Source organism: Phocoena phocoena, chromosome 1 (genome assembly GCF_963924675.1).
Source record: "Phocoena phocoena chromosome 1, mPhoPho1.1, whole genome shotgun sequence".
NCBI classification, from domain to species: Eukaryota; Metazoa; Chordata; class Mammalia; order Artiodactyla; family Phocoenidae; genus Phocoena; species Phocoena phocoena.
The window spans coordinates 163,667,686-163,739,116 of record NC_089219.1 but is presented as its reverse complement, the minus strand read 5'-3'; the positions used below and the strand labels follow the sequence as shown (position 1 = coordinate 163,739,116).

At 48.7% G+C, this 71,431-nt stretch overlaps 1 protein-coding gene across 1 annotated transcript; it reads right to left on the bottom strand.

Annotated features, from left to right (window-relative positions):
* Positions 1 to 26,167: 26,167 nt before the first annotated feature.
* Positions 26,168 to 68,070, bottom strand: PARP1 (poly(ADP-ribose) polymerase 1). The gene is made up of 23 exons (XM_065873125.1): positions 67,951 to 68,070; positions 63,385 to 63,550; positions 55,699 to 55,814; positions 54,173 to 54,387; positions 52,474 to 52,573; positions 50,532 to 50,648; positions 49,735 to 49,911; positions 47,230 to 47,374; positions 45,455 to 45,595; positions 44,300 to 44,542; positions 43,928 to 43,996; positions 43,607 to 43,739; positions 41,550 to 41,745; positions 37,329 to 37,457; positions 34,215 to 34,298; positions 32,614 to 32,736; positions 31,935 to 32,063; positions 30,360 to 30,458; positions 29,701 to 29,853; positions 28,611 to 28,738; positions 27,766 to 27,827; positions 27,079 to 27,193; positions 26,168 to 26,741 (listed from the first exon to the last, which is right to left on the bottom strand). The coding sequence occupies exons 1-23, from the start codon at positions 68,068 to 68,070 to the stop codon at positions 26,660 to 26,662; spliced, it is 3,042 nt and encodes a 1,013-aa protein (XP_065729197.1). The 3' UTR covers positions 26,168 to 26,659.
* Between the last annotated feature and the right edge of the window lie 3,361 nt (positions 68,071 to 71,431).

Here is a 71,431-nt window from a genome sequence, read left to right as displayed (position 1 = left end):
CCTTTCAGTTGTGTAATATTTGGTTTCCTGCATTTTGAACCTCATTTACTAAGTATACACATACTTTTTTTTTTTTTTTTTTTTTTGCGGTACACGGGCCTCTCACTTTTGTGGCCTCTCCCCTTGCGGAGCACAGGCTCCGGACGCGCAGGCTCAGCGGCCATGGCTCACGGGCACAGCCGCTCCGCGGCATGTGGGATCCTCCCGGACCGGGGCACGAACCCGTGTCCCCTACATTGGCAGGCGGACTCTCAACCACTGCGCCACCAGGGAAGCCCAGTATACACATACTTAGGATTCTTATCTTCTTGATGAATCGTCCTTTTTGTCATTATGAAAATTTTTTTAAAATCTCTGGTAGTACTCCTTATTCTGAAGTTTACTTTATCTGATATTAATTTAGATCGCTTATGATTAGTGTTTGTATTTTTTCATTCATTTATTCTTAATCTGTGTCAAAGTACATTTCTTTAGACAGTGTACAGTTTGGTCTTGCTCTTTCATTTTATTATTTTTTAAATTAATTAATTTATTTTAAAATTTATTTTTGGCTGCTTTGGGTCTTCGCTGCTGCATGCGGGCTTTCTCTATTTGCGTCAAGCGGGTGCTACTCCTTGTTGCAGTGGGTGGGTTTCTCACTGTGGTGGCTTCTCTTGTTGGGGAGCACGGGCTCTAGGCACGCGGGCTTCAGTAGCTGTGGCTCGCAGGCTCTAGAGTGCGGGATCAGTAGTTGTGGTGCATGGGCTTAGTTGCTCCGTGGCATGTGGGATCTTCCTGGACCGGGGCACGAACCCGTGTTCCTTGCATCGGCAGGCGGACTCCCAACCACTGCGCCGCCAGGGAAACCCGGTCTTGCTCTTTTAATCAGTCTGCCTTTAGTTGAAATGTTTAGATTATTTGTATTAATGTAATTATCAGTATGGTTGAATTTTAGTCTGCCACTTGCTAGTTGTTTTTCACTTGTATCATTTATTCTTTGTTTTTGTTTTCTTTTTCTTTTGCCTTCTTTTGATTATTTTTAGGGTTCCATTTTTTTCTTCTCTATTGACTTATTAGCTATACCTCTTTTTTATTTCTTTTTCTTCTTTTTTAAAAAAACTTCATGCTAGGATTTATAATATGAAACTTTAATTTACCTCATATCTTTAAATATTGTTAGCCCACTTTACATATAGTAACTTTTAATAATATACCTCCATTTTCCCCTACAACCTTTAGCCTACTGTTGTAATACATTTTATTTCTATATATCTTTTAAAACCCAAAATATATGTTTATTTTTCTTTAAATAATCAATTGTCTTTTAAAGATTTTAAAAAGTATTTTGTATTTATCCATGTATTTGCCATTTCAGCCACTCTTTTTAAAAAAATTTTATTTATTTTATTTTTGGCTGTGTTGGGTCTTCGTTGGCACGCAGGCTTTTCTCTGGTTGCAGTGAGCGGGGAGCTACTCTTCCTTGTGATGCATGGGCTTCTCATTGTGGTGGCTTCTCTTGTTGCGGAGCATGGGCTCTAGGCACATGGGCTTCAGTAGTTGTGGCACACAGGCTCAGTAGTTGTAGCTCACGGGCTCTAGAGCGCAGGCTCAGTAGTTGTGGCGCATGGGCTTAGTTGCTTCACGGCGTGTGGGAGCTTCCCGGATCAGGGATTGAACCTGTGTCCCCTGCATTGGCAGACGGATTCTTAACCACTGCACCACCAGGGAAGCCCAGCCGCTCTTAATTTCTTTGTGCAGCTCTGATTTTTCTATTTGGTATCATTTTCCTTCACCCTGAGGCACTCTTTTAAAAACATTTCTTAATAATGAAATTCTGCTGGAAATGACCCTCTCAGCTTTTGCTTATCTGAAAATATCTTTATTTCATTAGACTGGGAAGTTTTTTTCTTTCAGTACTTTCAAGATGGCATTCTATTTTTTCTTGCTTGCTTTGTTTCTGATAAAAATTGTTTGTTCCCCTATATATATGTCTTTTTTCTTCTTGTCTGCTTTTAAGATCTTTATCACTAGTTTTCAGCAATTTGATTACAATGTCCTTTGGCATGTTGTTTATTTGTGTTTTTCCTGCTTCAGGTTCATTGAGCCTTTTGGATCTCTGGGTTTATCGTTTAGCAAGTTTGGACAAGTTTTGGCTACTATTTTAAAAAATACTTTGTTTCCTGCCCTCCACCTCAGACTCCAATTATATATATATTAGACTATGTGATATTGGGACAGAGGCCACTAAGTTTCTGTTCATGTTTTCAGTTATTTCTCTCTCTGTGTTTTAATTTGGATAGTTTTATTGGATAGTGTCTTCAAGTTAACTGATATTTTCTTCAGCAGACATTTCATTTTTGAGCTCTAGAAATTCAGTTTGGTTGCTTTTTATGTTTCCCATTTTTCTCTGCATTATGTCTCTGTTTTTCTTTACATCTTTTTTTTTTTTTTTTTTTTTGGCGGTAAGCAGGCCTCTCACTACTGTGGCCTCTCCCGTTGCGGAGCACAGACTCCGGATGCGCAGGCCCAGCGGCCATGGCTCACGGGCCCAGCCGCTCCGTGGAATGTGGGATCTTCCCGGACTAGGGCATGAACCCGCGTCCCCTGCATCAGCAGGCAGACTCTCAACCACTGCGCCACCAGGGAAGCCCCTCTTTAAATCTTTACACATATTTGTAATAGCTTTTTAAATGTCCTTGTTTAATTCATTTGTCTCTGTCATTTTTGGGTCTATTTCTACTGACTGATTTTTCTCCAGGGGTTATGAGTCACATATTCTTGTCTCTTTGCATGTCCAGTAATTTTTATTGGATGCTGGTCATTGTAAATATTATATTGTTGAATGTATGGATTTTTGTTTTCCTTTTAAAAATGCTGAATTTTGTTTCAATAAACAGTTATATAACCTGTGGGTTCGTCTGATCCTTTTAAATCTTATTTTTAAGCTCCATTAGGGTGGCTCTAGAGAAATCTTTACTTTAGGGCAGGGTTTTTCAACTTTGGTAATTTTGACATTTTGGATTAAATAATTCTTTATTATGGGACTGCCCTGTGTATTGTAGGATGTTTAGCAGCATCCCTGGCCTCTAACTTCCAGATACCAGTAGAAACTTCCTAGTCATGACAACAAAACTTTTCTCCAGATATTATGAAACGTCCACTGGGGAGCAAACTTACTCCTGGGTGAGAACCACTGTTCTAGGACTATTTTAGCTTTACTCTTTTTTATTTTTTAAAATTTTATTTATTTATTTTTGGCTGCATTGGGTCTTCATTTCTGCGTGTGGGCTTTCTCTAGTAGCGGTGAGCGGGGACTACTCTTTGTTGCAGTACATGGGCTTCTCATTTCAGTGGCTTCTCTTGTTGTGGAGCACGGGCTCTAGGCGTGCGGGCTTCAGTAGTTGCAGCACACCAGCCCTAGTGTTCGCCGGCTTCAGTGGCTGTGGCGCATGGGCTCAGTAGTTGCAGCATGCAGGCTCTAGCGTGTGTGGGCTTCAGTAGTTATGGCATTCGGGCTCAGTAGTTGTGGCTTGCAGGCTCTAGAGCTCAGGCTCAGTAATTGTGGTACATGGGCTTAGTTGCTCCGCAGCATGTGGGATCCTCCTAGACCAGGGATCGAACCCATGTCCCCTGCTTTGGCAGGCAGATTCTTAACCACTGCACCACCAGGGAGGTCCTAGCTCTACTCTTAAGGTGTGACTTTTTGGGGATCTCTATTAAGTATCTTAGGTGTTTAATCAATACTTTTCATTCTGATTGGTTGGAAGTTGCCATAAACTGAATGTTTCTTCTCCCCCAAATGCAAATGTTGAAACTGAATCCCCAGTGTGATGGTATTTGGAGGTGGGGCCTTTGGGGGGTGATATGTTCATGAGGGTGGAGCTCTCATGAATGGGATTGGTGCCCTTGTCAAAGAGACCCTAGAGAGCTCTCCTGCCCCTTCTACCATGTGAGGATACAGAGAGAATTCAGCCATGTGTGAACCAGGAAGCAGGCTCTCACCAGATACTGAATCTGCTGGCATATTGACCTCGGACTTCCCATCTTCTAGCACTGTGAAAAACAAATTTCTGTTGTTTATAAGCCACCAAATCTATGACATTTTGTTATAGCAGCATGAACAGACTAAGAGCTCAAGCATCTCTCAGCTCAGCGTGAGCTCTGGTAATTGTCCAACTTACATTTCCTCATGGTTATTTTTTGCCTGACTTTGTAGAATCTCACGTTAGATATACACAGCTTAGTCTCCCACACGAGACTCGAAGGGATCCTGTGCACATTTATTGCACAGGCTCTTTCTCTGGGCTCCTTTCTCTCTGTTACTCTGCCTTGCAAATTCCAGCCGTCATAGCCTCCTGAAACCAATCCATCCTTCAGCTCAATGAAACTCTCTTCTTCCACGACAGCAGTCTGGGAAATAGCCCCGGGCATAAAGCTTACATGATCCTTGTGCTCATTTCATTCCTTTCCCTTCTCAAGGATCACAGTTTTGTGTTGTGCAATGTCTAAGAACATTTGTTTAGTTTGTTTTTCCTAGCTTCCTTACAGCAGGAGAGCATGTATGGTATCTGTTACTCTGTCATGGCTGGAAACAGAAATCTTCCTCAATAATTACAATTTTAAACATTTCATCTACTTAACATGCCTTGCAGATGTTAACCTTTCTTCCTTTGGCTTTTTAGTACTTATGTTTTCTAAACACTAATTAGTGAATCATACAAAGTGGACAACTCAAGGAAACATACTTTGTTTTCTTTGAGATCACCTTTTACAAAACGTGTTAGATCTCTATTTTGCTTTTGGGTAATCATAGTCATCCTTGAATAAATACTGACCATATCCATTATTCACTGTGCCCAAGGTAGATATGCCTGCTTTCAAATCAGCAGGTAAGCTGGACAGTCTCAGTTTATTAATAGAGTACAATCATGATCTTCCATCTGGGTTCCTTTGTAACTCAGAACTGAAGCTTTTAAGTGGACATTGGTAGTAGAATTAAGTAAATTATGTATTATTTTGTAATACATTTGATTATCAAATTATGAGAACCCTTCTCTCATTCTCCATGCAGGCTTAGGGCCTCTCCTCCTTCAGGTAGCCTTCTCAGCCAGCCTCTCCAGCAGACTAGCCAGGTTTCTTACATGGTGCCTCAGGGCTTCCAAGAACACAGAAGCAGAAGCTACCGATCTCTTCAGGCTCAGGTCCAGAACTGGTCCAGCATCACTCTTGCAGTATTCTATTTGTTAAAGCAAGCCATGGGTCAAGTCAGATGCGAGATAAAGGGCGTACATACTGGGAGGCATGTTCCACTGGGAGCCATCAATATAACAGCCTACTACTACCACCTCGGACAAGTGACTTTACCTCCATGCACCTCATTTCCTCATGCTAAATGATGGTTACATTTTAACCCACCTTACTGGATTTTTTTTTTTTTTTTTGGTATGCGGGCCTCTCACTGTTGTGGCCTCTCCCGCTGCGGAGCACAGGCTCCAGACGCGCAGGCCCAGCGGCCATGGCTCACGGGCCCAGCCGCTCCGCGGCATGTGGGATCCTCCCGGACCGGGGCACGAACCCGCGTCCCCCGCATCGGCAGGCGGACTCTCAACCACTGCGCCACCAGGGAAGTCCCACCTTACTGGATTTTAAGGAAAGTGGAAAAGTAAGAAACTTAAGGCATCTCACACAGCACTGGGCTTAAACCTGCTATAAATGGTGGCTGATTGTGTTATTCAGTGTATAGGACTCCACTATGGTCTCATATGTTTTAGATAATCACCTGACACTCTTGTCCCCTGAATAAATACTACTGAGGGAGAGATAGTAATTTTGGATCCGGATGATGCTGGTACAATGTCACAGAAGCTCTTGATTTTTCTATTTTACATTAAGCCAATTTACATTTTACATTAAATACACTTACATCCATCATCTTATTATTATCACCACTTTATAGATAAAAGTGAAAGGTTGGACTTCCCTGGTGGCGCAGTGGTTGAGAGTCCGCCTGCCGATGCAGGGAACACGGGTTCGTGCCCCGGTCCGGGAAGATCCCACATGACGCAGAGCGGCTGGGCCTGTGAGCCATGGCCCCTGGGCCTGTGCATCCGGAGCCTGTGCTCCGCAACGGGAGAGACCACAGCAGTGAGAGGCCCGCGTACCACAAAAAAAAAAGAAGTGAAAGGTTTAGTAACTTGCCCAAAATCACATCCATTTTCATTCACGGAGCATTTACTGAGCATCTGCTAATTACAAGGCACTGAGAATAGCTCAGTCCCTGCCTGCTAGAGGTTTTCAATCTAGTGAGGGAGTTAGGCAGAACGTGATACACGTAGGAGAAAATGGGTGTAGTGCAGGGTTGGGGGTGTATTTGGGGTCAGGAAAGGCTCCCAGAGACGATGATGCTTGGGCTGAGTTTTAAAGGATAATTTATCTAGTCAATGCAGGTGGGAAGTTCACTCCAGGCTAAGGAAAGAGGTATGAAACGGCATGGCTCATAAGTGCTGGCTTAGGATGTCAGGTCAGGCCTTCTGATCTCTAGCGTGTATCTGTGTGCCGCACCAAACGTCAATTTTTGGGAAAAGAGCCAAGGTCGTGTAAAAATGAGTGTCATAATCTAGAAATGATTCTGTTTTGCCACATGTGCATAAGCATCTGGAGAGTGTGAGAGAGAGAGAGAGATAAAGAGAGAGAGAGAGAGAGGTAGAGAGAGAGAGAGAGAGAGAGAGAGAGAGAGAGGGAGACAGAGAGAGAGAAAGGGAGGGAGCACGAGAGAAAGAGGGAGAGAGAATATCCAATTCAGAATAAAGCTGGCTGAACTTAAAATGGTCTCCTTAGTCTTAAATAAGCTTCAAGCAACCTATATCCTTGTTAATTCATTTACTCATTCATTCATTCAGCCAGAGTGCCCTCAGTCCTGCCTTGATGTCGGGCACTTATTTGCCTAGAGCTGAGAGTGCAAAGTTGAATCAGACGGTGCCCACTACTCTCAAGAATCATAGAACAGGGTGAAGAGCATCATTGCCTGAGGCAGGTTGACACTTCAGAGTCCCCAACAATGTGGGCATTTCTACCAATCCAAAAGCATTATTAAAAAAAAAAAAGAGCTCAGAAGACTGTATGTGAACAGACTTCAAAATATATTGTAGGTTGATTTGAAGGTGGTGGATTTTAAGAAGTTCCTCCCAGGGCTTCCCTGGTGGCACAGTGGTTGAGAATCTGCCTGCCAATGCAGGGGACACGGGTTCAAGCCCTGGTCCGGGAAGATCCCACATGCCGCGGAGCAACTGGGCCCGTGAACCATAACTACTGAGCCTGCGCACCTGGAGCCTGTGCTCCGCAACAAGAGGCCGCGATAGTGAGAGACCTGTGCACCGTGATGAAGAGTGGCCCCTGCTCGCTGCAATTAGAGAAAGCCCTTGCACAGAAACGAAGACCCAACACAGGCAAAAATAAAATAAATAAATTAAAAAAAAAAAAAGAAGTTCCTCCCAGAAAAGTAGGATGCAAAATTGTATATACAATAGGGTTACAACTCAAACATTGTATATGGGGACATCCCTGGTGGTCCCAGTGATTAAGACTCTGTGCTTCCTCTGCAGCGGGCACGGGTTCGATCCCTGGTTGGGGAAATAAGATCCCACATGCTGCTTGGCACGGCCAAAAATAAATAAATAAAATAAATAAATAAAGTAAAGCTAACTTTGTATGCATGATGTCTCAAATGTATTAAATAATATTATTAAAAATTTTTATATAGAAAAAAGACAGGAAAGAAATATACGAAAATGTCAATAGTAGGTAACTTTGGTTATTTGGTTATTATCTGATAATTATTGGTTATTACTTTTTTCTTTTTTCTGGCCTACCCGATTTTAGGCCTTAAACTATTTGGCATGCTTGTGATAATTGTTATTTTGCATTTATATAATACCTAGTAGTTACCATTTAAGAATACCCACTACATACCAGTTACTGGTTAACACTACCTGCGTTTTTCTCAGTTAATTCTCACAACCTATTGAGAGAAGCACCATTATTATCATCATTTTACTGAGGTACCAAGAGTTTAAAAAACTTTCCAGGACCACATTGCTAGCAAGTGGCAGTTAGGCAGCCTATGGTCCTCAACACTGAGTGACTATGACAGCTTCAATTTCTCAGCGACATGAACACCTAGCTTCAAAAAGGCCCTCTTTCGGGGCTTCCCTGGTGGTGCAGTGGTTGAGAATCCACCTGCCAGTGCAGGGGACACGGGTTCGAGCCCTGGTCTGGGAGGATCCCACATGCCGCGGAGCAACTGGGCCTGTGAGCCACAACTACTGAGCCTGCGCGTCTGGAGCCTGTGCTCGGCAACAAGAGAGGCCACGATAGTGAGAGGCCCGTGCACCGCGATGAAGAGTGGCTCCCACATGCCACAACTAGAGAAAGCCCTCGCACAGAAACGAAGACCCAACACAGCAAAAATAAATATATAAATTAATAAACTCCTACCCCCAACATCTTCTTTAAAAAAAAAAAAAGGCTCTCTTTCAGTTAAGCTTCTGCATGGTGCCTGTTACTAATTAAAAAATATAAAAACTGCTAACTTTGAAAAGAGTGGCACAAAGATTATATTAGTCACTCTCAAGCTTTTTCATCCATTTTTTCTTCTGTTTGAATGAAATACTTCTTATTTTTCAAATGAAAAACAATTAGTCACACACCAAATGCTACTGCATTGATAACGTGCTTGCCTCTGGATCATAATAAAAGGAATTATTTAGCCTGCAACAACTTCCAGGCATCTATGACTGAGAATTTAATGACCCACCACGATGTCATTAAGTCCCTCTGCATTTTCTATGCCCAAATAAATTCTCTGTAAATTTCAAGATCCAGCTCCTATATTTCTACGGTCCCTTCCAGAATCATTTCAGCCACTCTGCTAATTTTCCTTTCTCTGTGCTTCAAAGACACAATAGCCCTTACCCAACAATTTGTTTCTTGATCATATATAGTCCCTAATTTATTCAGCCAGTAGTCATTGTGTGCATCTTATGAGCACACAATAGAGTGCTCTCAATTGTTTTGTTTGAGAGCAAATCTTGTACTTTGGTGGCAAGTGTTCTTGGATTTATTGTGTCACCTCCATGAGCAAACATGGAATGGGTGTTTAATAACTCTTTTTGCATTCACTGCCTCCAGCCCCGGTCCTAGAACAGGTTCTTTCTCCTACTACCTTAGCTCTTTAATTTTAGTCCTTCTCCTGGGCCTCTGTGTTCAGCAAACCATATTACCTCTCCGTTAATCATCAGCATTTTTAAGTTCTCAAAGTTATTCAGCACCTCCTCTTAATTTCTTCCTGTATCATTCTAATTCCTCTTCCAAAGCATAATCTCCTCCCGAATGATGTATATGGGTTTTGTCTACATTTAGCTCTTGGCTTTTATTCCCCTTTCTTCCTCTGCCTTCCTGTTCTGTTTCGTTGTTTCCTTAGATGTTGCTGTTCCTTTAGGGGACACACACACACACACACACACACACACACACACTGAGCTTTCCCTCCAATGAGGAAAATCTTTTTAAAGTCCTTTATGTATTGAGTCCTTTGTATATTGAGAATTCTTAACTGTATCAGTTATGATCATTGTAACAGCCTTGCTCTAATGGCTTTAAACAATAAAGACATGGTATTGTCTCAGGCTGTGAGACTCCTGGAGGAGGGGCAGCCTCAGGCTGGTGGGTGTCCAGTTTGGGGAGGTTAGCAGGGCCTGGGACCCTTCTCTCTCCTTGCTCTGTCTTCCTCAGCATATCACCTTGTACTCGAGAGGGCTCTTCTCGTGGGGACTGATGGTTACATCACGTCTAGGCATCCAGACATCAGAGTGCCCAGGGGGAGGACCCTCCTCTTCTACTTCTTGACCTCTTTTCCAAAAGCTCTTGGCAGACTTCTTCTTATGTGTCATTGGCCCGAATTGGCTCACGTGCTCCTTACTTGATGTGCCAGCAAGGGGAATGGGACCCCCATAGTTGACTTAGACCAGTGGTGTCAGTTATCAGCCAGGTGCCATGTGTATGTGGAATACCGTGGGGAGCTTTAAAAATCACTGATCCCTGATGCCCAGCCCCTCACCATCCACTTTAATTGGTCTGGGCTCTATACTTGGCATAGGGATTTTTAAACATCTTCCGAGGTGGTACAAATGTGTAGCCAAGATTGAGGACCACTGTCTTAGACTCCTCAGGACTTACCCTGAGCTGAGTGGGGAGAGTTGGGGAGAAGTAGATATCGGAAAAAAAATATGGGCCAGTCAGGAGGGGAATGATTGTTGGGCTGGCAAAGAAATACTGTCTGCCTTGCCCATTTACCTCCTTTGAAAGCAAAGTATGTCCATTCATTCTTTCATTGATTTATTTCTTCTTTCAACAAACATTTATTGGGCTCCCACAATGATCAGGAGATGAGAAATCAAAGGGCACTGTTGAGGAATGAGAAAAAGTTATATATCAAATAAAATAGGAAAAGTATACCTCCTCTGGCTAGATACGACCCCACAAGGCATGGAGCTTGATTCAGGAAGAGCAGGCTGGATTTCAGCCCTCCATTACCCGCTTGGCTGGGCATCCTTGTGCAGTGTACAAACTCATTAACTGCACAAGGAGGACTGAAGAAGACAAAGGTAAACCAGACTTAGGTCCTACGTGCCAGGACCTCAGACTAGAAGAGCGAAACACACAAGTAAATATACCAACTGCTTCTGATAGTTTATCAAGTTTATAAGGGGTGGCCAAAGAAGGTAGAAGGCATCTAAAAGTTCTATCATTAGATTACATTTTTATGGCTTTTTCAGGAGACACATGCTTTTAATTTGGTCTATTTTCTAAGTAGGAGAGTGACTATAGGTGCACGCCCTAATATAAGGCCATCTTGCATGGCAGTAATTCATTATGAGGTTATTTGTCTTTAGAAACATTTTTCTTAAAAAAGAAAAAAGCCAGCACAATTCTTCACGTGACTTTCCTCTGTTCTGAGAGTACCGTGCATGCATTTTTAGCCAATGAGAGCAGGCTGTGCTGTGCACCCTGAGCCTACGAGCACGGACCTCCTATAGCACAAGCTCTCAGCAGTGAGTATCTCTGCATTCTCTTTGGTTGGGTGAGTTCTGCAAAGGGTGATGTCATTCCTCTGTGGCCTTTCTTTTTGCATCAATTTTGTTTCTGGCAAGTAATCCTGACCCACAATGGCTGGCTTTAGAAGTAATAGGGCTGGACCCGTTTCAAAGTAGCAAAGGAAAAGTGTCATATTGGATTTCAATAAGGACTAAAGGGGCCTTCAAGGCAGCAGTCCAGGAAAGGAGGATCAACAGGTAAGGATTGGTGGGAGTCCTCTAACTTGATGAAGGAAACCATAAACATCGCTGCAGACCAAGGCGATTGGCCGACAGGAGGAAACTATGGTTGGAGAAAGTCCATGATGTCAGGGAATCTGGAGAGAAAGGACCAGCAATTCACAGTTGCTAATGCCCTAAACACAAGCGGGGACTTCCACCAGCAGGGACCACTCATAGAACTGATTTGCCTGGCATTCTTATTTCCAGAAGTGCTACCCGTAACATACACTGGAGCTGATACTTTCAGCGCAGCAAGGAATAGTTCACTAGTTAACAGGGGTCTTAAAAAAAAAAAAAAAGAGGAAAAGAGGCAGGGCATAGACAAGCTAAGTTTTGATAGGGACTGAGGAGCTGGGAAGGAAATCTGAAAAAACGCAGGCCACCAGCCACATAGGCGGAAGCTCAGGTAGCAGATTTTGGCTCAGTACAAGTCAATGTTTAAAAAAATGAACTGAGTGAGCTTATGAGGTAGGAATACTGGAAGTATTCAAGTAGTGTTGGTTTGACCAACACTCAAGGATGTTGTGGAAAGGATTTCTACATAGGTTAGGAGGCTGGGCTAGATCCGGGGTTCTTAAACCTTCTATGGTCAGGTGCCTCCGAGAACCTGAAGAAAGGTAAAGACCTTTGTTTTCCTCTGAAAATTCACATGTCCGTTGAACTGATTATGTACAGCTGCATTATAAATCACTCCCAAGAACTTAGCGGCTTATTATCTCACAGTTTCTGTGGGTCAGGGATTCAGAAGCAGCTTAGCTGGGTGATTCTGGCTCATGAGGTTAAAGTCGAGAGGTCGACCAGAGCTGCAATCATCTAACACAGTAGCTCTCAACTGGGGGTGACTTTGCCCCCCGGGGACATTTGGCAATGTCTGGAGACAGTTTTGATTATTACCAAGAGTATGTTGTGTGTGCTGTTGGCATCTAGTGAGTGGAGGTCAGAGATGTTGTTAAACCTCCCATAGCACACAAGAGAGCTCGCCACACAAAAATGATCCCCAAATGTCAATAGTGTTGAAGCTGAGAAGCCCTGGTCCACAGGCCTGGCTGGGTTTCGAGGAGCCCCTTCTGAAGTTGCTCACTCTTGTGGCTGGTGAGGGCTGCGGTGTCCTCACAACATGGCAGCTGGCTTCCCCCAGGCGAACAGAGAGATGTCAAGGAGGGCTGGTATGAAGCGCCTTTACGACTGTTTTTCTGGAAGTCTCTGAATACAGCCCACAAGGAAGGGGAGAGTAGTTAACTTTCACTGTTTGAGGGGAGAATTATCAAAGAATTTGTGGGCGTATCTTAAAACCAACACACCCACATACAACAAAATTTTACATGTCAAAGTTGACGTTTCACAGATTCCGCAGCCCCTCCACGGAATCCCTAAGTTAAAAACCCCTCAGATTCCTTCCAACTCCAACAGATATAATCTAACAACCGGTGATCAGGAAATCCGCAAGGACAGGTGAAACTGGCAAAACAAGGAAACAAAACAAAACAAAACAAAAAAACCCTCAGTATTCTATGCCCAGCCACAGTTCAAGCTCCTGTTTTCACATTATGCCTTTTCTTACCTCCTTCTGGGTTTTCAGTCCAAGGTCCTTACAATTTACTGTGTTACATTGCATTTCATTCTAAATATACTGTCACTCGATTTCATTCTAAAGCAGAGCAGAGGTGCTGGGCCACTGACATTTACAGATAGGAGAGTTGAGACTCCATTTCAAGAGAAAGCTTGGCTGGGATTTCAAGACCTTCCTCCCATGAGACATAAAACAAGTAGGACTATTAACGTTGCAAGTAAAGGTAGCTCTCATTGTCTATCAGAGAAAATGAAGGACTGCGGGTTAAGTGATACACTCAGGTCCATTCACGGATTTCCTGACACCTTAATTCCAGTCCATTAATTTATTTGCTTTCCATTAAATACGAGCAACTTCCAAGAGAGTGGTTCCAAGAGAATAAGAAAGATTCCTTCGAATAAGAAAGAACAGAATGTATATATATTTTTTACTAGAATGTTTAAAAGATTTTCTGCAAAATCATTTCTGGGTAACAATTTTCTGTTTTCAGAACAGAGAGGCTTACAGGCTTCTGGATATAAAATGTCTTTTTCAACCCAGTGCTTTGATAGATCAAAGGGGGGAAAAACTCTAATGTACTTGGTTGCCTGCCCTTGAAATACCTCAGCTGAGCCCCTTGGGGCAAAATATCAGTGGAGCAAAGGGGTTTTAACAACAGGGTCCAGGTGTTTTTCCTGGCCTGGAAATGCTGCCGATTTTGCTTCTTGCTGCCCCTTTGATCACCTTTGGAACAAGCAGGGGCTGTGACCAGAACAGTCAGGCTCAGGCACTGCTGTTTCCTCAGAGATCTGAGTTTTAATGGGAGGTGCTGGCAAAACCAGGTCTGTGGGAGGGGGCCTCCCTTTGTTGCAGGAAGGGGACCCCTTCCAGGGTCCGAGAGTGGGCTCTTGTCTAACGCTTGGAAATGAATTGTCCGAGGAGACACTCATGCTGACAAAGCGAGAGACTTTATTGGGAAGGGGTGCCCGGGCGGAGAGCAGCAGGGTAAGGGACCGCAGGAGAAGTGCTCTGCCACGTGGCTCGCAGCCTTGGGTTTCATGGTGATGGGATTAGTTTCGGGTTGTCTCTGGCCAATCATCTTGCTTGGTCCATATTTGGTCTGACTCAGGGTCCTTTCTGGTGGTGCGCACAACGGCTCAGCAAGATGGATTCCAGCGAGGAGGATTCTGGGAGGCTGGTAAGACATGTGGACAGGTGTCTCCTCTCTCCTTTTGACCTTTCCCGATTCTTCTGGCTGGTGGTGGCTTGTTAGTTCCATGCTCCTAACCAGGATCTCCTGTCGTAAAATAACTCATGCAAATTGTTGCTGTCTTTGCCTGGCCCGGGCGGGCGGTTTCAGTCAGTGTTCCCCCTAACACCTTCACAGGCCCTCTTGGGATGGAAGTGGACAGCGTTTGTGGCATGAAGGCACCATGGAAAATGGACAAGGAGCCCACTCCTCGGGCACCAGATACCACCTGTTGATCTCTTGTACACGGGAAGTTAAGCCTCTGTGTGTCCTCACCATGGGGGCACCCGCTGCTCCCCAACTGAACTGTGGGCACAATTCATCACCAAGCCCTGCAGGGCCCGGCAGGTTAACCGGACACACAGCATGGTAAAGGGGGCGGTCCCCATTGTTTCGTATACTTCCTGAAATCTGTAGGGTGATTGATAGATAAGTTGGCAGTGTTTCACGCATGCCGTAAAGAAATGACAACTACGAAGAGCCACTGTCAACCTAGTTGAAAGTACCTATGGTCTTGAATTTTGTATAAAAGCCAATCAGAAAGAAATATTTAGTTTTTTCTCTTAAAACTTATAAAAAAAAATATGGAGTGAGATTTTTAAAAATTAATTCTTTTCCTCTATTTTTAAATGAAATATTGTTGTTTCAACGTGTTGATTTTTTCTTTGAAGCACTTAGAATAGAACCAGGCAAATAAAACATACTATATCGTGTTTGTTAAATAAATGAGTAAACAATGAAGGCAACATAGACAAACTTAAAAGATATCGTACTAGGAAGAAGTATCTTTGACCTCTAAAAGTTCAACAAGTTACTATCTGGGTTTTAAACCAGCCTTTCTGAACTTCACTTAGGACGTGGGATTTATAATGTGAAGAGGAGTTTTGCTGGGGACTCCACTCTGGACTTGCCGCTGCTCAGGCCCAGAGTCCTCTGGGTCAGGACCACCGGCCCCCCACCCGGAAGTCTTCCCCCCTCTGCAGGAGGCCTTGACCCAGCTGCCCCCTTCTACCCCTTAGAGGGCTGAGGAGGGCCATCCAGACCTCCCTGCTTCCCTCTTTCTTGCTGCTATCAAAGGCAAGCATGCAGACCCGTTTCCATTTCAAGAGTTTTCCTGCTAATTATTATGGGAGCAGGCAACTGCTAACAGTCAGGGCCGATGTGGGGAAGTTCCTGAGGTTCCAGAACCTTACCAAGGGCTTACCTCCGCTTCACAGTTCCTCTCTCCCTTATCCTTTTTTTTTTTTTAATTTATTTATTTAGTTTATTTATTTTTGGCTGTGTTGGGTCTTCGTTGCTGCGCGCGGGTTTTCTCTAGTTGCGGCGAGCGGGGGCTACTCTTCATTGCGGTGCGCAGGCTTCTCATTGCGGTGGCTTCTCTTGTTGCGGAGCATGGGCTCTAGATGCACGGGCTTCAGTAGTTGTGGCACACAGACTCAGTAGTTGTGGCACATGGGCTCAGTAGCTGTGGCTCACGGGCTCTAGAGCGCAGGCTCAATAGTTGTGGCACATGGGCTTAGTTGCTCCGTGGCATGTGGGATCTTCCTGGACCAGGGCTCGAACCCGTGTCCCCTGCATTGGCAGGCGGATTCCTAACCACTGCATCACCAGGGAAGTCCTCTCCCTTATCCTTTTTTTTTTTTTTTCTCCCTTATCCTTAATCAGCCGGCAGACCTCACCACTCCCCTACCCTTGGAGTCTACCTTTGACCACGTGGACATTTTCCTCTGTAAAACGCAACTTCCCAGTCAGAAAAGTGCAGAAAAAGGAGTGCCCCTTTGTCTCTCCCCAGTGGGCAGTTATAACCCACCCGGGGGGTGAGGACTGGAAAATGTTTTCTTAGAAAACAAGGCCTGCAGCAGTCCTGCAGGCCTGTGCTCTGGGAGTGAAGGCCCGAGCATCTTGGAGGCGAACAGCCCTGGCTAGGGTGCCTGAGGAGCTGGCCTTGGAGGGGAGGCACCGGAAGGCCACTCACAGGTGCCCACACACCTCAGCCACAGTGCCTGCTGTCTCGGGCTGAGGGCACCCAGGGTCTGTCAAGGGGAAAACGTAGAAAAGACTTAGGGGACCCAGGACCAGTGCTTATCTGTGGTAAAGAGCAGGGATAATGAGAGTGTGACAGGAAGGTTGACTTCCCAACTATATTAAAAAGATTTATTGGGCTTCCCTGGTGGCGCAGTGGTTGAGAGTCCGCCTGCCGATGCAGGGGACAAGGGTTCGTGCCCCAGTTCGGGAAAATCCCACATGCCGCAGAGCGGCTGCGCCCGTGAGCCATGGCCGCTGAGCCTGCGCGTCCGGAGCCTGTTGCTCCGCAACGGGAGAGGCCACAACAGCGGGAGGCCCGCGTAGAGCAAAAAAAAAAAAAAAGATTTATTGTTTTTATTACCTGATTATAAAGGCTTATTGTGGGAAATTGTGAAAAACCCCAAAGATAAAAACTACCTGTAAGTCTACCACGAAGAGACTGCTACTTTTACATTTTGGGGTTTTCTTCTCAATCCTTTTTTTTCTAGGCGTGTATATTTTCATTTTTTCTTATAGAATTGCATCATGTTGTAGAATATAGCTTTTAAAAATTTAATTTGTGAATTAAATTTTAAATCTAATTTCAATTTTAATGAGATGAATATATGTAGATAGTGTGATAAGCAAGTGAAATGTTTAAAGGCAAGTTTGTTTTAAAGTGAAATGTCTTTAAGCAAGTTGAAAGGTTTAAAATTGACGGAGATGGCTGAGAGGAGGGAGTGTTGTGGGCTGGGGGGATGGGAAGTGCTCAATGTTGACTCTCAGGGGACTTTCCGAAGCCTTGTGGTCCCTGCTGCTGTGGCTACACTAGTCACAACTACATCAGGCACTGATGTAAGTACGCCACACCTCTAACCCATGGAAGCTAAAGAGATAAAAATTACCCCAAGCCCTGAGAACAAGTCCATGAGTAGGTACTGTGATCCCAACCTACAGAGGAGGAATATGAGGCCCCAAGAGGTTTAGTAACCCGTCCGAGGTCACTTCAAGCCCAGGCAGTGTGGCTGGAGAGCGTGCTCTCCTCCCCTGGGCTTGGGCTGTGGGCTCACCACGCCAGTCACCCTGCCCTTCAAGCTACGAGGGTTCAGAACAGTCACAGTAACCTCCTACGTTTGGGCAAATCCAGGGCTTGCTTCATCTCAGGCATCAGTGGCTCCATCCCTCTTGTCCCCTCATGCAGAGAGCAGGCTCAGATGCTCCCTTTGACTAAGCTGCTCCGTTAGTCTGTATGGCTTCTCTCTGTCTCGTTTCTCCAAGCAGGAGCCACACCAGCAGGGAGCAGACTGTGTCTGGCCTCAAACAGTCATCATACGTTTCACTGTTCATTGGCCCTCTTCCCAGAGAGGCCCTGGTGGCACTCTGTAGGGATGTGAGGGTGAGCTTGTCAGATAACAGGGTACCTGGATGAGTACGCAAGCCCCAGAAGGAGAGGGCCAGCCCAGCAGAAACGTGACAGTCGGGAACACAGGCGGGGAATTCGGGCCCAAGAGCCTGCACTTGGGTCCCCTTGCTGCACATGCTGGGGTGGGGAACAGTCGTCCACCTCTCTGGCTCAAGAAAAGAGGAAGGCTCACGATAAAGTTACAGAGGCCTTGGGAGTCCAAAGGAAGGAAACAGAGGGGATCTGGATCTGTGGGAAACAGGAAGTGGGAAGTAGAAAGTCAGGAGCTGAGGTCTTCTCTTCCCTTTTAGGTGTGGGCCCTGTGACTCCTCTGGAACTCTGCTGTGCACCTCCCTTCCCTTTCATGACTTCCGCTAGCTCTTCACGCAGAGTCCAAGTTGGTTCCCAGATCCATGTCTGCATAATGACATCTCAGCTCTAGTTTTCACCACTGAGGGGCAAGAGGTTATTATTATTATTTAATCGACTGCTATTTCAAAATCAACTTCACTGAGGTGTAACTTAGTAACAGTAAGATACATCTGTTTAAAGTGTGCCACTCAGTGACTTTGACGCCGCAGTCGAGATACATAACATTTCCATCACCTGAAAAGGATTCCGTGGAGGAGCAATCATTTTTTCCTTTGTACAAATTACTCAACACATTGGTCATCAGTTGCTGGCCTTGGGTTAGGTGAAGGGGGTTGTCACTTGGTCCACCCATTCAGCGGGATTTGTGTAGGGGTCAGGCAATGAAAGGCATGTGTAGAATAGTCATCTACTAGCTGTATGACCTTGGAAAAGTCACTTAGCCTCACTCTGCCTGTTTCCCATCTGTAGACCATGGATAATATCTACCTCACAGGGTCGGTATGAGGACAAAATTAAACAGTGTGCAAGAGGATGTTAGGATTAAAGTTCAGGTGGAGATTCCAAAATACAATGTGCAAAGGAAACAGTCTGAGAAGTTTTATGACTCTTAGAACCTTCAGCCAGGCCGGGGATATAAAGGAAATCAGCGTGTGGAAGGGGAGCATCTTGTAAGAAGACCATCTTAGAAGAAAGCTGTGCCGAGAGCCCATCCTCCTCCCCCAGGAAGGGGAAGTGGGGGGCTTGTCTCCTCGGAAGGTTTATCTGGAATCCCTCTGCTGGGGGCTTGGTGGACTGGGGTCCGTCTCCCACCAGATAAAGATAGGACAGATTGAGTGCTTTGCAGGAGAGGTTGGGGAGTGCCACTGCAGTGGGATTGGCCAAGCTCCTAGAGGCGGTCAGGGCAGGGGATGGTGGGGGACCAGGGGGAGTGCAGCGAGGGGTCCTCTCGGGCGTGTCCAGTGGGGCGGCCTGTGTGCAGGGAGGAGCCTGGCAGCAGGAAGCTGGAGGCGAGCGTCTGATTGCTAAGCCTGCCCAGGCGACCACAATAGACACGCACCCGGGGACCCCCTGCAAAGACAAAGAACGCACCCTAAGAAAGAGCCAGTGTCACATACCTGCCAGAGCCAGGTGAAGCAGGTGCCAGCATAGGGGAGACCTTTCCCAGCCCTCAGCCTTTGCTCCCCTTCACCTCCCCGGGGCCCTGAAACTCGCCAGAAACTCAGACAGGAAGAGGAGAGGCCGACAAATAAGAGAACAACTGTGTCCCTTTCCCACCACAGGCCTCCAGCCTGAAGTAGGCCCAACGGAGCCAAGGAAGGGAGAAATGGTAATGCTAAACCAAGTCCGGAGATTTGATAGTTATCTTGGACTCGGCATTCCAATTGCTGAGTTGAAACGGTTTGAATCTTGGAGTCACCATGGGGTGTCAAAGACCATCTGTCTTTATAGAGGGAAGCGTCAGAGGGCCTGCCTGCAGAATTTTCTTCTGGTGGCAGCAGAAAGCTTCCTTCACTGAACAATTTTAAAAGGGCAGTGGGAGAAAAAGAAATGGTTCTGATCACAAGCTGTGCTTGTTCGGCGTAATGTAAATAAGGTGTGTTTTGTTTGACAGGGGCGTTAGGTGTGTTTTTGCAGTAGTTGCCACAAGCCAGGGCCTGCCAGGAGAAGGTCCCTGCACTGGGGATAATTTGGGGGTTAACCAAGGAGACCAGGCTGCAGTTCACCAGGTTCAATGCAGCTCTTGGTGCCTGTGGCCCACAGGCCCTTGTCCCTAGGGAGTCACTAACCCTGCCCTGGGAGATCTCCTCAGACTGTCATAGCCAGTTGGAGCTGTTTCCAGCGGCTGCCCCACCCCAAGAAGGAATGGAATCACCACTAGTACAATTGAAATCCAGTACCCGCTCAGATGAAGTATTTCAGCTCCAGACAAGCAGGGCAGGACCATCCTCTGGGCAAGGGCACTGGGGTTCAAAGCAAAAAAAAAAAAAAAATAAAGCTAAGGAGGAAAAGAAAAACTTGGTGGTCCCAGGGGTTTCTAACCATGACCTCCGCAGTGTCATCGAAGCCTGACTTTGTCTGTGAGATGGACACTAAGTACTGCCATTTAAACTATTCTGGGCAACTGTTTCTATCGTGATGGTCTGCATCTTTCTTCACGAAAATCACAGAATGTTAGAGCAGCTGAGTGAGCCTTAGTGACTCTCCACAGCTGCAGTTCTGGAAAAGCCTTGCATTCACAGACTGCTGAGAATCTGGTGGGTTCTATGGACCCACCGCCCAGAAAAAAGTGTGCCTGGGCCTCAACTCCCTTCCTGTGTACTTCCCAGGGACTGACATGCACTCGGCCACCATTCTTGACCCCCTTGGTCCTTGCTGGTAGAGCCCACTTCCCTCTAAACAGGCTGAAAATACCAGATATTCCATGTCTAACCTCCCTTATAGCTGTGTCCCAACACTTGCCAATGAGACTGGTCTACTAGGAGCAATGGAGGAAAGTCTGTCTTTCCGGCAAAAAGAGAAGGATGAGGGGGCAACCCTCTCCTTTGGATGTTGATGTTAGGAGTCCAGCTGCCATCCTGCAACCGTGAAGGGAAAGCCAAGGGCAATACGGAGCTGAATTACCCAGTCCTGCCACTGACCACTTCTTGACAGAGATTACATATGTCCTTATAGTTGGAGCAGCTGTTACTTGGGTTTTCCTTTTCTTGTTGCTGAAAGCAGCTGTTGACACAGTGGATTCCCTGACGACCATCCAGCAACTTCTAAGAATTCACAGACCCAGCTTGGGAAGCCACGAACTAGAGTCTGGTCTCATCATTCTAGCGATGTCTTCTCAGGTCCTCAACTTCCTTCAGTGACTAAGCGTCAGCCCACAGAGAGGCAAAGGCAGGCCGGATCCCAGATCTCCAGGCCACACTGGGCTGTCTCTTCATTTTCTGAGGCAATTTGTATGCAAGGCAGTCTTCGTACATGGGGGATGATGCATAAGAAACATCCGGCTGGAAAACGCAGGTTCCCAACCTGCTCGATTCCAACCTTTGTTGGGAACTTGGGACAGTCTCACCTCTCTGACACTGTTTCCACATCTGCTACTTCATGCTACCTTGTCTCAAGGGACTGTATGTGAAATTGCCAAAGTCGGTTCTTGTTTGCATCTGTGGTTAATTTCTTCCTGATCACAGTCCTTCTACGGCATCAAAATGCAGCCCATCAACCAGAAGTGGTTCCAGAGATGAACCAGGAAGCTAAGGCTTTCTCCTTTCATTTTGACCAAGAGAGCAACCAGGGGTTAAGTGTGCCCAGGGCAGGAGCTGGTGTCATCACCTGCTTCTCACCGTCCTCCTGGCTTGTCCCCAGCACCTCGCAGGCCTGACTGCCTGCTGGCTCTACGGTTTGGGGTCTTGTTGGTTCAGAGAAACAAAATCCTTTAGAAATTACATTTCTGGAATGCCTGTAAAGCGCTAGGCAGACACACAGATCACAACAACTCAAAGCTTTGTTATTGGCTCCAAACCAAAGTCGCACACTAGCTTATTCAAATCTAAAAAGCCTAGCCTGGTCTCTGGGTGAGCACCACATGCCTAAAATTAGCCTGGCCATCTGCTGAGACAGCAGCTGGGCTATTCTGAGCCCCAGCAGGTCTGGCTGGAAGTGGGGCTGGGCCTGGGGGGAACACTGTTGGAGAGTCTGTCCCTTTACAGTTAAGGTGGGTGACGGGGAGGGACGGGAAGATGAAGCCACACTGAGGGGAGGCCAGTGTCACTGCGAGGTTTCACAGGAGATTGAAAATGTGGGCATAAGGTCACATTTATAGTCTTGGGCTCTTCCTCCTGACTGTCCAACGGCTCCCAACGAGCACAGGATTTGTTTTCTTTGTCCTGGTCCCTAGTTTCTCATTTTTTACCTGGAGCTAAGTTTTTTTTTTTTTTTTGTGGTACGCGGGCCTCTCACTGTTGTGGCCTCTCCCGTTGCAGAGCACAGGCTCCGGACGCGCAGGCTCAGCGGCTGTGGCTCACGGGCCCAGCCGCTCCGCAGCATGTGGGATCTTCCTGGACCGGGGCACGAACTCGCGTCCCCTGCATCGGCAGGCGGACTCTCAACCACTGCGCCACCAGGGAGCTTCCTGTTTTGACTCCTACCCCAGCAACGACATTCTCTAGAATTTCAGCAATAATGGCCAAGATTTACTGAGGGCATATCAAGGGCAGGAACCACGCTAAGTACTTTACAGGAATTAGCACACATTCTCAGAGCAACTCAGAGGTAGGTACCAAAAGATTTCAGGGATTCAGAATGGCTTGATTCATCTTTCTGTGGCGAAGAGAAAGAGCCCTGGCTGAAAGGGCTCAGATGGCCCTGGGAATACAGGGGCTCTCTCCTTTGGGCTCTTCCCCCAAGCTGAGCCCATCATCGGTTCTCTAGAGGGGGCAACAGTAACCCTCAGAGTTCAGGATCCACTGAACTACGTCCGGGGTGGGGAGCTTGGGGGTACAAATGTAACCTATACTGGCATTTATAGATACTTCATAAACAAGAGTTCAGTTTTATATTTATAGTCATTCTAACCCAACATCTCAAATCCTAGACTCAGGCCAGTTAGGCCAGTTGTCTCCAGCCCCCTATCTGGTTGCTTCAACCATTTCTATACTTGGCCATAAAGCCACAGTTGTTACCTGGAGCTTCCTTCTTCAACTGTCCGTTGCCTATTTCTTCTGCCCTCAGCCAGAACTGTAGCTGATCAGTCTTTGACCTGCTGAAGTGCCCAAACCTTCGTTCCTGCGGGTCTGAGTCCTCAAAAGTCCCGCCACTGTCATGAGCTGCTGACTTCCACTGACCGCCCCCTGTGGACACGGTGATGCTGAGAAGCGACTGGGCTGCAGACACAGTCCTCCCGACTCTGCGGTCCAGCATCCCAATTTCCCACTTGGTGATCAGTCACTCCAGCCAGTAGAGGAACCCCCTTCTCTGCTTGTGGGGACGGTGGCCTTTCAGGAGCCCCCAACAGCCAGGTAGCAGCTTTATCTTCCAATTCATTGGAACCACTGTTGTGGCCCCTAGGGAAGCATGTCTCCCTCAGGACCTTGGACTTCCAAACCAGCAGAGCTACAGGGGAAGTCTTATGTGCCAAGAACCAGGAGCTACTCCCACTCCACCCCTTGCTTCCCAGACCATAGACTGGTCTCTGATCTTAAGCATATACTGGGAGTGGGATTGACACATACACACTACTATATAGAAAATAGGTAACTAAGGACCTACTGTATAGCGCAGGGAACTCCACTCAATATTCTGTAATGGCCTATATGGGAAAAGAAATCTAAAAAGAGTGGACGTATGTATAACAGCGTCACTGAGCTGTACACGTGAAACTAATAGAGCGTTGTAGATCAACTCTACCCCAATAAAAGTTATAAAGAAGGAAAAAAAGCATATTCTGGGGCCTAGAAGCTCGAGCCCCATCCCCTCAGGGTGCTGCCTCACAGCCGAACCATCAGAAGCCATTCCGCCTTCAGTCAGGCCACTTCCGAGGGATGGCGCCTGTGGCAAAACCCGTGGACTCACGGGCACGAGCCCACTGCTGCGCGCGCCACCCGTGCTGAGATGAGCCCCTCGCCCAGAAGCAAGGCTGCGCAGACAGCACGGTGGTGGAGCGGGGCTAATGTCCAGGTGTCCCCATCACCAGCACCGTCCACCAGTCGGCAACCTCTCACCTGAGGAAAATGTTTGCAGGCCCCATTTTCTTTTTACTTTTCAAAACAAGTCTCCCCAAATCTACCTGCTTATAACCTAGATCCTGGCTTGGCTCCACTCTCTTAAGCCAGAGAAATGGGCAAACTGAGGCTGCTGTCCCACCTTCCAGGCAAGAGGTTCAAAACTGGCTATTAACCCCCAGTAAGTCACGATATAAAAGGCCTTGTTTGAAGTGGTAGAAACACTATTCCTTAAAAAAACAACTCCCGGGCTCCCTTGGTGGCGCAGTGGTTGAGAGTCCGCCTGCCGATGCAGGGGACACGGGTTCGTGCCCCGGTCCGGGAAGATCCCACGTGCCGCGGAGCAGCTGGGCCCGTGAGCCATGGCCGCTGAGCCTGCGCGTCCGGAGCCTGTGCTCCGCAACGGGAGAGGCCACAACAGTGAGAGGCCCGCGTACCACAAAAAAAAAAACAGAAAACAAAAAACTCCGGATCTTTGGGGAGTTGAAACGCCGAATTGAAGGGGAAGGAAGTGAGGTCCCTTTGGAAATGTGAACTCCTTAAAGTAGCCGGGTGACAAGGAGCCGCACAGGTTGGAGATAACCGCTCCTGATATTCAGATCTCCGCGGAGAGAAGACACGGTGTCTGCAGCACCTTACACGAGGTGGAAGAGCTTTCAGCGTGAACACTGAACACACGGAGCACACACTCTGCACACGCCACGGGCTTCACTCAGGGGACTCCCTAAAAGCACAGTGCTTCGGGGTCCACCCCAGCGCGAAGTTCCACTCGTGTCAGTACAGCAGCTTCACAGGAGTCCTCTGGGCTGTCGGAGGAGCTGTTCTCAGCCTCCAAGAGACAGCGGCCAGAGAGAAGAGCCAACGCCAAACCCATTGGTTAACACATCAGGTCAATGGGGGTGCGTCTGCTCAGAAAGTCTAAACCTCGGGCGTGGACTACACCGCGTGGAACGGTGTGGACTGAAACGTGAGCCAAGTGCTGCCTCGGGCAGACGCGGCTGTCGTGCAAGGGCATTTCCAGGCAAAGGCAGGAGGGCTGGCAGCTCCCAGGAGAGGCCGAGGGCAGTACCACGTCTCCCAGAGCACCCTGTGCTTCTGTACGATTTAAATTTTTAAACTAACTGCGCACATTTTCGCTGCTACCCGGAATTTTTATAAAGTGAAGAAAGAAAACCAAAATACGAATACTGAATCCTAACATGGCAGGTTCCCTCTTTTACAAGAAAAATGCGGAATCAGAGATGTGAATCTCTCTTTAAGAAAAGAGATCAGTTTTGATTACAGAGAACCTATTAAGCAATCACTCCAGTCTAAAAATACTGTCTAATCAGGTGGGGGTAATTGCCTTTCTCTGTGCTGATAAAAAAGGCGAAGAATACAGAATATTCAGGATCTATGGAGCCCGAGAGAATTACTGAATGGCTGGCTGATCAGGGGCCCTCAGGTCAACGGTGCTAAGGATTTTCATCAAAATTTAAGGACCCTGAAAAAACACAAAGACTCCGTTATCAAGTTGATTTGCCCGTATCTGAAATCCGACACCCTAACTTGGGTTTGTGTGGCCCTCAAAGTTTGCTGACTGCAGAAAGTCACAAACATGCCTATGACGGGACACAGCCACAGCTCATACACTGCACCTACCATTGTAATCACTAAACTGTAGCTCAGCTCAAAGAAAACGTTTTTTCTTCTTTTCTGTCTGGAATGATGTCTGTCCTTTGTTTCTCTGACCAAAGATTCCGGTGCAACTTTGGGTTTGAAACAACAGCTCACTCTGCTGCTTTCTCTTGCCTGTGACTCTACCTTCTAGCCCACACTTCCTGTTCTCCTCTGTAAAAGGTCAAAAGTGTCATAAGATATCATCCTGGCTCTCAGCGAACTTAAATGTAAATATTTGATAAGCACCGCAGTCAAATATACAGTGGTAGTATGAGGCGATATAGTATATGTAAAATGGTACTCCGCAGAACAGAACGACATGCTGACATGTGTCTTACCACCACTAAGTATCTGATAAACTGAAGAAGAAGAAGAATGCCCTCCTATGTTTGGTTTTCTGTCACTCAGACACGGCACTCCTACTGGGCACTGCCGTTTGTTGCCTGGCACATTCTGTGGTTTCACAAATACGGGTACAAACAATCCCCCTAGTCTTTGTGGACCTTGCACTGTGAAGATGAAAAGATCTGCACTCAGAATGAGACCAGACAAACAACACACAAGTACAGAAGCCATTTCAATTTTAATTCAGAATTACTATTAGCCCTTTGGTATTCTGGTGATATAGTTCTAAGTTAGAAGACAAAACTGTTGAGAGCAAAGTTGAGAATTTCAAATGCAACTTAAAATTACTACACTACATATTCTGCGAGCTGCCACGTTCCAGTGTCTCTAGAAAAGGAAAGCACTTTTCGTTTCTAAGTGTGAGAAATTGTTCATGTTCCTCCCTTTGGTCTCCCCACACTCCTCACCAAACACCACCAACAAAAAGCTAAAAGGATGACAACAAATGCAAAATAAAAAAGGAAATTTAAATAGTATGAAATTAGTTTTTATTTTAACCTCAAAATAAATGCTTAACATTTTTCCAAAACTAAAGATGAACACTTAGAAATAAGGGCAGAAGATTATTTTTTCCTTCCCTGGGGAAACCAGTGAGGCAGATGTTCTAATGTGGCTTGCAAGGTTCTTTCATTGGACTAGTCTAGACACACAGAAAAACCCTCCCCAACTTTTCCTCTATTGTTAGGTGTACCTACCAGGGTTATGGCTGGAAGGAGAAAAACCCAAAGCAACCCCCGGCCCCACCCCCCGCCCCGCCCCAGCAACACAAACAAGGGATTTGAAAAGTTGGGAGAATCATTTAACATGTGACCTAGTGTTCATATAAAATCCCTTCTAAGGAGGTTTAGTGAAGGTGCTATCCCTCGGCAACTCAGCTCAAGTTTCTGCCTGGTCAGTCGGTACAAAGCACGTCAGGTGAATTCACGCTGCAGTCACTGGGCTGCCACGCCTCACAGCTCACCACAGGGAGGTCCTAAAGTTGAACTTCAGCTTCAGCAGATACTTCAGACTGACCTGAGCAATATCATAGACAATGTACCTGGAGGGGAAGCACGTCAAGGTACAAACGGTTCCACGCGGAGTGCACATGCCGCCGCTCAGCCAGCCTGCCGGCCACACCCTGCAAACCCTCACGGGGGTGGGGTGGGGTGGGGGGGGTGGGGTGGGGTGGGGGGTGGGGGGTGGGGGGGGACGGGACGGGACGACGGCGGGGGGTGTTCAGGTCTCTCACCCCGACCAGGGAGACCACTGCGGGGAACGACACACAACAGGATAGTCTCTAGCCAGCCCACCCCAGGTTAACTGGCTGCATATCAGTGACTCCACAGCCCCAGAACATTCCTTTGGGCTCACACAGCACACTCGTAAAAGGATACTCGTTATACAGTAGACAGGTGTCGTTAACACCAGATGAAATCCCGGTCCCAAGAGGAACCTCTACACCATCCATAGTAATACTAGCTGAAGGGTCAGGGGTAGTTTTGCCTAAGCCTGCAAAACAGAAGGCAGAAGTGATATGATTTGTGGCAAGAGACGTTGAAAATGCTCCAGAGAGATGAGATCTATGTGTTCATTTAAAAGACACACAAATCCCATCCCATACTGCATCCTTCTTCCAGACATAAAGCTGTAGGTATATTATCAAGTTCCAGGGTATCAGCCTTAACTGATTTTCATAAGCATAGTAGTGCCCCTGGCCCTCTTTCTGTTGAGAAGAATTCCAAAGCCCTCGGTTCAACTAGTCCGTAGGAGGTCCTAATCATCACGGGCTACGAGCTGCATCAATTCAAGAAGCTCCAGGTACCACCATGCCACCAGAGGCCCCTCAACGCTGAAGCTAAGAGTCAGGTTAAACCCCAGAGCCAGCGCACCCGGTTACTGGAGCTCCAACCAGGACTCTCCTACGGCATTTGCGATGCTAGTGGCAGGCACAGAGAGTCATGTTTTTAAAAAAATGAACCTGTGATAGCTAGCCCCAGGAACTATGGCTTTGGGGGAAAGAAAGCCCCCTCCCTGTGCCGTCCGGGGAGCCTGGGCTGCAGCAGGTTTCTGAAACACATTACCTTTGACGCTGTGCTTGCCCTTGGGTAACTTGCTGATATGCGAAGCATGCTTCAGTTCATACCTATTTAAGAGAAGACAGGTTCAGAAGAGCCTCCAAGGTCACTGGGCTCTCAAACCAACAGTATGACTGGCAGAGCAAGTCCACGGGAGCTGCTGAGATAAACACTCAGAGAACCCAGTCCACCTTCCACGCCAGGAACGCCCTCCTTCTCTGGTTCTAGAAACTGACGGCGCAGCCCCTTTTGAACAGTTCACGCCCGTGATCACTGCCACGGGGCCGCTTTCAGGAAAGGGCCCGTTTAGAGCTGTGGGGTGGCTGGGCGTTCTGGAGGTTTCTGTCCAGCTCACGAACCTGGGACCCCTCCTGGTCTGTTACATAACCCTGCTCTCTTTGGGTTACGGTTGATAGGACCAAGGTGGACCATCAATCCACGCTGGGCCAATCAGACTTCCTCTGCAGGGAATCTGCAACTGGGATTGAGATTCCAGTTCAATCTGAGTTGGTCTCAGACAGAAAATGTACACATCAGCAGGGGGACAGGGGTCATGAGGTGACCATCCTTTGTGCAAGTCAACCTCTCTGTTTCGCAGCCCACAGAAGGAATGGACACTGCCGGTTGCCGAGGCCTGGCTGTATTCCTGTCCTTGGTCTTGTGAGGCGTTCCTGTATCTTGTCTGCTTAACATGCACTGGCGTCTGATACCCACTGCCTACCTGGTGGGTCCTCTTAATCATGGTGGGGAATTCTCAGGATCAACCCCCAGCCAAGGGAAGCCCTCCTTCCTACAGCTCACCCCATCCACCCCCATCAAGCGCCACCAGCCTCAAAGCCAGGGTTACTCACATGTTTCCAAGGGCAACTTCTCCCAACAGGATTAAGCCTATCGGGTCTCCCTGGGATGTGTGGCAGTAGTTGGCACTCTTAGAGACCATGTCGGCGAAATAGATCCCCTTACCAAACATGTAGCCCGTCTGGAGGGATGGAAAAGGGACAGCTGAAGACCTTCTCACGGGAAGTTAGCAGCACCACCTACTGACTGCGTGTCCCCACTTCCCACAGTGCCCCCGGCAGGCGGTAGAGGCCCATGCTCTGGAGCAGGCTGTTCAGATCCCAGCTCTGCCGGGTACCCAGGGGCTGGGAGAAGTTAGCTAATCTCTCTGGACCCCACTTCCTTCTCTGAACTGGGGGAAAGCACCCCAGGGGGCTGCTGTGAAAATTAAATGAGTTAATAACAGCTTCTTAGGCCAGGGCCTGGCACGTGTGAACACCCAGTAAACATGGCTATTATATTTATTCCTTTTGGTAAGTGAAAACGAGGTTCAGAGAGGTTAGCGCGTTTGCTACCACACAGCACTCATGAGTCCGGTCATTAAGCCTCTTTGCTCCCCTCTTTTTACAAGTACAAAACGAGGGGCTTGGAAGACGAGGTGCTTGGAAGACTATTCCTAAGTCCCTGCCTGGTGGGTCACGTCTATGACCCAGCAGGTGACACAGCCGTCGCTCAGGTCTGGGTCAGGCTCTACTCATTTATCGGCGCATTTCACCGAGGCATATGCTGAAGCTCAAGGAGGTCCCCCGCTGGGAGGTGGGAGAGGCAGGTCTGAACTCAGTCTGGCCTGCGGCCAAAGTCTGCTCTCTGTCAGTCAACACACCCAATTAGCTTTCAAAGCAGGGCCTGGACACTTACTTCCTTTGTTCCAGAAACTCTGCTTGATATGTGTACGGCTACGCTCTCAATAGTGAGGGTCAGGAGAGGGACATCTGGCAACGTTCACCTTATCAACCGTGGCTACACCTACATCTTTAAACAAGGCCCCTTATTCATCGGGGCATGTGCATTTCTCACGCAAGTACCCACAAAGCTCTGGTGGAGACAGCAGCAGAAACAGGCACTGCCCCCCACCTCCCCACAGCTCCCAGGCCAGGCACGTACCACAGGTGCTTCAGGTGGGGCTATCCGGAGACCCTGGGACAGGATCCCGGCGAAGTTGGTGGTCCTGGACCCGTGCCACAGCAACCTTCGGTTATGCAGCTGCTTAAACGGCTTGTAACGCTGGCTCTCTCCTTCACGCTCTATCTTAAAGATCTGGTCGGAGCATTGAATAAAGAAGAGAGGCAGGAGGAACCACTTGTCACTCTGGTTAACTGGAGATCTGACTAGACACAGGAGAACCGACCAGCTGTCTGTCCCCAGAGCTGGAACACTGTAAGGCCTTCTGCAGTATGCAAGGTGTTTCAATCAGGCTGGGACGGAGCAACGCTGCTACTCAAGGTCCCATTTAGCAGAGACCAGCTATTAAAATTAATGCTACGTGGAGGTGCACACTTGAGGCACTTTATTTTGGATCTCTGATAACTGTTCTGATTGCAAAACTAGGTTTTGGGGTAGGAAATGTCTTTTAAAAAACAGAATAAAAAGCCAACCCCAAACCATAGGACTATGAACTTCTGTGTTCCACAAACAACCGAGTCACTTCCTCTGGTGATTTAAAGCAAAGTTAACTGCTCCTTTCTACCCAGGCCCAGGTCGGAGGAATGAGCAGGGAAGAGCTGGCAGGACACAAAGGGGGCAGAGGGAGGAGAGAGCCTTACATCCACGACTTCCAAGTCATATGCGTTGTGTGTGGTCGCGTGAGTGTTCTTAACATACTTCCTAATGATCTCAGCCTCTTCAGAATCTTTGTCCACCACCTAGAAGGAAGGCGCCTGGAAATTAGAGCAAGGGAGACCCCAAGAGAGCCGCACAGAGGCAGGAAGAACAATCACAGGCTCAGCTGATGCACAGGTAATAAAGGGCCCACGTGGAGCCCGGGCGGGACGGAGCCAGCCTGTGTTCCGAGCCCTACCACGCTCGCTCCGGGGCAGGTGCCAGGCCAGTGCCCCCACCTCCCCAGGCATCGGCTTCTTCATCACCTATCTGGATGAGCCCAGTGTTTCTTCTGCCTTAAAACCCTGCGCTTTGGGATATCGGGAAAGCTAGAAACACGGGGCTCACCGTCTGGGAAGAGGGAACCTCTAGAACAAGGAGCCGGCTCTCAGGTAACACTCCAGCTCACCAAGAGTTAAAACATCGGGGCCAGGAGACACCCTGCAGTCAAGACTTGCAATGAAAAGCAGCAGGGATCCCACGGACTACAGGGGTTTTGACGATGGGGATGAATGCTCCATCTCTTCTGGATCCTCAGGGCCGTGCACATCACGGCTCAGAGCAAACACCCACCAAATAACCATCAAGTAATGGAATCTCTGCCTAAATAAATGGGTGTGTTATGGGAAATACGACGTGTGTTCTCTTACATTTTCATACTCTTATCCAAAGTTAAGAGAATTCAGGAATTCTGGTCTTCCTCATTGCCTCTTAATTAAAGGGCTTCAGAATCATAGATGGAGAGAATAACAACCCCTTCACGAAGAACCAGGCCGTTTGGTGTCCTACCCTGCATACACCCACAGACCTGTATTTTGTCCTAAGCACGGAGCAAAGACTCTTTCAGTGACGTAAACACACGACACCAGGCTCAACAGATCCTGGTGCACTTGAACCTCCTAACACTGCAGGGAAGGACACGGGGGCTGAGGAAGAGAGATGTGAGACTGGGCTCAAGGCCAGGGCAAGCTCGGAGCTGAGGCAAAAATTTCTCCTCCGGGTGGCCTAGGCAGGGTGATTGCTGCCGAAGCCTCCAGCACACCCAAGTTCAACGACTATGTGCACCAGTCGAAGAGCCACTTCGACTCCAGAGGACATGAACCCAGGCACCATAGTTTTATTACAGCTGCCGTCAGGCACTTCTACGTCTCAAGCAGGATACCAGTAACAGATCCTGCAGAGTTCACACCCCAACAACCTCCAGAAACAGAGACCCTCTCTAGATTAAGGGGAAAAACAAAACTTTAAGGCCCCACAAAAACAGGTCTTTACACTCAGTTGAGGCCGCGACTTGGAAGCCTGCCTCGCAAACAAGGTGCTTCTTTACCGGTGAAATGCTCTGAGGTTCTCAGAGTATCACAAGCCGCAACACCTGGGAACCTGTTAGGACGGTCAATCCTCGGACCCCAGCAATCTGTTCTAACAAGCTCTCCAGGAGATGCTGACGCGCATTCAAGTTTGGGGACCACTGCTCTTGGGATGAAGGGTTTGGATGCTTCAGAAAGGGCGGGCCCTGTTACCATAATGTCAGTTCTGAGCTTCTCATAGTTGACATCGATGGGGTCCTTGCTGCTGTCATCAGAACCACCCCTGAGGAGACTGTAGGCCACCTCGATGTCCAGCAGGTTGTCGAGCATTTCCACCTTGGCCTGGAGGAACACAAGAAAAACCCTGAGCTAAGGACCAAGGTGAGGGAGAAAGACTCACCCAGGTAACGTCCAACACAGAGAGTGAAGAGGTGCCTCCTAGCTGCTCAGGGACAGCCCGCCATCCGTTCACAGATGAACACGCCTAAGGATTTCTGGAATGCTAAGGAGGCTGGGAGAAGAGGCAGAAGCCACACCGTGATGGTAAGAACGGTCTTTCTTCTTGCACGCACCGGTTGACAGGCGGGGACTGATCACTGGCTCCCTTATGAAGCAGGGAGGGAAAGCAGGGAGGAAGACGCTCCCTCTCTCCTAAGGCTCCTTTTCCCCAGACTGACGTGGTCCAGGAAGGGCAGGAAAAACCAATCGTTCTACCCTTGGGCAGGCTCCTAATACGGGTAGAAACCCCACTTCAAAACGAGGGCCCAGTGGTGGGCCTCCAGCACTGGCCGCTGTCCTCAGGGATCGTGACATGGAGGCGCAGTGGAACAGGAGCGACACCCAGCCCTGCAAAGCCCGGGACCCGGGGCTCCCTGCTGGACCTCGGTGCTACCTGCACGCTGTCTGAGTTGCTCAGGAGCGGAGGCTTCTTCATCCCGAAGTCGTGGGGGATCAGGGTGTAGAAGCGATTTGAGAGATCCAGGATCTGGGAGTCGCTGCTGCCCTGGGACAGTGCCTTTCGGAGAGGGGACAGAGGGAACAGACTGAAGCAGCACTGAGTCCCCAGCACCTGGCTGGGCTTTCTCCTCTGGAAGCTGGGTGCCGCAGCCGAGTCCCGAGGCAGCCCGCAGTGCACACAGGCCAGGAAACCTCCTTCCTGGGGTGTCACTCAACTGGGCGGTGGCAGGATCTCACCCTCCAACTGTGCGGCTTGGCACACACGGGGCTTCTCGTACACAACTTCACTTGTACAGAGAGCTGTGTAGTTACAGACACACAAACCTCCACCACTCCGCAAAACGTCACCTGCGGCATCTAGGTGGTGGGCTCATAGCTTTCAACTTTTTGTATGTTTGTAAACATTTCATAATAAAGTGTTGAAAGGGAGAAAAAACCCCCACTGCTACCAAATTCAGTCAGGCCCCTTTGGCCACTGCCCTTCATCTTTAAGGTGGGGAATTCATCTTTGGTGCCCCCGGGGGGCCAGGGCCAGGCACAGAAAGGCGAGCCCCTCCCTATGCTGCAATGCCAATTAGCGCTCTATGCAGAAGGTGCTCAGTAAATGCACAAAGAAATGGAGGAGCTGGACTAGTCACTGCATACTCGGCAGACACCCTAGGGGTCTACAGGACGGCAGAGGGGCAATGACTCGGCACCCTGCAGGCACGAAGCTCTAAGTCCGCTTCTCACTGTGACACGGGCTTGTCCACACCCTAAACATCTGCCTGTACTGCAGTCTGCTCTGTGCTGTGGGCAAAGGACACCACCCCAGCCCCTCCGCCTCAACATTCTGGAACAGGAAAGAGCCTGGGCTGAGGAAAGCCTTCCAGGTCTCAGGCAGTGGGTACCAAGGAAAGGGGTCACGGCTCAGGACCGGCTGTAACCAGACTGAATTGCTACATTTCAGGGCCTCCTCTCCAGCACCAGCCAGAGCCCACCTCCCTGGTCCCACTTGAGTTTCCTGTTTGCTTTTCTTCTTTCACACGCCACTCCCAAATACAAGTGGAACCCTCCAGCCCCTTCAGGGCAGAGGCTTAAATCAGGCTCCGGGGACTGGGGGACGTTGGAGATGCTCAGCAAACTGATGTTGAATGAACATAAATGAAAGAAAGACAATATTTAACTTCCTATTTGATGATTTCCTAGTAACTGCAAAATGAACTCAGCTTCTCTTAAGGGCACACAAAATAAAAATCAGAACACTTCTATGAGGCAGGAGAACGAAATTCCTCATTAGGTGTATAGGGAGTTTACTGCATAGCTGATAACTGAAAACACCGCTAAATCATCAGTACTGTGACCATCTTTTCGCAAGTGGCAGGCACTTGTCATACTTGTTGAACTGAAAACATCTAAATCATCATGAATCAGTATGCCTGTTTCATGTAACCTTGAGTAAATGTACTGCTGCGTGCTCTCCTCCGCCCCCCTGCCGTGACAGCCCAGCCAGGACACCCCCTGGGCAGCTGGAGGAGAGGTCGGTCCCTCGCTTACCTGCTGGACCTCACTAAGGATGGAGTACGCAGCCTGGATCTGCCTTTTGCTCAGCTTCCCCAAGGGCATCTTCTGAAGGTCAATCTGAGGAGACAGGGGTATTTTTCCCTTTGAAAGCACTGTGCAGGGAGATGATGGGAGAGCCGGACCAAGCGGCACCCCAGGCCTCCTGGGCCCTTACAGAAGCAGTCACAAGTCTTTCTGGTCCTCCCGGGGACACCCGGTGACCCAGCTCCACAGGCTTTGCAGCCTCGCCCCCACTGCAGGGGGGACAGGAGTCTGTGAGGGAAGATTCTGGCTCACTGCCATTTGCGGCAGGGAAAAGCCAAGCAGGGCTCGCCCACCCCTGCACTCAGTCTGAAACAGCCCCACGCTTCTGGAAGAAGGTGACACAGCAGGACTCCCATCTAATTCCAAAGTGAGGACGAAGGTGCACCCTCCCTGGGGTCTCAGAGCCAAGGCCATTCCCACCCGGAAAATAAGAACCATAAAGCGGTGAGAATTATTTTTCAGAGGACACACTCCTGAACATACATGCTTACACCAAATCAACAGTGTGCCCTTCGAATCGGTCACCCCAAAGGTTAAACATCCGTCCCTACGACAGTGCTGCTTACAATACCTTGGGAACCAGCATCCAGGGAGGTGGCAAGCTGGCTGCAGCGGCAGAAGCGTGAACTCTGGGGGCCGAGGCCTGGTTGCCAGCTAGCGGGCGAGGCACCCGCTCCCCGTGGGAGCGACCTGCCCGAACGCTGCCTCGGCCCCTCTCCCGCCTCAGTGCCGCGCGGGGCCCCTCACCCTGAAACCGGAGCCACTGTCTCCAGGGCTGTTCCCAGTGGACCCTCTGAGCTCCTGGCCCCAGCACTGCACCTTGCCCATCTTGACATCTCCAGCACCTGCAGGGCCTGGAACAAAGACGGCTGGAAAAGCACTTGAGAGATGAGACCACTATGCCGATTACATGAAACAGGATGTGAAAGTGCTCACGGCCCATCAGGAACCCATCAGGGGCCAGTGGTGACAGCGTCTAATGATGACAAGCTACGGCACGTCAGCGTCTCCGTACCCTCAGTACTGTCCATCCCCAGGGGAGAGCCGGTTTCTCGGAAGAGTTAAATAGTTGGCGCTCAGTCCGGGGAAGGAGGTGGATAATGTATTCTGAGCCAAGACCACAGTAAAATCAAAGAACAGAGTGACCTTAGCATGGACTGAGTTGGCTCTAAAGCAACTCTAAAGAAGGAACTCCGGAAGATGCTCTGACCAAGGGCAGTGTGACCAGAGTGAGAGCACATGCTCTGAGGGGAGCGACTTCCCTGAGCTGTCTCATTTCGGTGTTTATTTAAAAAAAGACCTGGTCTCTGTAACCGACACCCTCAACACACACACACACACACAAAGGCCACAAGAACAGGAACAGGGCTCAACCAACACAAGCTGCCTCCCCTCCCAACTGTGGGCTGGGGGCAGGGGCTCCACAGACAGCAGCTGCGTTTAGGGAGAAAGTGAAAAGTGGGAGAGATGCCTTGGGGTCAGGGCACTGAGAGCCACAGCTGCAGCCAGAGGGAGGCTTCGAGAGCGGTAGCCAGGACTCTGGATACAGCACACACTCTCCTGACCTCAGCTGGGATTCTGCTCTGGGCTCAGGACTCACCCGCCTTACAGGGAGCGCTCAGTTCCCCTGGGCACCATGTTTACTCGTCTACCTGGCCACCCAATCCCACGTAGAGCCCGTCAGGCTGGGAGCGGGCGCCCCACTCTCCATTCTCAACACAGGCTGCCTTCCAGCAGCAGGCCCCTGGCCCTCTGCCTCCTGCTTATCAACTAGTTCCCTGTCTTGAGTGTAAAACAAGCTAAAAAAAAAAAAAAAAGTCATTTTCACAGAAAGAGACTGGGTCTGATCACAGTTGAGAAATTCTATGAATCACAGATAAGCCAGAGCACAGGAAGCCGGAAATGATACGTGGGACATTTCTTTTGAAACGTTCATGAAACGGAGTTGCCTCCTGCCCTCCTCCCCGCCTCCGCACATCTCACTGCCAGCATTCCTGGGGAGCCCACCCACAAGCTGTTCAAACTAGTCAGACCTCCCAGACAGAAGTCGGGTTGTTTATCTGTTTGAACAAGACATCCGCACAAGCCCTGGCTATCTTCAAACCCATTAGGGGTTTCCTAGGAGGTGACCCAACACTCAGTTTTCTAACAACAGTGGAGCCTGAGCAGTCCTGCCAGGCTGAGCTCCAGACACGGAGATGCGGGGCTGAGGAAGAGAGGCTGCCAGTGGTTTATACCACTCAGATTCGTTCCGCCCCCTTCCAAGGCTGCCTGGAGCCTCTAGGAAGGCCCTGGGAAGAGGCAGGGAGGGAGCCAGCCGGCGAAGGGGCGTAATGGCCAAGGCCGATCTGCAATTCTTGCTCTCTCGGCTGGTCCCTGCTTGTGTTTCAGAGGAGCCTGAAGCTTCTGGGCTCGGTGGCTGGAGAAGAGGGGAGAGTCTGTTTGCCAGCCAGACACCAGCAGCGCCTGGACGACCTCTGTGGGAATGCCCCTTGGGTTAGCACTCAAGACCTCTGATGCCAGAGGCAGCAAGAACAAGGGGCCCTTCTGCACTCATTTCCCAGGCAAACAAACTGAAAACGCCTGGCCTTGGCCAGGGTCCCCACCACTTTTCCTGGACAAAAACAAATACCATCACCCCTATCCCACCCAGCCCAATCTCTCCTTAAAAACAGTTGGTATGAATTTTATCTGATGAAGCAAGTGTCAGAAGCTCTCTGCATTTCTGTGCATGCTGGTTACAGCAGTTCTTTTACCGTAAGTGGGCTATGTCTTGGACTTCCCATGACAGCCCCAGGTGGCCCCTTTGGTTGGGCCACGAAAGACCATGCCCACACTCCATCATGGCAATGAGGGGAAAAGTGCAAGTGGGTCTAGGGACCCAGGGGACAACACACCATCTATTTCACAGCAGGCCAACGATCCTCTGCAAAAGAGCATGCACCCCAGGCCTCAGAGCTCCTGCATGTCTCAGGCTGAGGACCAGCCACCAAACTCGTTGCCAACTCGGCACTCAAATCAACCCCAGCAAACGCTCACAAATAAAACAAGAAGTGCAGTAACCTCATACTCCACCATGGCTTTCTTCATACTTTCCACATCAAAGATCATCTTAATGAGGTCCTGCACTGGCTTGGGGAGCTTGGACTTGGTGCCAGGGTTTACCGTCAGCTTCTTTACTGCCTCTTCATCCTTTAGGGAAAAAGAAAACCAGGAAGGGACACAATTAAACAACCTAAGCAAAGTGGTGGTGGTGTTTGGCAGAGAAAGGACACAGGATGGAGCGCCACCAGCCAAAAAAAAAAGCTGAGTGTTAATCAAAAAGGCTTGGCATTAGTTGCCAGGAGAAGCATGTATGCATGTGTACAGGACCAGATACTTGCTGTGCACCCCTCCAGGTCCTCTTGGCTGCTCCAGATTCTTACTCCAGACGCCACTGAAGCATCCGGCTCTGTACAGGCAGACCCACAGGCACCCACACTCCCCTCATGCCCTCACCTCCTCCTTCACTGCCTTCCATGCCGGGGGTGCTGGTGCCCTGTGCCTGGGAACCTGCCCGGGGCCCATTCCTGACCAACCTGGAAGTGCTGGGCAGCTATGAGGGTGATCCTTGGACCCAGGGGACACTGGACTGATGGACAAATCTTGTCTCCTTTCTTCTCTTGCCCTGCCTCCCCAAAGACTGAATCCACACAGCATTCTCTATAGTGCCAGAGGACCACGCTAACAGTCCGACTTCCCGCCAGGCAGCTAAAGCGCATCCCAGCATCAACCCTCCCAAGCCTGTACCCCTCACCCCTGTTCCCTGGGACTGCTCTTCCCAATATTCTACTAGCACAGGACTTCACCCCTGCCATCTGGGGAATCCAGGCTGAGCCAAGACCCGGCTACGCTGAAAACGCCTTAACCCTTCTCACGTTTGAACCCACAAGGGCAGGGACTATGACCATCACGGTGTCCCCTAACAACTAACGGTGTTTGGTATTTGTTTTGAATGAAGGCAACTGGCATTGGGCCTTGAGCCTGGAAGCTGCTTGGCTTAACAAAGCTGCAGAGAGGAACCTGTGTGCTAGTGTTCAGGGCTGCTGCTGTCAGGGGCACAATACATCTACTCTTGATGCTGAAACACAAGTCTTAGATGCATTCTTATCCTCTAGCTCAGTGGTCCCCCATCTTTTTGGCACCGGGGACCGGTTTTGTGGAAGACAATTCCTCCACGGACTGGAGGTGGGGGCATGGTTTCGGGATCATTCAGGCGCGTTACATTTATTGTGTACTTTATTTCTATTATTATTACATTGTAATAGATAATTAAATAATTATACAGCTCACCATAATGCAGAATCAGTGGGAGCCCCGAGCTTGATTTCACTTGCCACTCACAGATAGGGTTTTGACATGAGTCTGCAATCAACTGATTTATGATGGTCTCTGTGCAATCAAACCTCTCTGCTAATGATGATCTGTATTTGCAGCCGCTCCCCAGCGCTGGCATCACCGCCTCAGCTCCACCTCAGATCATCAGGCATTAGATTCTCATAAGGAGCGTGCAACCTAGATCCCTCACGTGCACAGTTCACAGCAGGGTTCGCGCTCCTATCAGAATCTAACGCCGTCGCTGATCTGACAGGGGCGGAGCTCAGGCGGTAACGGGAGCGATGGGGAGCGCCCGTAAATACAGATGAAGCTTGGCTCGCTGGCCTGCCCCTCACATCCTGCTGTGCGGCCCGGTTCCTAGTAGGTACTGGTCCATGGCCCAGGGATTGGGGACCCCTGCTGTAGCTGTAACTTCACTGAAGGCAAACTATTAGTATGTTAAAAAGCCTTATTTAAATACGTATACTCTGTGACCCGGTAACTCGATCTCTAATGATAACAAGCACAGAGGTAAGTATATCAGCATCATTACAGCAAATACCTGGAAATCATCTACGTATCTGATTGGGGCATGGGAGGGTGTTGTTTGGTACATCACAAATAATGGCCACCCACAGGATGGAATTCTATACAGACTTAAGAAGTGATGCCCTAGTTCAGAGCAGTTCAGTACAGCAGTCACTGGTTTTGACACGTGGCCACTCTGAACTGAGCTGTTGTAAGAGCTAAAAATACACCAGCTCTCAAATATTCACTTAAAAAAAAAGGTAAAAATATCTCAATGATATTAGTATATCAAAATGATAATATTTTGGATATTCTGGGTTAAACGCATAACTAATATTAATTTCACTGTTTCATTTTGCTTTTTAAAATGTAGCTACTAGAATATTTAAAATTGCCTAAGTGGCTGCCTATCTCTCTCTGTTGGACAGCATTGCTCTAGAAGACATGGGGAAATGCTCCTAGAACAGTAAGGCCAAAAGCTGGTGGTGAAAATACAGTATGTAAGGAAAGACTCCAGTGTTACATTGGGGAAAAGTAGCTGTGAAGTGAAAGAAGTATATAAAGACATACACCATGATTTTAATTCTTTGTGCCTCTGTCGTTCTCAAAATTTTCTAAAACAAATACAGTGGACCCTTGAGCAACTCAGGGACTAAGGGCATTAACCTTCTGTTCAGTCGAAAATCCGAGCATAACAGAGTTGGTCCTCCATGTTCCTGGTTTCTCCCTATCCTCAGTGCTGCATCCGTGGATTCAACCAACCACGGGTTGTGTGGAACTGTAGTATTTACTAATGAAAACAATTCCACACGTAAGTGGACCCATGCGGTTCAAACCTGTGTTGCTCAACTGTATATATTTTTGAAATGGGAAAAATAAACTCACTAGGGGGCACTGCTGAGTTAGACCAAGTCTGTGCAACTCTAAACTCCCAAGTTCTCCACCTCAACATTATACAAGAGCTAATTTCTATTTTTAATGGTAGAGCTCAAGACACTCTCTATAAACTAGAGAATTCTCCCTTTAAGACATGTTAGGCCTCAAAAATTTGGAATTAAATCTGTACCATCTACAAATCTCTTTCTTTCTGCAATAAGCGTGCACCACTCCCCCATTATAAAAACAGTAAGTTTTCATATAAAAACAAGGTGGGACTTCCCTGGTGGCACAGTGGTTAAGAATCTGTCTGCCAATGCAGGGGACACGGGTTTGCTCCCTGGTCCGGGAAGATCCCACGGGCTGCGGACCAACTAAGCCCGTGGGCCAAAACCACGGAGCCTGCGCTCTAGAGCCCGCGAGCCACAACTACCGAAGCCCACGTGCTGCAACTACTGAAGCCCGCGCACCGCAACAAGAGAAGCCACCGCAATGAGAAGCCCGCCCACCGCAATGAAGAGTAGCCCCCGCTCGCTGCAGCTAGAGAAAGCCCACATGCAGCAACGAAGACCCAACACAGCCAAAAATAAAAATACATGAAAGAAAATAAAAACAAGGGAAGCATTTTGTGAAAACCAATGGCCACCAAAGTATCACCCAAGTGACAACGGAAGGCTGTCTGGTAATATATAGGCAGATGGTCAAGCAACAAATATAAATAATGGGAAATTATTAGGAAATAATTTGGGACTAAAAACTGGGAGCTACTGGAGCACGTCAAGTCACTATAATTCTATCTTGATGATAAAGCAAGTCGCGTGATCTATGATTCAACATAGCTTCAGATAAGAAACCTCACCTGGAATCTGTGAACTACTCCCTGTTCTGTTTAGGGAGCAACTTCAAAGACTGTTCCTCCTTGACAGTCTTAAAAATGCCCACACAGCTTGTTCTCATCTAAGTGCCATATCATATTTCACGGGGTAGATTCTATTCATGAAAGGGTACCGGATTTTATGAACTGCTTTTTCTATGTTTATCAGGATGACTACGCGGCTTCTGTCCTTTATTCTATTCACGTTACATTACATGGACTTGACTTCCGTGTTGAACCAACCTTGCATTCCTGGGATGAATCCCACTCAGTCATGCTGCATAAATCCTCAAGTGCTGCTAGACTCAGTTTGTTAGTATTCTGTTGAGGATTTTGCATCTATATTTATAAGGATATTGGACTGGAGTTTTCTCGGGATGTTTTTGTCTTTGGTATCAGGATAATACTGGTCTCATATAATGAGTTGAAGAGTGTTTCCTCCTCTTCTCTCTCTTGGAAAAGTTTATGAAGGACCAGTATTAATTCTTTAACCATTTGATAGGATTCACCAATGATGCCATCTGTTCCATGGTATGTTTTTATTTTTTATTTTATTTTTATTTTTTTTATTTTTCCATGGTATGTTTTTAAAAGAATAGTGTCCCTTCCTTTTATGAGAACTAGAAGGTGTAAGAGCATTAAGTGATTACCTGGCCATAGTCAATCTCCAGAGGGTAGAACTTTTTGGGATGTTTTGTGAAGTTTTTGGAGTGCCAGGCATTCCCGGTTTTCTCTTCATATAATTTCGTAAAATGCTCGATGGCCTCCTCCTTGGATGGCATCTGCTCCAGTTTGTTACTACCAATTACCGTGCCCACGCGGCCCCAGGACCTGAATATCCAATACCTGTGGGAGGAGAGGAGGAACATCAGATACAAATTCAAGGGTCAGCCTGTTGTATTTCAGGATGAGTTTCCCTTCCCTGCCATTCCCCTTGAGGGAGAAACAACTGCAAACACCCCAAAATGATGGTGACTGACAAAGAGGAACAAAAGCAACTGGTATTACAATGAAGGACCTTTATTTTACTTTTATTAAACTGAGTGTTGTAGGTTTAGAGTAATTTAAAAATGCCCTTCCAAATCATACTGGCAAATGGGCTATAAAAAGTACCAAAGAACAGGTTAACCTTGTATCTGGCAGCCAAACTTGAGGAGTAAATCCTGAGGCCTACAGAACTTAACATAAGAGTATCCAATTCTTCTCCCAAAAGAAACATGGCAAGCAACACTTGGAAGTCATGCGTTCAAGGTGATGCAACCATTAACGACGTGTATTAAAAATAATGAAGAACCTTTGGCTCGGATCAGAAGCTGAGATGTGATGAAATGGGAGGGGGCGGGCCACTGGCCTGCAGGGTCAGCCACCTACAGACCCACGCTAGCGTCTTCAGTTTCTATCTCAATCTAGGGCCAAGTCTTGGGTACCCTGCGGGCTGTGCTGCCTAGCTTTGGGCGAGTTCATTTTTTTTGTAGTGGAAATCATGCATAAGTTAAATTTTACATCACAATAAACACAGATATATTGGAAATCCAGAAAGATTTGGATGCATTTTAAAGATAAAACCAGAGATTTCAAAGATCTGGGGCTTCCTGCTGGCTTTCTGGGCTACTGCCCAGAGAAATACAAATTCATTCTCTGCTGGGTTATTTCCCTCTGGAAATGTTTGGAAGACACCACGCTGACCTATCCTGAAAAAAACCTTCTGACTCTAACAGCCCACACTGTCCTTTCCCTCTAAAAACCAATAAATCTAGGCCACCAGAATAACGCCCATGTCCAAAATCACCACTAGAATTTGCTTGCCGGAGGTGGACAGTTCTGTTCTCATTTGCCTGTTGTTTAACACACTCTGGCACTCAGCACATTTCCACAAAAACCCTATCCCTTCTCCTGCGCTCCAATACACATCTAGCTTTTGGAAGGTATGTTTTACAAGCAAGATACCCTACTTTGGCCTTCTAATCTCCAGCAAGAGTAGGTAGTAAAGTAAATGACGCAGGCTTTTATTTCTTCAGAAATTTTAAGTAGCCACACAGATACTGTGTGCTCTTTTAAGGGTCTTCTGACATTCACATTTTCAATGAAAGGTCTGGTGAGATGCGAAGAGCCTGAGCCTGCCAGCGCCTACAACCTGCGGCTGGCCAAGATGCACCGGGCGCGGACTGTATCTCCTGGGGGCTGCCACTCTCACAGGGGTTTGCCTTTCAACGAGGAAAGCTTTTTGGATCTCCTGGAGTTCCAATGTGTGAACTGTTTTCATTTGCTAAAAAGGAAAGGTCAGTTTAATATACGAAAGTGCTCCCCCCACCCCCTTAGAACTTAACACACCTTCCCCACTTACATGCAGCTCCTGTTCTGTGCTGGCTGCAATGAGGGCCCATCGACTTGGCAGAGAACTGCCCGTACTAGTAAAGTGTGCGTGGCCAAGCCAGCCCAGTCCCTCAGCACCCCAGAACTGGCTCTTACCTGCCTCCACTATGTTCAAAATAAAACAGATGCAAACCCAAACGCCTTTAGTAACTGGGGAGCCCGAGGTAACACTGATGAGTGAGGATAGAAAGGCTGTCTGGGGGCGAGGGCCTCTTCCCTCCCTCACTCAGGCCTCACGACACACCCATGCTCTTCATGAGGCGGCTGGCTCCCCAGGAGCACCGAGAGCCTCTCAGGAGCACAGCGCTGCTGGACAGTCCCGCCCTCGGCGCACCTGCTCTCTTTGTCATCCTCCAGGAGCTGCAGCTTGTAATAGGAGTTGGTTCCCTTAACGATGTCCACCAGGCCGAGGGTGGCGCTGAAGACCTTCCCGCCTTTCTCCAGGACGTGTGCGCTGTGTTCCAGACCTGTCACGGACAGAGCTCCTGTGATGAGTCTCACAGGGAGAAGGGGGTCTGCAGGCTCCCCACAAGACGTGTGCGTTCTCAGGACCGGGGAGCCTTGAGGCCGGAGGGCGAGGTGCAGCCCTGTCCCACATGGTTTCCCTCATCAACGGGGTGCCCACAGCTCACTCTGCTCACTCCCGTTCCCTTACCAGAATCAGGGTCGACAGCTGCTCCTCCTTTAAGAGTTAATTTCATTCTCTTTTCAGATTTGTTGGTACCTTGGAAGGGGATAGAGAAGTGCAAACATTAAATTAAAAATAAATAAAAAGTAAGGGGAAGGTAGCAGGCAGGGCGAGTGGGTCACCTTCACCTGTGTCAGATGTCAACATGGCATCTGTGTGCTGCCTCGCACCATCCTGCGCCCAGGGAAAACGAATGAGAAAACTGGTGTGGGCAGCGTTCAAAAGACAATTCGGGCGCAAAGGGAGAGGCTGTGCACAGGCGGACCTGGCCAGCCTGGCAGAGGCCACGGCCCCCGGCAGGATGGGGCCACGGCAGGGTGGGGCGGCTTGGGGCCTCACCTTCCTCCTTGACGGGGCCCTTGCTCTTCTTGGAGAGCACAGCCCCCGACTTCCCCTTTGGGGCCACGGCTTCAACAGGCTCTGCCTTCACCTCGGCCCCCCAGCAGGACAAGAGGTGGGTTGAGAGCAACTCCTGAAGGCTCTTGGTCGAGGTGGAGATGTCCTGGAGGAAATCCTCAGACACGACGCGGACGTTAGCTTCTTTTACTTCCTCCATCTTTTTATTCATCTTGTCGACCTCCTCTGTTCAAATCGGAGGGAAAGAACTTTGAAATCTCAAATCACTACACAGTTATTACTTGCTGGGTACTTCCCAACCCTCGTCACCCACAGCTCTCCTCTCCTTCAAAATCTAGTGCTTGGGGCTTCCCTGGTGGCGCAGTGGTTGAGAGTCCGCCTGCCGATGCAGGGGACACGGGTTCGTGCCCCGGTCCGGGAAGATCCCACATGCCGCGGAGCGGCTGGGTCCGTGAGCCACGGCCGCTGAGCCTGCGCGTCCGGAGCCTGTGCTCCGCAACGGGAGAGGCCACAGCAGTGAGAGGCCCGCGTACCTCAGAAAAAAAAAAAAAAATCTAGTGCTTGGGGCCTTGGTCCATTTCAATAATCGTCTCTCACCAGCAACATCCCCCTTTTTCTAAGGTGCGATGAGTGAGAGCTGCTTTTTCCAAACCCTTCTACAGAATGAGATGTTAATAGGTATTACATAGAGAAAGGAGGTCAGATTCCTATGGGAAGAGCGGTGTACTGTTTTCTGGTCTTGGAAACTCACAATGGTCGTCGGCATATTAAGCCTGCAAAGAAACCTGTTCACCTTCGTTTAACTCTGCATTTTCCAAACTTGCTTAAGCTGTGAACTTTTTGCCTGGAGGCAAACCTACCAACATCTTATGAACAAGGTGAGAAGAGTGGGCTGTTACAGTCTTTACTTGGGAGTTTTCGGTACGTGAATATAGACCACAGCATGGAGCAGCAGTGCCAAGTACAAGTGCCCACACCCCTTGCCAGAGGACCTGAACAATGCCAGCGATGATAAGAGACACATTTTTGGGGTCCCTCTGTGTGTCAGACACTGCGCTCGACACTTCACCTCGTTTAATTCTCAACACCACCATGAGAGACAGGGATCCCTCTGGTTCACAGGCAGACTGAACTCACTTTTGCTACTGATGCACAGGGAGGCCTTGTTGACGGTCCCTGTCAACTTCCCCCCAAGTTTCTCGATTGTGGCCTTCACTTCATCCTTGTTCCGGGAGAGTTTCCCAAGAGTCAGGATCTTCATGTTGGATAACGGCTTGTCTGGGATGGGAGAAAAGGATCACTAGGCAGGGCTGCTGCCCGGGGTGGAGGGTGGGAGCAGGAGACCAGGCAGCAGCTCCCAGGGGAAAGCCAGACCGGCTGCAAGGCCCCCGAATGGCCTCAGCACCCTCTCTGATCAGGGAGAAAGGGATCTCCTTGAGGAGAAGTCTACGTAAACAGAAGAGAAGAGTAAGAGTAGCAGGAAAGCAGAGGACAGGATAGCAACCTGTACGCAGTCCTCAGCACAGGAAGGACCGGCCAGGGAGAAGCCGTGCACTGACACTGCTCCACAGCAGGCCTCAAGCAGAGGTGGCCGGGGGCGCCCTGGGTCTGCTCCACAGACAGACAAGGAAGGACCAGGAGGCCGGCCAGAGGGTGGGACGCCGGGGTCACGTGAACTCCCGATTTCCTTCTGTTATTCTGTTCCCACCCCATGCCTAAAAGCAAACTACAGTTCTCACAGGATGCTTATTAATCAACCCCATTAAAAAAACTAGCCTTGGGGAATTCCCTGGCAGTCCAGTGGTTAGGGCTCCACGCTTCCACTGCAGGGGGCATGGGTTCGATCCCTGGTTGGAGAGCTAAGACCCTGCGTGCCGTGCGGCGTGGCCAAAAAAAAATTTAAAAAGTAGCCTTGTCCACGGCAGTCACTGAGAGCTTTGGTCAGCATGACCACACTGAGCTGATTCAGTCACCAAGAACCCTGGCATTTTAGGTATTTACCACTGACCCTGGCCAGAAAGACCTGGGTCAGGGGTGTGCCTTCTGTTTGTTGCAAACGGGAACATACAGAGCTGGTTACACATTTCCACAAGAGACGCTGTGGGGAGGAGTCCTTTAAGCTGTCCCTGTAAGGGAGAACAACTAGGGATACCCGTAGGGTTTAACTGAAAGTTGGCCGAGGTCTCCGCAGGGAACGGAATCACTTAGCTGTGAACTGCAAGTAAGGGGAAAGCAGAAGGGACCCTCAGGGCAGGGCCCGGACGTCGACCCCGCCTGGCCCACCACACCTGCTCTTGGACCCAGGCTGCAAGCAGCAGGCTGAACTCGGGATGACCACCCACACGCCCCCTCCCCAGAGGATGGAGGGAGGTCACTGCTGGGCTCACGTTCACAGAAGGATCCTCATCCTCCACCCAGCACACGGTGGCCATAACCATTAGGCTACACCACATGTCCCTGAGTAAACAAAGACAGCAGTGTCTTCTGCCACAAAAACACAAACTCATCTCACTGTCTTTGTGGGTGTGGAGTACTTCTCGCTGACACTGATCACAACAAGTACGGCAAGTCTCTGCAGGCGACAGAGACCCAGCATCACATCAGGCTCAGAATGACTGGTGGGGGCAGGGCTGCCCGGAAGCACGAGGCTGAGCCCCGGAATGCTGCTCTGTAGCGCAGTGCAGTCAGGCAGGAGAGTCGGAATGCCCCTTGCAGGTAACTGTCTCCCCGGGCCTTTCTCAGAAGCCCCCCTCCCCAACCTACCTCCTCCTGCTGGGGGTGGGATGGGGAGAACAAGGGCAGAGCTTCTCCCCAGGATCAGCCAGCAAAGAACCCAGACGGACACCCTCTCCACCCTTAGCTCAGGGCCCCAGTCCCCCCCACCCTCCCCCGAGGCCGGCCCAGAGCTGCACCTGGGGGAGCGGAGTTCACAGTGGCGGGCGCTGAGGCTGCAGAGGGCAGGGGCGCTGCCGCCAGCGGGGCGCTGGTCTCTGGGGGGAATATACGGTCCTGCTTTCGGATCTTCAATTTCTTGAGGTAAGAGATTTCTCGGAATTCCTAAAGAGTGTAAGTTTTAGTTAAGAAACCAGCTCTCCCTTGAAATAACCACCTGATAGAGAAAAGAACTTAATCTTTTTCTTCTTACGATAAAGAATAACACAAAATAGGAAAATTTGAGGCTTTTAGTATGAAACACAGTATTACTGCTGATATGGTGCTTATTTGCAGTACTTCTACATTTATAATACAGCTGGTACCGTGACGCTTGAAGAGAAAAACTATTTTCCTTAAAAAAACAAAAACAAAACAAACAAAAAAACCCAGTTGATAATCTGGTCAGGGAACCACTGCTGGAACCTGATTACAACCCCCAGGCCTCATTCTGGGGTTGTTCCCCTCAAGAATGAAGAGGCCTCTTCCTGGGGTCGTATGTCCATTCCATGACCAAAAGCCGCCCCAGACTCCCCAGAGCACGGGAGAGAGATTACTACCCGAAAGGAAATCAGGGCAATTCCCTTCCCTTCCCAGAAGAAGGGACCGTGAATGCAGGGAGCCCATCAACAGTCAGTGCTCCGTATTAACTGCCACCAGCACGGTCCACCGGCATTCCGGGCAATTCACAATGGGCTGTGCTCTAAGTGGTCACTCAATAAACATCACATACACCAGGCTCAGGGACCAGATCCCTACCCTCCTAAGTCTTCTTCTCATCAAGAAACAGCCCTTCCCTGCTAGATCCATGATCAATGACTGCCTGGTGGATAAAACGTATGCTGGGCATCTAACACAGTGCCACACATCACAGTGAGTTTAGAATGAGTTTCTGCCTTTGAGAAAGAAGCTCAGCCTTGACCGACAGTCAGATATACAAAGGCAACTTCTACATAGGAGCTAGCTTCTAAATCAGAGGCGTGCTGAAGTGATGCAATACTGGGAATGCTGGGAGGGCTCCTTGGAGGCAGTGACCTACCGAGTCAGGAGCAGAGGGAGGGAGGGAGGGAGGGAGGGAGGGAGGGAGGGAGAGGGAGACAGAGAGAGAGTGTGTGTGTAGGGGTGGTGTAAGTGGTATGTGAGGAGAAAAAAGGTGGCAGAAAGAGGGGCTGCAGAAGGTAGCTGGAGCCAGATCATGGAGGGCTTTGGGGGAGGAGAGTTCAAGCTAAGGAGATGACCGTGATTCTGTGATCCAAGCCCCTGGGGGCAGCACAGTCCCTACCCATGGTCTGTAAATCCATGAATTTGCATGGGCAGCAAGCACTGTCCACCTGACAAAATGTCTTGCACCTGTAGGTACCGTTTTAAAATAACCCTTTAAAAATATATATAGATGCAGTGCAACTGACATATAAAGTCCTAAATAGTTCACATCACGATCTTACTTTTTTCCTAACCTAAGATATTAAAAGGGATACAAATACCACAAACGGGCCTGTAACAATGGCATTCTCAGAAACACTGGGAAAATATTTCTAGAAGAAATGGGGAATCACTGTAGGTTTTAAGGGTGGGGAAAGGACAAGGTCAGACTTGTAGAGCAACCGAGCAAGCGAAAGTACAGAGATACGTATACAGTAATGATGGCAGTGAACAGAGAAGGCAAGAAAAGAACGAGTGGAAGAGGCAAGCGGGGAAGTGGAGTTCAGCTCTGGATGCTGAGGTGCTAGAGCCCCCAGGGCCCACAGGCAACAATTCTGGAGCGCTTACTCTGTGCCACTGGTCCAAATGCTCAACCACCCCGGGAGAAGGCACGGGCGGTGAGGGACCTTGATGGACATCAAATCCCAAGCCCAGGGAGCCCACGACAGCCCCACGTGGTGGGGCACCAGCTCGCACCGAGTCTGAGGACACGGGGGAGTCCACCCATCAGCCAGCCCCCCAAGACACTGCTGGCTCCCCCAACAGCGCGGCTCCAAACAAGGTCCCCCAACTGAGGTTTTTTACATTCTGAGAATTCAAGGGAGAGAGAGAGAGATCAACAGGAGACTTGAACTCTGGACACAACTCCCCGTCTGGCACCAAGGCAAGGAAATGTCTTGCTCTGAGAAACACTCTCCCAGCACAAAGGCAGGAATTACCATTTGTTCACCACCATGTCCCTTGTGCCCAGAACAGTGCCTGGCAGAGGGTAGGCACTTGATAAACAGAAATAAAAGTAACTCACGGTCTTTGCAAGCAGGAAGATTTTACACCAGTTGGACAAACCTGTGCTCCAGTTGGAAGTGCTTTGGTACTACATCTGTGTAGTGTGCAAATGTACAGAACCAAGGGCATAGTTCTATAATCTGATTATGAGGATGGCCCCGATGTAAGGAGGTCTGAGAAACTGCTCTGCAGTCGTGGTGACCTGGAGTGTGGACAAGCCCGGAAGATGGGACCAGGTTTTTCTGCAAATATATCCCAGGATTCACACCCCCACTGACCTTTGGGGTCACCCACTCCTTCCGGTTGGGCGTCTGTGTCTTGACCATACACTTGGTCCAGGCAGTGACATCCCCGGTACAGTAATAGGCATCGCTCTTGAAGACCAGCTGGCCTGAGCATTCCTCGCAGGGAAGGAGGGCACCGAACACCATGCCGTCGGCCACTCGGTCCAAGATCTGAAGCCAGTGAAGAAGAGAAGCAAGTCAAGGAGGAAAGGAGCAGCTACAGGAGAGGACATTTACCAAGAATCTGCACGGACTCCACTCGCTAAAAAAGAAGGGAGGGACTGCCCTGAGGTTCCTAACATTCCCCAGAGAAGGTGGTTTACAGTTGGAGCTTGCATTTTTGTGCTTTATGAGACCTTACTTCCACGCATGAGGGGTTCCTGCAGCTCCCCTTTCCCTCAGTGACTCAGAAATAAAGGGAGAACCCAGAACATCCACTGTTTCTGCACCAGAGGGACGGCAGGGCAGGGCCTGCAGGGGAGACTCGCAGCCCTCGGGGAGTCTGTGAGAAGGCGGCAGCAGAGGGGGCTCCTCGGGCCAAAGTTTGTGCTGTGAACACACGAGGCAGATGTGCAGCTCCCCTCGGTCCTTGAGCGCCTGCCCCTTCCTGCCCCCACAAGTGGCGACCTCGATGGCGATGGCCATGCAACACGACTATGGAATTTCACTCCCAATTAATACCAGCAGGCGTTCACCCGGAGGGCCTCCCACACTCCACCGGGGCAGTCACCGTGCACCGCGCATGGCCTGGCCGCTCGGCTCGCGGCGCCCGTAACACAGAGGCAGCTCACCGCAGACTCCCCGGAGGGCACTTCTTGCTTGTTGAATATGAGGAGCTCTTTCAGGTCATTCGTCGAACATGCTTTCTTTAGCTCGTCCTTGATGTTCCAGATCAGGTTGTTCTGGGCCTGTGCACGAGAGCCAGCAGCTGAGAGACCAGCTCCTCTCAAAGAAAGAAACCCAACCGGAGGAAGACTCCACCCTGGCTTGCTTCTGCCTCTAGTCACAGCCCCGCGCTCAGCTGAGCTGCCCCGGGGCTGCCGCACCCCCAGGACTGTGCTCCCAGCTCGCGGCCGCGGTGTCCGCCTGGGGTGCGGGCGCTCAGGGAGGGCCAAGGCAGGTGGGGAGGCTGCGGCCCAGGCGCCGGGGTCCCCGGAACCAGCCCCTCAGGGACAAGTCCCAGGACACACAGGAACACACCCGAAGCACCAGGTTCATCTGCCCCAACACCCGGCCCCTAAGGGAGGAAGGGGCGGCTCCTCAACAACCTGAAAGCAAGCAGCAGGGGCGGTCCGCAAACACCTCCCGCCTCCTCAATACTCAGTGGCACGGAGGAACAGACTTAAGCTCTTCTGAAGATGGAACTTTAAACCGCGGTGGTAACAGTCATGCAGCGCCTACTCTGCGTGGGACACTTTTCACGCCATCGCATGCACTCTCACGACCACCTTGGCCAGCAAGGCAGTAGTCTCCCGACGTCAGAGGCGGGGCAGGGAAGAGCGTCCTCCCGTTTGAGGGTGGTGGGCGAGTTACTCACGTCTCAGCCTCAGACCCCACCACCTCTGCAAAACAGGAAAATGCCGGCCCTCTCTGCACCGAGCGAGGAGTTGTTTAACTCGCTTGTCACGCACGCACACACACACGCGCGCGCGCGCCCTTTCCCAGCCTCTGTAAGGGCCTCTCTCGATAACATCCTTGCCTGCAGCGCCACGTGCTGGGCCACTGGTGACGGAGATGAGGGAGCACGAGGCAAAAGTCTAAGGGTATAAGGTTAGATCAGAGAGGCAGAACTTTGTCATCTGCGTGATCAAGGATGGGAGGCCAGCGTGGGGACCATGTGCAGTGTTCCCAGCTTCTGATTTTCGTTTTACCTCTGACAACACTGGAGACGGGGAAGATGGGCATGAAGGGCAAATGCAGAAGAGCACCCCAGCTCCACTGCAGCTGGGGTTGGCACCAAACTGACACAGTTTTCATTGAAGGACAACCACACCGAACCTGTGATTCTTATCAAGCAGCTGGAACCACACCAGAACTTGCTTCTAATTTTTTACACCACCGGCAAAAACCAGAATACTCACGGAAGAGCACAGCAGAGGGCTCATGGAAATCACGTCCCCGAGAAGCGACTGACTGCTCTCCCCTGGTTTCCCCAACACTCATCTTTTTCTGGTTAACAATTTTTACTTCGTTTCGACACACACGTAACCAACACAGCGATGAATTTCTCTGGTCAGTGACCGCTGACCTAACGGGCAGTTTGCTCCTCTTAATATGTGCCTTTTATTATTTTTTTTTAACAAGAGATTCTCATTAAAAAACATGGAACTTCATCTCTTCCGGCCATTGCCTGTGCCAAGAACCTGTGGCATCCTTGAATTTAATCCGCAGTTTCCAACGTGCTACAGGCCCGGGAGGCACAGTGATGCACAGGTGGCCGAAGCACGGCGTGCCCGTCCCAGCGTGAGGCTGCCGAGCGGGAAGCGACAGCTCAGCTCCTGCCGAGCCCGGCTACCGCTGCTCTGGCGCCTAGCTTTCACATAAGAACTATTGCTTTGGGAGGAGGGAAGAAAACCTGGGGGAAAAACCAGGCTATTTACCAACAGCTATCAAGTTGGGAACTTTTAAAGCTCTCATTAAGCAGGACACACGCACCTCCTTGAACTTTCTTCCCAGAATGAGGACGAGAGTTGAGACTGAAAGGCGAGCGGAGACGCCCAGCTTGGGACTCACCTTGAGGGCCTTTTCAAGCTTACTCTCCTTGTCTTTTTCTTTTCTAGATTTCTTCTTGGCCACTTCCTCCATTCCATCCACCTCGTCGCCTTTTCGCTTTCTGAAAGAGACAAAGGACGTAAGGGAAAGAACCAGAGCCATTAAAGCCCTGAAAGCCAACAGCTCTGGCGACACACCATCCCAAGGCCATTCTCGTGCGGCTCAGCCAGGCCCTGCCCACTGAGAAGCTCGCCCTCTGCTCAGACAGTGTCTGTGGCTGACGTCATCCACTGCAGGAAGCACAGCTGCCAGGAGGGGCCAGCGGTCCCTCCAGGGCCTTGGAACAACCCCGCACAGCACAGATGAGAGAGATGGCCTGGAAGGTTCTGGCAGGGACTATGCTGGAGGCAAGACCATAGCTGAGGGCGGGGACTGCATCAGTGCCAGGCGCTGAGCCTTTCAATCTAAGACACAGGGCTGCTCCTGAGGCCAAGAGGCTGTTCTCAGGCCGGGGAGGCTGTGTTGCCACTTCAAGCCCAACAACAAGCGGTGGCCTAGGCGCTGCCAACCAGTCTGCCTCAGCAAACGCTGCCGACCAAGTTCAGCGGCATCACCCCTGACCTAAGAGGGGGCACTGAGGGTCATCAGTAGGCCCTAGAAACAGGGCAGGTCAGCCACGGAGGTTAATACTCACTTTCAGCCATCACACAGGCCTGAGATCAAACCCTTGCATTTTTCCTCATCCGTAAAAACAAGGAAAAGGATACCATCTGCTCCGTAGGATCGTGGTGATGGTTAAATGAAATATCCTCTGTAAAAGGCTTAGCATAGCGCCCGGCACGCCACAAGTGCTCAACCAGTGCTGGTTGTTACAGCATCATTGTGAGCTTGTTCACTCCTACACCTACACCCCATATCAAAGCACCCTGAGGCTTTTTAAATCTGTGGGTCCGACTTTCCAGTTTTCTTTCCCATTCCAGAGCCACGTGTGCGGTGCAATAAACTTGTGCGTTTTGAACTGAAATACTGCGCGAAGGCCGCTGGATGAGGGGGAGGTGGGGTCACCCCGACCCTACACCTTCCAAGGGGCGCAGTGTACACCGCAGCCCTGCCACGCCCCCCTCGGTGGGCTCGTCACCAAGAACTAGACTGGGGCCGAGGGACCGGCAGAGGGAACACAGGAAAGAAGTGCCCACAGGATCAACACAGACCTAAATGTTAGCACCGTATGAAAGCCATACCATATCTGAACTCAACCAGATAACTTATCGACTGCCCACCCCCGCTATTTAAAGAGTCAAGATTCTCCCAGCGCCGTGCTCAAGACAGACCCAGACACACAGGGACACATCCACACACGAGGACATCAGGGGGACGTGAAAGTGGGTCATGCAGGGGTCAGAGGAAAGATGGAGGTGGTGGACTCCAGCCAGGGGAGCGCTCAGACGGAGCAGGGGAAAGTGGGATTTGCTCTCTGCCTGTCCACGGAGGTCAGATCCGGGACAGGGAACAGACCACCAGCAGTGGCAGGAACACGCACTGCAGCTTCCCCAGGCCTTCCCTGCTCTGTCCCCGACTGCCTCAGCTGGGGAAGGGGCAGAGCTCTGCTGCCCCCCAGCGCCCGCATCCCCAGCTTACTGACGGGCAGCAAGGGGAACACAGGAGTGATACGGACTCTGGGCCTGTGTGAAGCCTCCACCCTGCCGGCCCCGGCACCCACCCTTCACTCTTGATGGCCGGGAGCTGCCTCTTCAGGGCTTCCTTGTCTTCTGCGGTGAGGAGGCTGAAGCCCTTGAGCTGGCTCGCGCTGTACTCAGGCCGGAAGCCCAGCTCCTCTCTGTTCTCAACAAAGCAGTTCGGGTGGTACCAGCGGTCGATCATGCCTAGCTGGGGCTTCTCGGGGTCCAGCATCTTCTTGGACAGGCGCACCTGGCCCTGTAGGAGAATCCACACGTGTTACCAAAGACAGACAAGGAAGGATGGTCAAACATCGGGGGGCCAGGGGCGACCAGGTCCACACCGAAGGCAATGGGAGGGCTGCTGGGAGGTTCTGGCTCTTTTATGCCACCAAGGACAGTGTTTCCCTCAAGCCTCAGCACCCCATCTAAGAAGGGGTGAAGTCCAACCAGCTACCCACCTACCTTGCTGCCTGGGCAAGTGAGGAGGTAACAGCATTACCCTGAGGATGTTCTGCTGACCTGGTGCAGACGTGAAGAACAACACCTGGGCTGCTATATCGCAGGCTCAGAAGGAGCCAGTGCAGGCCCCAATTCTAGCAGGGACTTTCTGCAATCCCCCCACCCAGACTCTTCAGTCTCTTTACACATATGAAGACCCCCTAAGATGCAGTAATAAACTATCTTATGCTAGAATCTAGCCCCGCCATCCTCCCCAGGTTTACAATTCCCAGGCCTGACATTCCGAGTGAGTTTCATGCCTGTGAGCCCAGATTGGAAACCTTGTAACAAGGAGCACCGGACACTACTCCACTCCAGGCCAAGCAACAGTCAGCAGCACACAGCCTCGGGCATTCCCTTGGGAACCTTAACTTTTGCCTCAAATGCTTGCGGTTGAAGGTAGCTGGAAAAGATCTAGCAATTTCATGTTTTTCCTTTCTAAACACCCACTGACTCACCTCAATTTCCTGTATAATACCAAGGAGGCAGAAACCTTTAATCGATGCCTTGAATTAATCAACCAGCATGTTTACCTAAGATCAGAGCATCTTGGGTAATGAGGCTAAAGGGCACAGGCCGACCCCTCCACCTGTGTCCCTGCTACTCAGATAGCCGTCACTCTGCCAGACCAGCTGTCATTATTCAGGGACCAGAGGTGGTAGGGAAGGGTGGTTAATGAAGTTCCTGATTAAGAGGAAGAAACCTGGAGGCTCATACCAGGGAAGAAACACACTCCTTAAACTTAATCCTACCATAAAACACAGCTTTCCCCCAGCCACTGCACAGCCCAGGAGAGAGCCCTTGTGTAAATGTTTTTCAAACTCTCCCAGGTCTCCTAAAAGCAGGTGCAGCGACGTACATGGGCTGGACCATGAATAATCAGGGCCAGACCTGCCTGGAAGAAAAGTGACTGTCATCTCCTGTCTCTACTAAGATCTTCACTTTATTTTTAACCACTGGTGTTGAGCCAGCACCTAAAGCCCCTATTTTTTCTTTTCTTTTGAGATATCCGATGACATCCAACGCAAGAAGTCCAGAAAGTCAGACAGGTGAAGTCCAAAGCTCTCACCTTTTCTATCTTCTCCATGCAGCCCTTGCACGTGCTTCTGTTGGACTTGGCATACTCTGCCGCAAAGTCGCCCAGTGTCTTCTCCGTCTTGCTGCCAACTCCACCTTGGCCTTTGCCTGAAGCATGAAACACAGCCACGCTCATTTCAGCAGCCTCCGCGCAGCTCCAAGGAGCCCCTGTCCTCCTCCTCTACCTCTTGGGATTCCTCTACCAGGACACCTTGTGTTCTGGGTGACCACAGCTGGTCCATCTCATCTACACTTGTTTCTTACCATTGTGGTTGGTTAACAGAGCTTCTTTTCTGGCAATAAAATAAAAAAATTTCTCAGGCAGCCTCCTGGAAACAGCACAGTGTCAGCTGGTGGTGGTCTCGCTGTCCCCCTCTCTCCATTTCCTCTGTAGCCCCCTTCTTCACTTTGGAAAGAACGTAAGTGCTTACTATGAAAACCCTGTAACATACTAAATTCCAACACTGCCTTCTAATTTCCATTACACCTTCACTTATCAGAGTTGAGTGTTGAGTTAAAAGGAGTATCTTGATATAGGAACAGATAAAAGTATATGTAATAATGAAACGTGGAGCTACAAGGATATATTGTACAACACGGGGAATAAAACCAATATTTTATAAATATAATATATTACACGAGTCATTCTATTGTACACCTGTAATTTATATACTATTGTACATCAACTATACTTCAATAAAAAAACAAAAACAAGAGAGCTGACAAACAACAACAAAAAAACCTCCATAATCAAGAGAAAAAGAAAATTAAATATGTGGTAAGGTGGCATTCCTAATTAGCGGGGAAAGATTGAATCATTCAATAAAGAATCTTGGGAAAAAATGGCCAACCATTTGGGACAAAAACTAGATTCTTTTCTTATACAAAAATAAACTCCAAGACTGAATGTTTCTCTCCTAAGATCAGGAATAAAGCAAGGCTGTCTTCTCTTACCACAGACAACACTGTACTGGAGGCTCTAATACGTGCAGTAGGCAAGAAAAAGAAAGAAAACGTGTAAGTGTAGAAAAGAACAAGTAAAGCCATCTCTATTTGTAGATGACATGATTGTAACTGGGATTAGTCTTAAGTATCTACAAAAAAGCTACTAGTACTATTAAGTGAATTTAGCAAATTTGCAGAGCACAAGGTCAATATAAAACATTTCTATATATTAGCAATAAACATACTGGAAAAAGAAATTAAAGCACACTACTATTTAAACAGCATTAAAATATACAGAATACTTAGAGATAAATTTAATAAGACATACAAGATCTCTCTCTACACTGAATCTACAAGGTTTTGCTGAAATTAAAGAAGAACTGAATATCGTGTTTATGGACCGAAAGACTCAATTTACTACGATGTCAATAATCCCCAGTTTGATCTACAGATCTGATGCAATGCCGATCAGAATCCTAGCAAGCTTTTCTGAGGGAGAAATTGACAAGTTTACCACAAAATTTGTAAGGAGATGACAAAGGACCTAGAAAGGTCAAAATACTGTTGAAAAAGAACAAATTTAGAGGAATTACACTACAAGACTTCATGACTTACTCTAAGGTTACAATCATTAAGACAGTGGAGTAGCATAAATCAGTGGAACCAAGTATCGAGACCATATACAGACCTATCATCAACTGATTTTGATAAGGAAGCCAAAGTCTTTTCAACAAATGGTGCTGGAACAAAATAATAGCCACATGGGAAAAAAAACAAAAAACGTGTGCCTCACACCTAACACAAAAGTTAATTTAAGATAAATAAAATTAAATAATTTAAGATAAGCTAAAACTATAAAACTCCCAGAAGTTCTGGAGCATATCCTTCAATGACCTTAAACAGTAAGCAAAGATTTCTTAGGAGACAGAAATTACTACCCCAAAAAGGAGAAAAAAACACACACAAAAACAACAAATTGGACTTCATCAAAACGAAAAACGATTGCTCTTCAGAAAATGTCACTAGGGCTTTCCTGGTGGCGTACTGGTTAAGAATCCGCCTGCCGATGCACGGGACACGGGTTCGAGCCCTGGCCTGCGAAGATCCCACATGCCGCAGAGCAACTAAGCCCATGCGCCACAACTACTGAGCCTGCGCTCTAGAGCCCGAGAGCCTCAACTACTGAAGCCCGCGCGCCCAGAGCCCGGGCTCCGCAACAAGAGAAGCCACTGCCGTGAGAAGCCTGCGCACCGCAATGAAGAGTAGCCCCCGCTGGCCGCAACTAGAGAAAGCCCGTGCAGCAACAAAGACCCAATGCAGCCAAAAATAAATAAATAAAATAAGTAAATTTTTTAAAAAGTCAGTAAATAAACGAAAAGACAAACCTCTGAATGGGAGAAGGTATTTGCATTATTTATATCTAATAGAGGACACGCACCTAGAATATTCTAAGAACTCTTACAACTCAATAATAAAGACATGCAAATTAAAACCGTGATATCACTACACACTTATCGTAATGGCTAATATCAAAAAGAGTGACCATACCAAGTGCTGACAAGGGTGTGGAGGAACTCTCAAACAGTGCTGGTGGCAATGTAAAATGGTACAACGCCTTGGAAACCAGTTTGGCACCTTCTTTAGAAAGCTGAACGTACATCTAATGTATGATCTACCACTCCATTCCCAGCTATATACCCAAGAGAAACGAGAGCACATGTGCGTACAGAGCTTGTACACAAGTGTTCGTAGCAGCTGTATTTGTAATGGTCCCAATCTGTCAACAACTTAAAAGTTACCAACAGGAGAATGGATGAACCAAGTGTGATATACTCAAAAGACTACTCCTCAGTAATAAAGAAAAGAACTGATGACACATGAGACAACCCGGGTAAGTCTCACAGACATTATGCTGAGTGAAAGCAGCTTAGGAGAGAAAAAGATACTACTCTTTTTTCCCTGAAACCCTAAATCACAGAAAATTAATCCAAAGGGATAGAAATCAGAACAGTGGTTACCTTGCTGAGGCGGAAGATGACTCGGAAAGGGCATAAGGGACCTTTCTGGGGGTGGCGGGTACAGAAGTTTGATGGGGTGAATATTAGATGTGTGTATGCATTTGTCAAAACTCACTGAACTGTACACGTAAAGTTTGTGCATATAACTGTATGTACATTATTTTTAAAATTCCGGATGAAAGATTTCAAAATACCAAAAACAGATACTTTATTCAAAATACCAAAAACAGGTACTTCTGGGCTTCCCTGGTGGCGCAGTGGTTTAGAGTCTGCCTGCCGATGCAGGGGACGCGGGTTCGTGCCCCGGTCCAGGAAGATCCCACATGCCACAGAGCGGCTGGGCCCGTGAGCCATGGCCGCTGAGCCTGTGCATCCGGAGCCTGTGCTCCACAACGGGAGAGGCCAGAACAGTGAGAGGCCCGTGTACCGCTAAAAAAACAAAAAAAACCAGGTACTTCAAGTGAGAAAACAGATATGACAAGAACATTTAGTAAAAGATGAAGCTTCAATATGATGAAACAGAAAATAACCTATCTAAAAGAAATATGTCAAACCAGGAAAAATATTTGCAAAACATGAGACCAAGAATTAGTATCTTTTGTATGTATTTCACTAAGGAAAAGAAAAATACCCCAAGAGAAAAATGAGGAAAAGACACACACAACTATTAAAGTAACACAAATGACTGATCAACACATGACAAAATGTTCCATGTCACTAGGAGCAAAATGAAAAGGAATGAAAATACTTAGGGATGGTGTGGAAGTGGAGAAATGGGTACATCTCATACTGTTGGTACAAGTGGAACTGATACAACCTTTCTGAAAGGCAAGTTGGCACACACACAGAAGGCCTTCAAATACTTTCTCTCTTTCAGCAGTATTTCCCCCCTCTTGGAATTAAAGAAAAAACTGGACAGGTGCCCAGGATATACCAGAAATCTGCGGCAGCTCTATGTGTAATAGAGCCAAATGGTTTAAAGTCTAGTTTCAAAAGCAAGAGAGTCTGGACTTGAATCTCAGCTTGAACATTTACCACCAGCATAACCTTGGGCCACTTACCTAACCTCTAGGTGTCTCAGCTCCCCAACTGGAAAAACTGGTAAAGGGCTGGGGCAAGGACTCAATGAAATTAATATGTCAAATACGTGAATGGTGTGCAAAATTGAGCAAGACCTCAAGAAGTGAATACTACGTACCTTTAACAACAACGACGGAAATCCGTAACTTAAGATGAAGAGTAAATATTAAGCTGTATAATGTAATAGGTAGGTATGGGGAAGTACAAATCCAGATCACCATGAAATACCACTTCAAATCATTAGGAAGAGTATTACTAAAAAGAAAAAATCCTGAAAAACCAACCTCCCCTCCCCTCCCGCCAAAATCCAGAAAATAAAAGTGTTGATACGGATGTGGAGAAATCAGAACCCTGTGTATTGCTGGTGGGGATGTATAATCCCGCAGCCGCTGTGGCAAACAGTACTGCAGTTTACACAAAAAATTGAATCTAGAATAACCATACGATCCAGCAATTCCACTTCTGGGTATATACATAAGAGGACGGAAAGCAGGGTCTGGAACAGGTAGCTGTATACCAACGTTCACCAATCACCAATCGGCAGAAACAACGCACGTGTCCATCAATGAATGAATGGATAAACAAAATCTAGTATAGCCATGTAACAGAATATTATTCAGCCTTAAAAAGGAAGGAAATTCTGACACACGCCACACGAATGAACCCTGAAGACATTAGGTGGAGTGAAATAGTAGGCACAAATTGACAAATATAGTGTAAGCCAAACACAAAAGGACAAATACTGTATGATTCCACTCATATGAGGTACTTAGAAGTAGTCAAATTCATAGACAGAAATAAGAGTGGTTGTCAGAGACTGGGGGGAGGTAAATGAGGAATTAGTGCTTAATGGGAATGGAGTATTAGTTTGGGAAGATGGCAAAGTTTTGGAGATGAATGGTGGTGATGACTGCATAACAATGGGAATGCACTTAACACCAGTGAAACGTACACTTAAAAATGGTTAAGATGGGACTTCCCTGGTGGCGCAGTGGTTGAGAGTCCGCCTGCTGATGCAGGGGACACGGGTTCGTGCCCCGGTCTGGGAGGATCCCACGTGCCGCGGAGCAGCTGGGCCCGTGAGCCATGGCCACTGAGCCTGTGCGTCCGGAGCCTGTGCTCCGCAACGGGAGAGGCCACAACAGTGAGAGGCCCGCGTACCGCAAAAAAAAAAAATTTTGAATAGAAAATAATTTTCTAATAAGACACCCACAACATTAATGATAGTTCTTTCTGAATTACAGGATCTGGGACGATTTAACTTTTTCTCATCAACAGCCTGGAGTCACAACAACAGGTTAAACTGGGTCAGTTCACAGCAAGGCAGAGAAATGAGAATTCAGTCTCAGGAGATCTTCAAAAGGGGACAAAAAAAAAAAAAAACTGTTTAAAATTTAAAGGCATCTCAGCAAGTTTGCGGATGCTGACAAACTGACCAAGGCTTATATGGAGAGGCAGAGGACCCAGAACAGCCAATACAATATTGAAGAGGAACGAAGTCAGGGGACTGACACTACCTGACTTCCAGACTTGCTATAAAGCTATATAATCAAGACAGTGTGGTACTGGTGAAATACACAAATTGATAAATATGCCAGAATACAGCCCAGGAGTACACCCACACAGATACAATCAACTGATGTTTGAGGAGCAAAGGCAACACAGTGGAGGGCAACACAGTGGAGAACAGCCTTTTCAACAAGTGGTGCGGGGACAACTGGGCATCCGCATGCAAAAAAATTTAATCTAGACAACAGATTAAACCTGTCGCAAATATTAACTCAAAATGGATCGCAGGGGCTTCCCTGGTGGCGCAGTTGTTGAGAATCTGCCTGCCAATGCAGGGGACACGGGTTCGAGCCCTGGTCTGGGAAGATCCCAAATGCCGCGGAGCAACTTAGGCCCGTGAGCCACAACTACTGAGCCTGCGTGTCTGGAGCTTGTGCTCCGCAACAAGAAAGGCCATGACAGCGAGAGCCCCCCCCCCCCCCCCCCCCCCGCAACTACAGAAAGCCCTCGCACAAAAAGGAAGACCCAACACAAATAAAGAAGCTTTCATTTAAAAACAAACAAACAAACATTGTTTTCAGAATAATACTGTGTATCACTGATTTGTCTAAATAGCACTCTCACACCCAGTCTTTGGGGGGGAAAAAAAAATGGATCACAGACTTAAATGTATTGATAGAACACAAAACTATAAAACTCCTAGAAGATAACACAGGAGAAAATCTAGATGACCTTGGGTATGGTGACGACTTTTTAGATACAATACCAGGCCTAGTACATGGAAGAAATAATTGAGAAGCTGGACTTTTATTAAAATCAAAAATGTCTACTTTGTGAAAGACAGTGCCAAGAGAATAAAAAAGACAAGCCACAGCCCGGGAGAAAATACTTGCAAAAGACATATCTGATCAAGGACTGTTGTCCAAACTATATGAGGAACTCAATAAAACAAACCTGATTAAAATTGGGAGAATATCTGAACAGACCCTTTACCAAAGAACATATACAGATGGCAGACAGAAATGTGAGAGGATGCTCAACATCATATGGTACTAAGGAACCGCAAATTAAAATGAGATACCACTACAAACATTTTAGATTGCCAAAATCCAAAACGTTGGTAAAAAATGCCGGTAAGAACGTGGAGTAACAGGAACTCTCATTCATTGCTGGTGGTAATGTAAATGGTTTGGCCATTTTAGAAGACAGCTCACAGTCTAAACATACTCTTACCATACAATCCAGCAATTGTGTGCCTTGGTATTTACCCACATGAGTTGAAAACTTAGGTCTACCCAAAACCCTGCACATGGATGTTTACAGTAGGTTTATTCATAAGTGCCATAACTTGGAAGCACCCACAGCGTCCTTAAATAGGTGAATGGATAAACTGTGGTACCTCCCAACAATGGAATATTATTCAGTGCCCAAAAGAAGTAAGTTACTGAGCCGTGAAAAGATATGCAGGAACCTTAAATGCATTATTACTAAATGAAATAAGCCAATCTGAAAAGGTTGCATACTGTTTGATTCTAACTATGTGACATTCTAGAAAAGATGAAACTACGGAGATAGGAAAAATGTCAGTGGTTGGCAGAGGGAGGGATTAACAGGTGGAACACAGAGGAATTTTATAAGGGAGTGGAAATACTCTGTACGACGTTATAATGATTGATATATGTCATTATACATTTGCCCAAACCCATGTAAGATGTACACCACCACGAGTGATGACTAATATAAACTACGGACTTTGGGTGATGATGTATCAGTGTAGGTTCCGTGACTGTAACAAATGGACCATCTGCTGGGGGATGCTGATAGTGGCGGAGGTCATGGGAACTCTCTGTACTTTCCGCTTAATTTTGCTGTGAACCTAAAACTACTCTAAAAACAAGGTCTATTAAAGATAACAACTGCAACAAATGTAAAGGCTACATTTCAAGCATCTGGAGAAATATCCTGCACCAAACAGAACACTGGGTCCCTGAGGTGCTGCTGAAATAACAGAGGGGTAAGCTGAAGGACCTTTTCTTTGCTGCCACAGAAAATCTCCCCCTCCCCCCCACAACCCAGGAAGCTTTGGGGGTTGGGGCAACCCCTGCACCTCCCTGGTGTGCACGCACCCGTCACTCCTCCAGCCTCAGCCGTCTTCTTGACCTTCTGCTGGTCATCCCAGCGGAGCTCGGAGAACCCATCCACCTCGACGTCAGGGTGCCGTATGGAGTGGCCGACCTTCCAGAAGCAGGAGAAGTGGTACCAGTGCGGGACTTTTCCGTCGAACATGGGCGACTAGAAGGGCGGAACCAGAGGAGGAGAAAGCGCAGTGAGCCTCAGGCCCGGCACTCAGCACCTGGCATCCTAGCCCCCCGTTTGCTTACCTGTAAACCAAGGGCAGCCTCCTCTCCACTCCCCGACGTCGCAGGGGAAATGCTGCCAACATGGGCAATCAGCACCCACCCCTCAGCTATGAAAGCTGCCTGCCGAGCCCGCCCTGGGGACAGGGACCAGGACATCCCTCGGGACTGACCGCCGTTCTGGCTAAGAGTTCAGCGTACTGTTACCAAAGTCGCCGCCACGCTTCAGTCACAGGCTCAGCCCAGAGCTCGGTGAGGGCACAGGAGACGCAAGTCCTGCGTCCCGCACGCCCACACGTGGAGAGGTGCCACCGCCAGGCCCAAAGGGCTCTGTGCACTTAGAACAATGCAGAACAAGCCCAAGCTCAGGCGCCAGGCCAAGCAACTGTGTCAGAGAAGCGTCACACCAGCAGCGAGCCACGCAGATGTGCGTGGGATGAAGGACTTCTACGAGGGAGAGGGACGGGGGGGGGGCGGTGTCACCTCACCCCCAGCAGCTGGGAGGTCCCTCCTGCCCCTCACCGGCCACCAGGGGACACCCTGCAGTTGTCTCTGGGGAACCAGCACCGTTATTTCACAGTTACATGGGGGTGGGGGTCAGACAGGCAGCAAGTGACTCGGCCTCAACTTGAAACAGTGACCACGGTTCTTTCCACTACACTGCTCGGCAGGAAGAGGTACTTAAAAATATACAAACGGTCTGACTGGAGCAAGAGAGGCCCCAAACATCTGCTTTGATAGAACATAAGTCTAAATGTCAAGCAGATGGCATAAAACAGCATTAAAAATAAATACCATGCAGAACTTTCAGGATGGAGTTGTGCGGACAGGGCAAGTACTCTGAAAAAGCAGTGACAAGATCTCCAACTGGCCCTCTACTACTAGGTGAGCGGCCTCTCTCTGGATTTAATATACGGTATTAAATAAAGTGTGGGGTTAATAAGGCTGGGGCATAAGGACTCTTCAGCATCAAGCAGCTTGGGATTACAGCAGCATCGGCTGTTCCCTGGGCCCAGAATGTGCCCCAGCCCTACCTGGGGCGAACGGCACTTCGTCAGGTCCCATGACACCCCTTCCCATTTCCCCGCAGAGTCAAGATCCATTTGGGTTATTATTCGATCAACGTCTGTGTCCTGCGTCGGGTTAGAAGCTCCCAGAGAGGCACGATGCCTGCCTTGCTAGCAACTGGCAACGCCAGCTCACGGCGGGCACACAGTGTCTGCGGCATGCCCCAAGTCTGGAGGGAAGAGGGAAGAAAGGTGGGATGGAGGAACTCCTGCCGTGGAAAAGACGCTCCCTCCAAACCTGAGACAGCCCTCCCCACCCCCAACCAGACGACAAACGGCATTTCAGAGAGTAGACTTGTGCCCTGGCTCTCAAACTTTCACCAAGGCAGCCGACACCTCGTTAAGCATCTGGACGTCTTGTTACAACATCTGTGGTGGCCTCGACCTGGGTCTTCCCGCCCTGGGACCCCTGTCTAAGCCTGCTCTAAGACCAAAGGGGGGCATGTGGCTCAGCGGCTTTGCCCCGACTGGAACTCATGGCCGTGGCATTTCTTCCTGGCTCTGCTGGGGCCCGACACTTACCCCTTAAACTTCGATCTGGGTGCCATGCCCCCAACCACTGGCGCACTGCCAGACACCAGAGAGGAGGCGTGCACAAGGGTGTACTCACAGCACAGGCTTGGGGGACTGTTAGGGCTCCCGTCCTCCCCGCAAAGAGGAAAGACCCCTTAACCAAGGCAAGGCTTTACTTTAGAACTTAGGACTGAGACTGATACAGCCGGAAGGGAATTGGACCAAGGGCACAAGACTACTGGCTCCGCTCGGCAGCTACCAGGCTCGAGCAAGCAGCCGAATCCTTCGCTGTACACTCAGCAAACATGAGCGCCTACCACGTACCAGGGTCCTTACCCAGCCACTCAGTCTGTTTCCAGAGAGATGGGCCACGAAAGGAGGCCATACCACGGCCCACTAACCCGCAGAGAGCGGAATGACCACTAGCACGAAGAAAGTCACCACGCAGTGTGCTACAGGTCCTTCCAAGAACACCAACAAGTCAAAAGGCTGGAAGGCCCAGTTCATCCCCTCGAGGCTGCCCCAGAGCATGCCAGCTAAAGTATCAGGTATTTGATACTCAGAGAACAATCCTCCCATACAAAATGTAAAAGAAGGTATTTAAATCCGAGGGAAGTGGGGCGGGGGCGGGTGGGCAAGAATGGCTTCTTTCTTTCTGGCCTTCACCAGCTCAGCCTACAAGACCAATGTTACATTCTGAGTTAAAACCCCACCCCCAGTTACAGTTAGAGAAAACCACACTTAATTTTAATAATAATTTCCTTCACTATCAAGAAGGATCCAGAATGTTAGACTTTCTTACCGCCTGGACTCCGATAGAGAGAGCTAACCCACCTCTTCATTCCTCACCAGTGTCCTTGTCTCCACACACTGGCTGGACTGAGGTTTTCTGTCTTTCCCAATAGAACAGGGTCATCTTTGGCTGTCAGGCGAAGGCTATGGATGTCCCTTTCTCAGACTAACATTTTAAAATGCACGATAAAATACATACGCTCACAAACGAAATCAATTATATTGAAATAATTATCAAAACATTTAAAATGTTTACTGAGATACAGTAATCTACAAGCTTTAAAGTATTAAATAACGAGACACAGTACCCACTTTAATAACTACTGTGATCTTGTAGCGATGAGTGTAAATGGTTATTTTAAGAAATCCCCAACAACTGTAAAGTGATGTGAAAATAACAGTAACTACTACTGACGACAAAAATCACAGGTACTGCTAACGCGCCTTTACTTTGCAGGTTACATTCATAATTGTAGGAAGTAATGAATTGTAACTTAAGTCTAGTGAAAATAGAGATGCATATTTTTTCTCGCGGAAACTCATGGACCTCTTGAGTTCTATCTGCCATCCCACAGACTCCAGGTTAAGAGCTCCTGCGCTAATAGCAACTTCATAGGATCGGCGGCCCAAACATTAGGGTGAAAAGATGCTCTGCAGGAGATATAACGCCTCAAATGGTAGGCCTTGCCCACTTCTGCATCCTCAACTTCCTGCCACTTCTGTGGTGAGCTCCCATCTTGGGCACATCATGCCTAGGGAACAGCTCCATCAGGTGGCACCCACCCCTGTACAGCAATGTTTACCAGTCATCACCCCTTTAACCAAACTGGAAGTTCCCAGGCGTGGAGTCTCTCCTTGTGCCCCTAGTACCTAACACAGTGCCCGGAATCTAGCAGCTGCTCAGCGAGTGTTGACTGAACGAATAAGTATTGTGTGCCAGGTACTGAGCTAGGTGGCCCTGAGGCTGATTCCAAGATGACAGCCTCAGTCCCTGCCATAGTATGAAATGAGACAGCCTAAGTACACTATGATACCCACTCCCCTCCAGCCAGTAACTACTGCAAATCCAGCAGTACCATCCGGTCATTCATAAAACACATACTGCCTCACCGCCCGGAAGGAAAATCAAGGTACCATGACCATGAGCACTAAGCTTGGATAAAGGCTTTCTGTTGGGAGTGGGGAAAACAGGGCAGGTGGGAACCCTGATTAGGCAGGCAGACAGGAGCTGAAGGAGGCAGGAACCTCCAGACACACTACATCACTGCAACACCCCTCCAGCCATCGGGCAAGCCTCAGGGACCACCGGAGGGAAATCCCGAATCTGTCAAGAAGCCCAGGTGAGAAACCCCAGGAGCCACTCTTACTCAAACCAGAGAGCTGCAAAGGCATCAGGAGGACGTGTCTGTGAACTTGGAAAGTTTGAGGAAAATGTTAAACCATAAATTAAGCCAAAAGTGAATGCACTGTACTGAAATGACACCAACTTGCATAGTTTTGCATAATTAAAAAAAATTAGAGTGGGTGTTGAAATGATAGCCAAAAATAGATTAAAAAAACACAACCCTCACTTGCCAGTCGCCACCATCAATGTAGGACAAAAATCTTCCAGAATAAGGTTAGGTCAAAACCAGACTAGCTTCAAAAGACCACGCGTACGTTTTCTTCCCAAGGCGAATGGCTATAAAACAAACCCAGAAATAAGGACAGAAGCGGCTGCTTATTTTTACAAAGTAAAAGGCACCACCAGCTCCTGACCGTATTTCCCGGGCTTTTGCTGCAAGATCAGCAAAACCTTCCAAAAGGGTCCACCCGGCGGTCCATACACGGGACGAGAGCAAGCAGCTGCGCCCGCAGGCCCCGCGCGGGCTCGAAAGGGCCGGCCCGGCCTGCAGCTCCCGACCAGCCCTCCCCGGACGCGCGGAAGCCCCAGCCTCGCACAAAGCGGCCTCTCCGCCCGTACCTGCACCATGATGGCCATCCGGAGCGAGTCCTTGGGGATGCTCTCGCTGCATTTCTTGCAAGAGGCGCGCCCGCTCTTGGCGTACTCGACCCGGTAGAGCTTGTCCGATGACTCCGCCATCCTCCTCCTCCTCGAGCTGCTGCAGCTCTGGGAGCCCGACGCCGCTACCTGGAGACCCGCTGCTGCTACCAACGCCTCACCCGCCGGTCCGCTCCCCGCTGGCGCACGAGTAGTCTAGAGACGCAGCCGCCGCCGCCTCCGAGCAAGCCGCGTAGGCCACCCGCCGCTCTGGATAGATTACTGATGCCTGGCGGCGGGCACGCTCCGGCGTCCGCGCTCACGTGGCGGGGCCGCCGGCGCGCGCGCCCCCTGCCGGCAGTGGGGCGGTGTTTCCCCGGCGCCTGAGGCTGCGGGAGCTCGAACCTGGCTGCTGCGGGCCTAGGCCGGGCTTACCCGGCGCCTGTAGCTCTTTGAAGGACGAAGCGCCGCCACCCCTTTAACCATTTGTCCCCAGGAAGGCTTACGTGCTCTCACAGCCAATTTCAGCCTCTCCCCTTTTTAATACGTGTATCCTCTCTCCCCTGAGGGCGGACAGGTCTGGAAGGCGCTGGGCTGGCTCGGGAATGTGGTTGATCTGCCAAAGAGAGGTCAACCTGGGCTGGCCCTCGGCGGACGTTCTAACTGCAGTCCGCAGACCGTTGGGACCCAATACTAACTGAAATCTAGCATCGCCTTCATTATGAATTTTAATGCATGGATACAGATTCTGGGAGTCTTAGCAATACCTGTGACTTTGTCAGCAATAGTTAGCACAGGTGCTTTCCTATCACTTTACAATTGTTGGAGAGAACTCAGTATTAAGCTCATCACTACTTAAATTGCGGTAGTTAAGAGACCTGCTGCTACTAGATATTGTTTTTTAATGTAGAACTGTGTTTTTATATAACTGGTTTCTTCTAAAATTCTATGCATTTAATTTTATTCATTTAAAACCCTGTAACAGAGTGTGCTGTCTTTGAGACTCTTCAGTTCTATAGAGGACAAGAAAAATAAACGGGATGAATGAAACAAAACTTGTTAGAGAGGAGAAGAAGAAAGCTAGTAGCTTTTGAGACATGGATGCTGAGTAAGCAAGAAGGTTGTGGGACATAGGCAAGAAGCTTAAGTAGTGACCTGTTAGATATGTTGAAGATAAATAGAGTTAAGTGGAATATATGATGGAACAAATAAAAGAATTTTACTTGGAGAGAAACCAAAAGGCATCATCATTCGACGTCTGGGTTGACAACTACGTCCTCCCTAATGGCCACTCCCTGGTGATAATGCTATGGTCCCATTCTGGCTCCCCTACGCTCTGCCCAAGAATTGCAGATAAAACCCACGTCTGTTCAGCAGGCTGACTGGCAAGCTACGGTTGTGGCCAGGCATAGTTGCCCCTGTGTCTTTCTGATAGGTGACTGTGAGTTGGCTCCAGATACTCTCTGTTGAGTAGCCTCGAGCATCTTCAGCTCTGGTCTTCATAACCCCACTGTCAGTGGGGTTGGATGATGAAGCAGAGAGACAGAGAGACAGAAAATGAACATCGCATGACCCCAGGTTTAGATGGTGTGGTCCACCTCACCTCTAGCCCGTCCCGGGTATGTTATGCACCCCATGTTGTTCCCTGCTGCAGGAAGTTCCAATCAGGTGTTTCAGATGGATTTAATAAGCCCCACAATTCAAGCATCTTAATTTGGTCTGTGGGGCTTTCTGTTTTGTGACTTAGATAACTTGCCTGATAGTGTATCTAGAAGCTACCATTGCATTTGAGGTCCACAGACTTCATTGGATCGACAAATGGGTCCTGGGTGCACACACAGAGGTTAAGAATTCCTGCCCTACGTATATCCAGACAAAACTATAATTCAAAAGATACATCCCTATGTTCGTAGCAGCACTATTTACAATAGTCAAGATATGGAAACAACCTAAATGTCCATCAACAGGTGAATGGATAAAGAAAATGTGTTTTATACCAGCTTCTCCACACACACAATGGAATATTACTCAGCCATAAAAATGAATGAAACAATGCCATTTGCAGCCACATAGATGGACCTAGAGATTATGATACTAAGTGAAATAAGTCAGAAAGAGAAAGGCAAATACCATATGATATCACTTATATGTGGAATCTAAATTATGACACAAATGACCTTGTCTACGAAACAGAAACAGACTCACAGACATAGAGAACAGACTTGTGGTTGCCAAAGAGGAGGGTTGGATTGGGAGTTTGGGACGAGCAGATGCAAACTATTATATATGGAATGGATAAACAACAAGGTCCTATTATATGCCACAGGGAACTATATTCAATTTCCTGTAATAGACCGTAATGGAAAAGAATATGAAGAAGAATATATATATATAATACGTATAACTGAATCACTTTGCTGTACAGCAGAAATAACGCAACATTGTGAATCAACTATATTTCAATTAAGAAAGAAAAGAATTCCTGCCGTAGAGCACTGAGGAGAGCCAGGTATATTCTACTGCCTACTCGATATTTCTGTTTGGATGTCATATATATATCCAGTGATGTCCAAAACCTCCCCTAGTACTTTCCACCTCAGGAAATGGTCCATGGTTCTCCACGTTGCTTAAGCCAAACGCCTTGGAGTCAACTTGACTCCTTTTCTCTTTTGTTCCACATCCAATCCGTCACTGAATCCTGACTTCCATGACCTCAATAGTTTCTCACCACCTTCCCATCAACACAGCACCACTGTCTGGACCGCCATCATCTTTTGTGGTTCTGAGACAGTCCCCTTCCCTGCTGGCCTTCCCGCAGTCTTTTCTCCCCATGAAAGCATATGAGGTCACTTTAGATCTCAACCTGTGTTACTTCGACATTCAAAACCTTCCAAAGCCTTCTCATCACACTTGGAATAAAAGCCAGAATTCTTCCTGTGGCTGAATCTGAGCCCTGTCTGCTACCCTGACTTCATGGCCTCCGTCTCCTGGGGGCTCCAGCTGCCCCAGCCACACCTTCCTGCCTGTTCCTCAAATGCCACAAATTCACTCCCACCTTGGAGATTTGGAGATTTGCATTTACGTCTCCCGGAACAGTCTTTACCGGTGAGTGCAGGGCTCACTCCCTCTCTTCGTTCAGCTTCTGCTCACACATCACTGTGATGACCCCAGCTAAGATGCTTCCTCTGCACACCATCTTCAAATTCTTGCCCTGCTGTGTTCTTCTTTGCACTTATTACTCCTAAGCATATTTCATATATATGTATATGTTTATTGTCTGTCTCTTTCACCCAAATGTAAGCTCCACCAGGGCAGGGGTTTTTATCAGTTTTGCCTGTAGTAACATTCTCAGTGCCTGGAACAGTGCCAAGCACTCAGAATATTTTGTTGAATGAATGAATGAATCCACATTTGGCACTTCCTCTGCACAGCCCACCTGTTTAATGATAAAGTTCCTTCACAC

Excerpts from the sequence above, each read along its gene's own strand:
- PARP1 (XM_065873125.1), bottom strand. The coding sequence starts at position 68,070 with ATGGCGGAGTCATCGGACAAGCTCTACCGGGTCGAGTACGCCAAGAGC. Across the intron at positions 55,815-63,384 it reads TGAGGCTGGAGGAGTGACGG|GCAAAGGCCAAGGTGGAGTT; the intron begins GTGCGTGCACAC and ends TTCATGCTTCAG. Across the intron at positions 50,649-52,473 it reads AGCTTGAAAAGGCCCTCAAG|GCCCAGAACAACCTGATCTG; the intron begins GTGAGTCCCAAG and ends TCTCGTGCACAG.